Source organism: Nicotiana sylvestris, chromosome 9 (genome assembly GCF_000393655.2).
Source record: "Nicotiana sylvestris chromosome 9, ASM39365v2, whole genome shotgun sequence".
Lineage (NCBI taxonomy): Eukaryota > Viridiplantae > Streptophyta > Magnoliopsida > Solanales > Solanaceae > Nicotiana > Nicotiana sylvestris.
The window spans coordinates 103,591,892-103,662,721 of NC_091065.1; the positions used below are offsets into that span (position 1 = coordinate 103,591,892).

At 37.0% G+C, this 70,830-nt stretch overlaps 9 protein-coding genes across 10 annotated transcripts; 3 read left to right on the top strand and 6 right to left on the bottom strand.

Annotated features, from left to right (window-relative positions):
* Nucleotides 1-6,485: 6,485 nt before the first annotated feature.
* Nucleotides 6,486-8,044, top strand: LOC138877990 (uncharacterized). Its single transcript, XM_070157642.1, has 3 exons — nt 6,486-6,575; nt 7,397-7,585; nt 7,766-8,044. Exons 1-3 carry the CDS (start codon nt 6,486-6,488, stop codon nt 8,042-8,044), a joined length of 558 nt encoding a protein of 185 aa, XP_070013743.1.
* Nucleotides 8,045-18,299: 10,255 nt separating this feature from the next.
* On the bottom strand, nt 18,300-19,958 carry LOC104244206 (DELLA protein RGL1-like). Its single transcript, XM_009799576.2, has one exon. The coding sequence runs from the start codon at nt 19,956-19,958 to the stop codon at nt 18,300-18,302; it is 1,659 nt and encodes a 552-aa protein (XP_009797878.1).
* A 3,549-nt stretch (nt 19,959-23,507) lies between these two features.
* On the top strand, nt 23,508-24,280 carry LOC138877991 (uncharacterized). The gene is made up of 2 exons (XM_070157643.1): nt 23,508-23,633; nt 23,837-24,280. Exons 1-2 carry the CDS (start codon nt 23,508-23,510, stop codon nt 24,278-24,280), a joined length of 570 nt encoding a protein of 189 aa, XP_070013744.1.
* A 686-nt stretch (nt 24,281-24,966) lies between these two features.
* LOC138877992 (uncharacterized) lies at nt 24,967-30,654 on the bottom strand. The gene is made up of 12 exons (XM_070157644.1): nt 30,508-30,654; nt 29,223-29,420; nt 28,595-29,173; nt 28,286-28,489; nt 27,965-28,096; nt 27,777-27,882; nt 27,608-27,688; nt 27,411-27,479; nt 26,708-26,834; nt 26,003-26,039; nt 25,299-25,837; nt 24,967-25,213 (listed from the first exon to the last, which is right to left on the bottom strand). Exons 1-12 carry the CDS (start codon nt 30,652-30,654, stop codon nt 24,967-24,969), a joined length of 2,466 nt encoding a protein of 821 aa, XP_070013745.1.
* Nucleotides 30,655-32,579: 1,925 nt separating this feature from the next.
* LOC138877993 (secreted RxLR effector protein 161-like) lies at nt 32,580-33,269 on the bottom strand. The gene has a single exon (XM_070157645.1). The coding sequence runs from the start codon at nt 33,267-33,269 to the stop codon at nt 32,580-32,582; it is 690 nt and encodes a 229-aa protein (XP_070013746.1).
* Nucleotides 33,270-38,709: 5,440 nt separating this feature from the next.
* Nucleotides 38,710-41,037, bottom strand: LOC104222565 (scarecrow-like protein 18). The gene is made up of 2 exons (XM_009773806.2): nt 40,317-41,037; nt 38,710-40,172 (listed from the first exon to the last, which is right to left on the bottom strand). The coding sequence occupies exons 1-2, from the start codon at nt 40,838-40,840 to the stop codon at nt 38,945-38,947; spliced, it is 1,752 nt and encodes a 583-aa protein (XP_009772108.1). The 5' UTR covers nt 40,841-41,037; the 3' UTR covers nt 38,710-38,944.
* Nucleotides 41,038-43,225: 2,188 nt separating this feature from the next.
* On the bottom strand, nt 43,226-44,733 carry LOC104222567 (uncharacterized). The gene is made up of 2 exons (XM_009773807.2): nt 44,150-44,733; nt 43,226-43,949 (listed from the first exon to the last, which is right to left on the bottom strand). Exons 1-2 carry the CDS (start codon nt 44,568-44,570, stop codon nt 43,495-43,497), a joined length of 876 nt encoding a protein of 291 aa, XP_009772109.1. The 5' UTR covers nt 44,571-44,733; the 3' UTR covers nt 43,226-43,494.
* A 14,974-nt stretch (nt 44,734-59,707) lies between these two features.
* LOC104222568 (probable WRKY transcription factor 65) lies at nt 59,708-61,680 on the top strand. 2 transcript variants are annotated; one of them, XM_009773808.2, is made up of 3 exons: nt 59,708-60,124; nt 60,308-60,445; nt 60,981-61,680. In XM_009773808.2, exons 1-3 carry the CDS (start codon nt 60,045-60,047, stop codon nt 61,447-61,449), a joined length of 687 nt encoding a protein of 228 aa, XP_009772110.1. In that variant the 5' UTR covers nt 59,708-60,044; the 3' UTR covers nt 61,450-61,680. The 2 variants fall into 2 exon arrangements, with proteins under 2 accessions (XP_009772110.1, XP_070012216.1); XM_070156115.1 differs by having other exon boundaries at nt 59,831-60,124; nt 60,312-60,445.
* Nucleotides 61,681-62,984: 1,304 nt separating this feature from the next.
* Nucleotides 62,985-67,335, bottom strand: LOC104222569 (uncharacterized). The gene is made up of 7 exons (XM_009773809.2): nt 66,890-67,335; nt 65,233-65,881; nt 64,023-64,653; nt 63,823-63,923; nt 63,643-63,732; nt 63,438-63,562; nt 62,985-63,291 (listed from the first exon to the last, which is right to left on the bottom strand). The coding sequence occupies exons 2-7, from the start codon at nt 65,776-65,778 to the stop codon at nt 63,150-63,152; spliced, it is 1,635 nt and encodes a 544-aa protein (XP_009772111.1). The 5' UTR covers nt 65,779-65,881; nt 66,890-67,335; the 3' UTR covers nt 62,985-63,149.
* Nucleotides 67,336-70,830: the final 3,495 nt, after the last annotated feature.

Sequence of the window (70,830 nt, forward strand, 5' to 3'; positions counted from 1 at the left end):
ATCAAGAGGAAATTGAGAGATAATTAGAGTAAAAGAAGAGAGCAAGTTGTAAGAAAAAAATAAAGAAGAAGGGCAAGGGGATATTTATAGTTTTAAAAAGCTAAAAATATAATTTATCAATTCTTAGGGGTGGGGGGTAGGGGGAGGGGCTATTTTAGTAAGGGGTAGGCCGAAATGGCTATGCAGAAAATGACCGTTGCAACGGTCATTTTTGAATTTGACCGTTGGTGATGCTCAAAATTAAAAAAAAAAATCCAACGGTAACCGGGCTGGAAGCCAGTGAAAACTCGTAAACGGGTTACCGGGCTAGCCAAGTTCCGATGCATCGATAGCTAAAAAAGGTTCGACCTTGTCCGACACAACCCCCTACCCTAGCCAACCCGTCCCACACCTTACCAGACTGGACTAACCTGGGCTGAATCGGGTCGAACCGGATTATTAGTGGGCTAGCCAAACCCGTTTAACACCTTTATAGCAGATAGGTGTTAAGGAAGAAGATGGTGGTCGTTGTGGTGGCAGGGAGAGAAGGAGGAAGCTGAAAGTGTGGGTGGTAGTGGTGGAGAAGGGTGGGTGGCAAAGAGAGGAGGAGAATAACGGTGGTGGTAGATGAAGGAAGAAGAAGAATAATTGTGGCGGCACGGCAACAACAGAAGTATAGCAGTGTAGTGGTAGAAAAGGTGGCGAATATGAGTTTTTAAGGGAAGAAAAAGGAAATCTTTTTAGGACTCAATTCACGCGCCTAAGGAAAAGTGATGAACACTTCTTTTGCCTTGTCAGCACGTGTGTTCAGTAGGTATATTTTTATTGAAATTTAAGTGAATATGTATTAATCTTAGTTAAGGTGTCAGAGTAAAAACTGGAGCCAAGTTTAAGAGGTTGTCTATGTGTGTATGTGTGTGAATATATATATATATATATATATATATATATATATATATATATATATATATATATATATATTCTAAAAAAGTTGTAAGGCTAGCATTCAGTTTTGATTTATTGCATAAAATGTTAATAAGCCGCTCGACCCTAGTACCCATGAATCGTTGAAATTTGATGTTAACAGAGTCTTGTCATTTTTAATCATTTTTATCATAGGTTTAAATTGATTTTGTCCACATGTGCTTCTATAGTTACTATATTATTGAGTACGTGCTTAGCACGAATCTCTATCTAACTTTAATCGCATTCATTTAGTCGAGTCACATTCAAGAGTAAAATAAAATCCCTTTATCTGTATGGCTTTTATTCTCGCAGCTATCATATATATGCGAACAAGTTTCTTTTCTCTTTATTCACTCTTCTCATCTTGAAACCAATGTTGTTATTTTCAGGTTAGTTCAACTTCTGTGGTAAGACCTTGTATCCTTTTTCGTAATCTATATGTATGATTTTATTTAATATGACACTTTGAGGTATTTTTGAATATGGTTTGAATTTTTGGAGCTAGAAAGTCAAGTTTAAGGGAGAAGAGTGAAGGAAAAAAAGAAAAGTGACTTGGAGCTATTCACCGAAAAGAATAGTGAACTTTCTCTCATCTTTTTATTTTTCCCCAATAAAAGTAATGATTATAAAGAAAAATATCACAAGAACAATTAAATTTGACTGTTGAACTCTATTAATATATTATATAATACATAGCACAAGATGAGTGGGTAAGTTTTAACTTGGCAGACCCTCCTCCTTTCCTGGATTCACTCCATTGGCTTTACTGCCTATAAATGGTAGAATGTTCTCTGAACTAAGAAAGCTAGTAACTTATATCAATATAAAAAGATAATAAACCAAATGATTAACACTAACTTTTATAGCATTTTCATGATTTTTCAAGGTGTGAGATCTTTTGTTATGTCATTATTTAGTACGTCATTTAGAATATTGTTTAGTTATAGTTGAAATAATTCTTAAAATATATCTTATTATACATATGGGGAGGGGAAGGATGAAGTGAAAGCTCATATAACCAACCAACAATTGCATATTAATTATGTATATACAAAGCTATCATTTACTATGCACAATTTAAACAAACATTCTCTGATGATAGTAATACTACAATAAAAAAACTCGATGTAGAATTACTATTTCCCATAATTAAAATATGATTTAAAAATAAATATATAATAAATTTATTGATACAACAAGAATCGGAAAGAATTAATTGTGTGATGGGTTTTAACCACATAATTAAGTCATCGTAGTCATTAAAGAATGTTTCATGGGACTCATGAGAACTGAGAAGTATATAATGAAGAACTTCGATATAAACATTTATAAAAGTATAGAGCAAAAATCAATAATACCAAAATAGTAAGACGAAGTTACAAATCATCATTAGAATTGAATTATTACTCTCTCCATGTATTTGATTGGGCACAAACTTTAAAAATTATAAAAACTTTTGACATGCAATTCAAATATGTAAAATATCAAAATTATCCTCTTAAATGAATAGTGGTGAGAGTTTGACGTGTCTTTTCATTTTCTCTCTCCTTATAAAAAATGAACTTTAATTTTATATTGGACGAGTTCCAGTGAATCATATCATTGAAGATAAAATGGAAATGCTAAGTATAATAGTTTTCAAAAAGGAAAATGTGTCTTGTTTTTGGGAGACAAACTCAAATAAAAATGTGTCACGTAAAATAGAATGGGCGGAATACTGGAAATTTCAATTCAATCAATCCAAATGGAAGTGCTCTAATCTCAAATATTCAATTCCAAGTATGGAACTGGAATGAGTTGTTAATTGTTGCTTATGCCAAGGATAGTAAAGATATTTCATGGACCAATATAATATAACTCTGCATTTCAGTGATTTTTGAGAAACAAAGTTAACGGTATGCTGAAGAACCCTTCTTTTATTGGTTCAAAAAATGGCAAAGCTTACCATTTCTTGCCTTAAATAAACTTCAACTGCCAATTTATGTTTAGCACATGACCCAGATGGAATTATCCAGGTACAAATTGATAATGTATTAGTTTTACTACAGCTTGTTTGAATAGTTGTTAACTGTTGTATTGTATGGTATTGTTACTTTAAATATAATATTTATTTCGATTGTTACTTAAATTTTATTGTATCGTATCGTTAAATTCGTCGTTATGTAACAACGAAAAGTACCACTTTATGGTGTGGTCAAGTCGTTACCTAATTTTCCCCCCATTTTGTAACAACCTGACCGGTCGTTTTGAGCTTTTGCACTTTGCTCGCCAGTTCTCGGGCATGACTTGCCCCGTGTGATGGATTATGACTTATATAAATCGTTGGTTTTGGTTTTCAGGGTAATCAGAATGAATTTAGAAGAACAGTTCTCAGTTTGAAGCTTAAAATTTGAAAAGTTTGACCAAGATTTGACTTGTTGGTATACGATCTCGGATCAAAATTTTTATGATTTGGTTAGCTCCATTAGGTGATTTGGGACTTAGGAGCGTGATTAAAATTCATTTTGGAAGTCTGTGGAAGGTTTAGGCTTGAATTGGCGAAATTGAGATTTTGGTGTTTTCCGGTTGATAGTGAGATTTTGATATAGGGGTCGGAATGGAATTCCGGAAGTTGCAGCAGCTCCGTTGTGTCATTTGTGACGTGTGTGCAAAATTTCAGGTCATTCAGACGTGGATTGGTTGGATTTTTTATCAAAAACGTAATTCGGAAGAATTTGGAATTCTTAGGCTTTAATTCGATGCAAATTTGGTGTTTTAATGATGTTTTGAGCGTTCCAAAGGTTGGAACAAGTTTGAATGATGTTATGGGATATGTTGGCATGTTTGGTTGAGGTCACGAGGGCATCGGGTGAGTTTCGGGCGATCCATCGGGCCATTTCATGTTTTGAAAAGTTGCAGAAATTACTGATCAATGTTGCAGAGAAAATGGTCTTCGCGTTCGCGAAGGGTTAGCTGGTGAAGGCTGGAATTTTAGCCTTCGAATTCGCGAGGCAGGCTCCGCGTTCGCGAAGGTTATGGCTGATTGGTCATCGCGTTCGCGTGAAGTGGACCGCGTTCGCGTAAGAGGAATTGGGTAGCTGAGCTTCAGGGTGTTTATTCATCGCGTTCGCGAGAGAGGTTACGCAATCGCGAAGGGTTAGTCTGTGGAAGCATCGTGTTCGCGAGTGGCAAGACGCGATCGCAAAGAAGGATCTTTGGTCAAAGCTGGATTGTGCTTCGCGAACGCGAGGCTTTGACCGCGTTCGCGAAGAAGGTTTTTGATGCCTGGGCAGAATGTTTAAATAGCTATTTTTGTGCTACTTGAGGTGACGCACCCGCTAGATGACGAGCGTGGAGTCGTGCACCGTTGGGGATTGTAACTTGGTCCGTCCCGTGCAACTGTTGAGTCACATATTTGATTTGAAAATCTTATGATATGCCATGTTTTAGAGATTGATATTATATTTTGGGTTGTATGCCATGTTTGGGGCCTTGTGCCGACCTGTTGAGACCCTTAGGGGTATTTTTACTATTTTTCCTCACTCTATTTGTTTTGAAAGCATATCCTCAGTCATGTTTTACCTTTTTATTGTTTGAATCTGGTTTTATCACTTTACTTCTTAAAATGTGAAAACTGTTTGGGCTGAGTTTCCTGTTTTACGGATGGTCCGAGTGATCGTGAGGTTGATGACCGAGATAGACCGAGGGTCTGATTGTGAGGTTGATGACTGAGATAGACCGAGGGTCTGATTGTGAGGATTATATATCTATGGATTGGGTTGCACGCCTGATAACTAGGAACTATGACGCATTTTACACTCCTTCATGCTTAAGCTTTGATTAGAAATGTGTACAAAATAGTCCCAAAGACTCACAAGTTGTGCTTGATTGCAGGTTTGATCAACAATGTGACAAAATGTCAAAGATCAGCTCAAAAAGGAGTGAAACTTGCACAAGTACCAAGACAAGGCAAAGCTCAGTCAAATAGGGCCAGTGCGGCCGCACACCATTCTGTGCGGTCCGCACAAGTGAAGTTCAGAGAGTGTGCAGGCCAAAAGGCAATGTGGCCGTAAAAGGATTTCTGCGGTCTGCATTGGATTTACTGTGACCGCACTCGATTTAGTGCGGTCTGCAGAGCCAAGGTTCAGAGAATTGCCACTTTGAAGATTGAAGCCCAATGCGGTCCGCTCTCCATTTCATGGGGACCGTACTAGAAGCCACCGCGGCCGCACTCGATTCTGTGCGGTCCGTATTGCCCAAGTTCAGAGAGCTAGATATTCAAGTCAAGAGCCTTAGTGCGGCCGCACTTGATTTTGTGCGGTACGCGCTAGCCCCGCAAGGGTAGTACAGGGTTGGCCTCGATCACTTTTTGGCGTCGTTGCTGGAGAGCTAACGGTTTTGGCTATCTATCTAAATAGTTTTGTGTACTGTTCTTCTTTCCTTCTGTGTTACTAATTTGTTTGTGTCACAACTTCAGGTACAAAATGGCAGCAAACTTAAACAATGCACCTCTTGGAGATCTTCCGCCCGGGAGGAAGTAGATGACAATGTTGAAGATGAGGTCTTTATTGTGCCTCAAGGACAAAGGAGAGGCCGCCAGGCCAATGATAATATTCCAGACCCTCCCCCGTCACTTTTGAGAGTGGCTCCGAGAGTGCTTCCAAACCAAGGCTATGCAAGTGCAATTGTCCCAGCCCGGATCCGGGCGGGCAATTTTCAAATAACCAATGTGATGCTGACTTTGTTGGAGCAGTGTAGGTATTTCATGGGCGCTGCAAATCAAAATGCTTACAAACATCTCAAGGGGTTCGTGGATACCTGTTGGGGGAGCAAGCAAACTAATGTGTCCGAGGATGCTCTCCGGTTGAGACTCTTCCCATTTTCACTGAGAGGGAAGGCATTGGATTGGCTTGAGCGACTTCCCAACCATTCCATCACTACATGGGATGAGTTGGCGGATAAGTTTATTGCAAAAACATTTCTCACCAGGGCATATGGATGCATTGAGAGATGAGATCTTGGCGTTCAAGCAAGAGCCCACGGAACCTTTGCATGAGATTTTAGAGCGCTATAGAACAATGGTGAAGGAATGCCCCAACAATGATATGACCAAGGCGATGATCCAACAAACCTTCTACTGGGGTATTAATACAACAAACCAATGCATAGTGAACCAACTTGTTGGGGGCAATTTTATGAGGTTGTCTTATGATGAGGCTTGTGACATTCTTGACGAGATGGCTGACACTTCTTCTGCGTGTCAAAGTAGAGCCAGTGTGCCCCAGGGTGACCTCACGGTACTCATTTGCACAAAGAGTTACATGATCATGGGCAGGTTATAGCTGAGTTGACAACTACTATGAACCAACTAGCAAAGGCACAGTTGCAACAAGTTCAAAATCCTTGCCAAGTGAATGTCATGGAGGGTGTTAACATGTTTGTCAACAAAAGAAGACAAAGAGGTCAACAGAACCAAGGGAATTCGGAGCAATTTGACAATGATTGTGGTGGATTTCAAGATGATGGTTTTGTAGGACAGAGTGAAGAGGTGTAGTACGTGAATGATTATCAAGGCCAAAGGGGCAATTCTTCCAACCAACAACAATGGAGACCCAAGGCAATTGGGGACAGTCAACAACAATAAGGCAATGGTAATTGGAGGAACAATAACCAAAACTCCAACTGGGGCAATCAGAACAACAATCAAAATAATCAAGGAAATTGGAATGGTAATAACAATTGGGGTGGCAACAACAATCAAGGTGGATGGAATAATAGGAACCAAGGAAATCGGGGGCAAGGTTTTCAAAGGCCCCCAATGTACCAACAACCGAACAATCCACCCCCATTTCCATCTCAAGGTCCCATTTCTTCTAGCAATAATATGGGGAGAATTGAAATGATGTTTGAACAGATGATGAAAAAGAGTGCGGATTCTGATTCTCAGTTTTCTTCCCACAATACCTCGATTCAGAATTTGGAGGTTTAGTTGAGCCAAATCTCACAGTCCTTGAATACTCGCCCTAAGGGTGCTCTACCAAGTGATACGGTAGTGAACTCGAAGGGTGGGAACAATCATGTTATGGCGGTAACTACAAGGAGTGGACGAGGCAGTGATGTGAATGCCTCCAAACAACATCAAATTTTGAGTGATGATGTTAAGTTGCAAGAAGATGAAGTTCCTTTTGTGATTGAAAATGTGATTGATGACAATGTGAATGAAGAAGTGAGGATTGATATTCAAGATGCCGAGGTGGAAACTCAAAATGATTTGAACCCGTCTAGGGAACACATAATAGATATGCCGGAGCCGGTTGTGCCTAAAGCCAAGGCTCCTTTGCCAAGGCCACCTCCACCTTATCCTCAAAGGCTCGCGAAGCAGAAAAATGAGAACCAATTTAAAAAGTTCATTGACATGATATAGAGCTTATCCATTAATGTGCCTTTAGTGGAGGCTCTTGAACAAATGTAGGGCTATGCTAAATTCGTGAAGGACTTGGTGACAAAGAAGCGGTCTATAGATTGTGAAACTATAAAGATGACTCGCCAAATTAGTGTAACAGTGCATTCAATGGCCCCGAAGCTTGAAGATCCCGGTTCTTTCACCATTCCTTGCATCATTGGGAGTGCAGACTTTGCTAAGGCTCTATGTGATTTGGGGGCTAGTATCAATTTGATGCCCTACTTAGTTTTTAATACTTTAGGTATTGGGCAACCGAGGCCGACTTCCATGAGATTACAAATGGCGAATAGAACGATGAAGAGATGTATTATTGATGATGTGCTTGTCCGGGTGGAAAAATTTATCTTGCCAGCTGACTTTGTGATCTTGGATTGCAAGGTGGATTATGAAGTTCCTATCATATTTGGGAGACCTTTCCTCGCTACGGGGAAGGCCTTAGTTGATGTGGAAGTAGGGGAACTCACCTTCCGGGTGGGTGATGAAAAAGTGGTCTTTCATGTTTGCAAGTCAATGAAGCAGCCCAACAGTTCTGAGATGTGCTTTTTTATGGACCTTGTCACGGCAGTGATAGTTGATGATACCAGTGCAATGATCAATGTGGAGGACCCTCTAGAGGCCGTACTGTTGAATCTTGATGTCAATAGTGATGAGGGCTGAGTGGAGTGTGTGAATGCCTTACATGGAATGGGTTCTTACTCTTATGAGCCTAGGAAACTCTCTCTGGATCACGAGAATAGGAAGACTCCACCAACAAAACCTTCAATTGAGGAGTCTCCAGTGTTTGAGTTAAAACCACCGCATCCACACCTCAGGTATGAGTTCTTAGGCCCTAGTTCGACTTTGCCAGTTATTCTTTCTTCTTGTCTTACTAACATGCAGATTTATGCCACATTGGCGATGCTTCAAAAGAGGAAAAAGGCAATTGGATGGACTCTAGCTGATATTCGGGGGATAATCCCCGCATTCTATATGCACAAGATTATTCTGGAAGATGATGCAAAGCCCTCCTTTGAACATCAAAGGAGGTTGAACGAGGCAATGCAAGAAGTTGTGAAAAAAGGAGGTGATCAACTGGTTGGATGCCTGGGTTGTGTACCCCATCTCTGATAGATCTTGGACTTCACCGGTGCAATGTGTATTGAAGAAGGGTGGCATGAACGTGGTTGCAAATTCACAAATGAGTTGATTCCTACCAGAAGTCATCGGTTGGAGGGTATGCATGGACTACTGCATGTTGAATAAAGTGACCCGCAAGGATCACTTTCCTTTGTCTTTTCTTGATCAGATGTTAGACCGACTTGCTGGGCGTGCCTTCTACTGTTTCTTGGATGGGTATTCTGGGTACAACCAAATCTTGATTGCTCCAGAAGATCAGGAGAAGACCACATTCACTTGTCCATATGGCACCTTCGCCTTTTCTAGGATGCCTTTTGGGTTGTGTAATGCACCGGCTACATTTAAGCGGTGTATGATGGCCATTTTCACCGATATGGTGGAAGACATTTTGGAGGTGTTCATGGACAACTTTAGTGTTGTGGGAGATTCATTTGATGAGTGCTTAAAGAATCTTGATAGAGTTTTGGCCCGTTGTGAAGAAACCAATCTTGTTCTCAATTGGGAGAAATGTCACTTTATGGTGGAAGAGGGCATAGTTCTTGGGCATAAAATTTCAAAACATGGTATTGAGGTAGACAAAGCAAAAATTGATGTGATTTCAAGACTCCCTCCCCCTACATCTGTCAAGGGAGTTCGAAGTTTTCTTGGGCATGCGGGATTCTACCGGAGATTTATCAAAGACTTTTCGAAGGTAGTGAATCCTTTGTGCAAGTTGTTAGAAAAAGATGTCAAGTTCGTGTTTGATGACAAATGTATGCAAGCCTTTGAACTTATCAAGAATAAGTTGACCACCACTTCTATCATTACCGCACCTAATTGGAGCCTACCCTTTGAGCTCATGTGTGATGCGAGCGATGTTGCGATTGGGGCAGTTTTGGGTCAAAGAGTGAACAAAATATTTCATCTAGGGTACTATGCGAGCAAGACAATGAATGATGCTCAAGTGAACTACACTGTGACTGAGAAAGAACTTTTGGTTATTGTGTTCGCAATGAGAAATTCGGCCGTATCTTGTGGGTGCCAAGGTCATAATCTATACCGACCATGCCGCAATGTGGTACTTGATGACGAAGAAGGATTTCAAAGCTAGACTGATGCAATGGGTTTTATTACTTCAAGAGTTTGATTTGGAGATTGTGGACTAGAAGGGTAGTGAGAACCAAGTGATGGACCACTTGTCCCGCCTGGAGGAAGAAGGGAGGCCTCGTGATGGCCTAGAGATCAATGATTCATTTCCCAACGAACAACTCCTTTCGGTGTCGATGATGGTATGCCATAGTTTGCGGATGTTTCTAATTTCCTTGTGACCGGTATAATCTCATGTGAGCTCTCTTCTAACCAAAGGAAGAAGCTCAAGCGAGATAGTTTGGATTTTTATTAGGAAGAGCCGTATTTGTTCAAGATTTGCACGGATGGTGTGATCCGAAGGTGTGTCCTGGAGGAAGAGCAATTGAGTATCTTGGAGGCTTGTCATTCCTGTCCCTATGGTGGCCATCACGGCGAGGCGAGGACAGCTTCCAAAGTTCTTAGTTGTGGGTTTTATTGGCCAACTTTGTACAAAGATGCAAGTGAACTTGTGAAGAGGTGTGACGAATGTCAAAGAGCGGGTGGAATTTCGAAGAAAGACGAGATTCCTCTCAATACCATCCTCGAGGTTGATATTTTTGATGTATGGGGCATTGATTTTATGGGCCTGTTTGTTAGCTCATGTGGGAACACATACATTCTTGTGGCGGTGGACTATGTTTCAAAGTAGGTAGAAGTTGTGGCTTTGCCCAACAATAAGGCCTGAGGTGTTGTTGCATTCCTCAAGAAGAGCATTTTTACAAGGTTTGGTACTCCTCGTTCAATCATAAGTGATGGGGGGTCTCATTTTTGCAATAGAGCTTTTGACACTTTGCTTGCAAAGTATGGTGTCAATCACAAAGTTTCTACCCCCTATCATCCTCAAGAGAGTGGCCTAGTTGAAGTCTCCAATAGGGAAATCAAGAGCATATTGTCAAAGACGATCAATGCAAATAGGACCGATTGGTCAAAGAAGTTGGATGATGCTCTATGGGCTTATAGGACTGCTTACAAGACTCTGATTGGTATGTCTCCGTATCGGTTGGTATTTGGGAAAGCTTTCCATCTACCAGTTGAGTTAGATCACAAGGCCATGTGGGCTTTGAGGAAGCTAAATCTTGAATGGGATGTTGCATCCAATCTTCGTGTGGAGCAGCTCGATGAACTTGATGAATTCCGATTCCATGCCTACTCCAGTTCACCCTTGTACAAGGACAAGATGAAGTACCTTCATGATAAATATGCTCGTAGAAAGGAGTTCAAAGTGGGTGATTTGGTTCTCTTGTTCAACTCTCGGTTACGTCTGTTTCTGGGAAAGCTTAAGTCAAAATGCGGTGGACCTTTTGAAGTGGTGTGTGTGACCCCGTTTGGTGCACTTGATTTAAAGAACAAAATTGGGGAAGTTTTCAGAGTGAATGGGCATAGGGTCAAACATTACTTGGGAAAAATTGATGACAGCCACGTGGTGGCACTTCTTCATCTCAAATGATTTGATGATAACCTGCGTTTGTGTCGCGACAATAAATCAGGCGCTTCTTGGGAGGCAACTCATGTGCTCTTCTTCTTATTTTTCTTTGATCTTCATTGTAGTATAGGATTTATTTTTGGACTGACTGGTTGTGAGATGTTACAGGTTTGTGTTGATGCAGTGCAGGACATAGTGGAAAAAAAGTACAATGGTGAAACAAATAGGTAAGGGTGGTAAACAACCAGGCAGGGGGAGAGTCCTCCCGGGGTGGTAAAGGCAAAAACATGATAAGACTGACCGCACAAGCCTGTCAAAACATCAAGAACATAAGGAAAATCATCAAAGCTGCAAACAGAGCTATTGATCAGTCAGAGAGTGAGTATGAGCCCTCCCGGGATATATCTTCAGACTCCGTGCCAAAATACATTGAAGACTGGCCGGAGAGAAACAGATTGAGATATACACCTTCACATCCAGCTTCTCCCACTACCCAAGCTTCAGTGCGAGTTTCTTCTGAGTCGTCTGAGGGCTCAGCTGCTGGTATTGAAAATGAGTACTCTACCTCTCCCACAGCTTCATTATCTGGAGAGGGTGCAGTACCAGATGACGGGGAAGAAGTGGAAAGGGGTGAGCCTCAGGTTGGGGGTAGAACAAACTAGAAACCCGGAGGTGTGGCAAGACCGCTTTGTGAGTGAGCTGGCCTATTATAAGTTTAGAGAATGGTGGCCTATGAGGAAATTGATTCCGGAGTGGAGTTTTGTAGATAGAGACCTCTTGCCTCACAACCCCAAATTTGAGAAGGCAGTTTAGAGAGAGAGTAGGCTTGGAGTAATTCTTAAACACCTGTGAGGATGTAAACGAGCACTTGGTCAAGGAATTCTACATCAATGTTGCCTACATCAAAAGGGTACCAAAGTGACCAAGGTGCAGAATTTGAAAGTACTATTTGATGGAAAAGCAATAAATGACTACTTGGGCTTCGATGAAGAGGATGAAACACTGTATTTGGAAAAGATGGAATTAGGTGAGGAGGTCCATCCTTGGTTGGCACAGTATCTGGCAATCCCAGGTACCACCCTCGATTGGTTGAATGTGGGAGTGAAGATTTTAAGGAGAAGTTTGAATTTCGAGGATAAGGGGTGGGAAACATTCGTGTGCAGCAGACTGGACCCCACTACCCATGACAACTCACTCCCTCTTCACCGGGCAGTACTGGTAGCATCAATTATGGTAGGGTACCCGATTAATGTCGGGAAGGTGATGTCTCGGGCGATTACGTAGATAGTCAGTGAAGCTGACAAAAACTACCTTTCCCCAGCTTCTTAACCATGTACATCAAGGACCTAAAGGTAGAGAAGCGGCCATTTGATATCAAAGTGAAAGCAAAGGCCCCGTTCTCATGGTACAACATGCAGGGTGATGACAACCCTAAAAGCAAGAACTACAAGGGAACAGCCACTGCTTCAACTGGCCATTCTGAAGAGCCAGTAGTGGTAGTGGCTCCTACTCAGCCTTCTTCCACCTCAGCGGACATGCCCCCTGGTCCATCCACTTCAGCAGTTCCAGATATACCCTCTACCCCGGCCCACCCAGTGACTGCCCATCGTCTGAGCCACACCCTTCTCAGCATCAACAATTGGATGCAGACAGCTTCCTCTAAGTTGTTTGTCCTTACTTCTACAGTGGCAGCTCAATCGGCACCTCCACCTCACGGGTCCCACAGTTTATTGAGGACGCCCTCAAGGATATTCTGGACAACCAGAAGAAAATCCTTGACACTCAGAAAGTTCTTACGGATGCTGTGGATTCTCATGGGAAAGCTCTCAAGGAGCTTTCTAGGGAGGCCAAGAAGATGAGGAAGACGCGGGCTTCCAAGAAGACGTGGGCTTCCAATCCTTGGATTTATTGTTAGATGACCCGGTGCCAGCAGCCCATCCCCCCAGTGCAGTCGGAGAGGCCTCCTAAGAAGAAGAGGGTGATTCCCTGTGCAGATGATGCAGTCATACAGTTGGCGGACCCGCAGGGAGAGTCTTCCAGCCAGCCCCAGGGGTTAGCCCAGGCCTCAGTCCAGGTCCAGGTCCCAGCAGCAGATCATAGGGAGACAGTCACAGGTTCCCAAGCTTACAGAGGACCCAGGGACCACTTAGGATCCCATGCAGACAAATGGGCCATAGGGAGTTTCTGTATCCTCTCCCTTTTATTTTTGGTGCTTATTTTGCTTAGTTGGCATTGAGGACAATGCCAGCTTTCATTTGAGGGGGTAGGCCCTACTTTGATCCGATTGGATGAATGTATATATTTGACATATTTTATCCTTTCTTTATTTTTTCATCTTTGGTATGTTTATAATTTTAGCACTTCATTACATTTTTTGCACTTTTTATCTTGGGTCTATATATAAAAGTATGTTCCATTGTATATATTCATCTCCCTTATTGTACATTCAATTAAACCCCCCTCTTGTAAATAATCATTTTACTTTCCGCAATTATTTCTTTCTTAGCTTCTTATTTGTGTTTGTAGCTTCTTGTTTTGGCTTTTTGCAATATTCCTTTGGTTTTATTAATGCCACGGTTCTTTTCAAAGGTGGAATTTGTGTGAACCGGATGGCCCTTCCCGATGATGGATAGCATGACTACCTTCTTAAGGGTTTGAGTCTGTTTTTCTTTTCTCTTTGTTATTTAGTAGTTAGTGGTTAAGGGTGCCTCAAGCAAAGCTTCACTTGGGCCTAGCACATTGCCTTTGATCTCATGGTCGAAAACAAATTGTTGTGTTTAGGATGGTGAAAGTCGTGACCTTGAGACTCTTGTGTTGATCGAGATCAAATGGTTTTTCGGGACCATTGTGTGCTCAAATCTTATCTAAGGTTGTTACGGGCCCCCGACTATGTGTCTTTAGAGATCCCATAGCTTGTGTGGTGAGAAATTTGCATTGCAAGTCCAAGTCCCGAGCCATTGGTCTAAAACTTGCCCTGAATGTTTATTGAGGCGAAATTCTAAGTGAATTTTGACTTGAGACATGATTATAGGCTCTCCTTGATCCAAATGATATCTTCAAAACTTCCATAGCCTACCAATAAGGATTATATTGATGTGACGTTTATCGGATTCAGAGACGTGGGCCCGAGGGTCGGGTTTGAGCAATTTCGGGATTTTTTATGTAACTTAGATATTTTCGAGTGGGCTTTGTTCCCTTAGCATATTCTAATAGTTATGTATTGATTGTGGTTAGATTTGGAGAATTCGAAGGTCAATTCGTGAGAGCAAAGGCATCGCGGGCTAGAGTTTGGACCAGATCGAGGTAAGTAATGATTGTAAATGTTGTTCTAAGGGTTTGAAATCCCGGATTTCATATTGTTGTGCTACTTAAGGTGATGCGCCTGCTAGATGACGAGCATGGAGTTGTGCACCGTTGGGGATTGTGACTTGATCCGTCCTGTGCAACTGTTAAGTCGCGTATTCGATTTGAAAATCTTATGATATTCCATGTTTTAGAGATTGATATTATATTTTGGGTTGTATGCCATGTTTGGGGCCTTGTGCCGACCGTTGAGACCCTTACGGGTATTTTTACTATTTTTCCTCACTCTATTGGTTTTGAAAGCATATCCTCAATCATGTTTTACCTGTTTATTGTTTGAATCTGGTTTTATCACTTTACTTCTTAAAATGTGAAAACTGTTTGGGCTGAGTTTCCTGTTTTACGGATGGTCCGAGTGATCGTGAGGTTGATGACCGAGATAGACCGAGGGTCTAATTGTGAGGTTGATGACTGAGATAGACTGAGGGTCTGATTATGATGTTAATAACTGAGAGAGGCCGAGGGCCTGGTTGTGAGGATTATATATCTATGGATCAGGCTGCACACTTGATAACTAGGAATTATGACGCATTTTACACTCCTTCATGCTCAAGTTTTGATTAGAAATGTGTACAAAATAGTCCCAAAGACTCACAAGTTGTGCTTGATTGCAGGTTTGAACAACAAGGTGACAAGATATCAAAGATCAGCTAAAAAGGGAGTGAAACTTGCACAAGTACCAAGACAAGGCAAAGCTCAGTCAAACAGGGCCAGTGCGGCCGCACACCATTCTGTGTGGTCCGCACAAGTGAAGTTCAGAGAGTGTGTATCTCAGGCCAAAAGGCAATGCGGCCGCAAAGGATTTTCTGCAGTCCGCATTGGATTCACTATGGCCGCACTCGATTTAGTGCAGTCCGCAGAGCCAATGTTCAGAGAATTGCCAGTTTGAAGATTGAAGCCCAATGCGGTCCGCGCTCCATTTCATGTGGACCGCACTAGAAGCCACCGCGGCTGCACTCGATTCTGTGCAGTCCGCATTGCCCAAGTTCAGAGAGCTAGATATTTAAGTCAAGAGCCTTAGTGCGGCCGCACTTGATTTTGTGTGGTCCGCACTAGCCCCGCAGGGGTATTTTTGTCCAGAATTGTCAGCTTAGTATAAATAGCTTCTTTTCCCATTTTTAGGTCATCAGATAGTTTTGGGACAGAGCTACGCTCGTGGCTTCACTTCTTTTATCTGTTTTGAGTAATTTTAGCTTCATTTCAACATTGAATCTTCAAGTTTAATTTAGCAATTAATTAATATGAGTTTTTCTTCATCTATTTCTTTGTTTTCTTCTCTAATTATGAGTAGCTAGACCCATAAGCTAGGGTTGTAGCTCAACTCTAGTGTGGGTAATTGATGGGTCTTGTGTTTTGATGCTTGATTGTTTATGGGTGTTTGATATTTGGACTAATTTCATGTTTAATTATTGAATTAGTGGTTGCAAACACTAGTTTGTGTTGAGTTGACTTTGGCTCTTCTTGAGAAAGAGAGCCTAAGTCTCTGAAATTGGTCCAACAAGGAATTGGGGCGTACTCAAGAGATTGATAGCCCCAATAAAAGGGTTAAACCTAGAGATAGTAATACCCGGCTTGAACCTTGATTGCTTGTGCTAATTTGCATACCCAATTGGTCTTGAGAAAGTCAATTTGGGCAAAATCACTCGAACTACCGAGAGGTATAGAGTGAGTAGAATCGTGCAATGGTTATATCATACTCCCCAAATGTGACAATCTAGCTTTAGACTCAAAAATCCGCCAATTGACCACCTACGCGAAAGTCATTACCCTAGTGCCTTTTAATCATTTGAACAACTCGCAATAGTTTACCTTAGCTTATTTTAGTTTAGTTGAGCATTGTAGTTTTATAAAATTAGAATCATAATCAAAAATCAAAAATGCGTAGAAGTGCAATTTGGAGCAAATACGTATCTCTCATTTAGATAGACACCCGACTCCAATATCTAGCTCCCTGTGGAAATCGATCCCGACCTTAATCGGGTAAAAGCTGTTTCGACCTCTCTCGCTACTCAATAGTAGTGCAGGGTTGGCCTCGATCAACGCCGCAACAATATATATATGGATCGGGCTGCACGCCGCAGCGATATATATTGGATCGGGTTGCGCGCTGCAGCGATATAGCGCTTGGGTTGTAGGAGCCCCTCCAGAGTCTGCACACCCCTAGTGAGCGCAGTCGACTATTTATATGGATCGGGCTGCACGCCACAGCGATATATGGATCGGGTTACATGCCGCAGCGGTTACTATATGGTACTTATTGAGTGTGAGTGCTGAGTGTGAGCGCTGATTGATGAGAGTTGAGTCTCGAGTGACTGAGAGGCTTTCCCGAGGGGCTATAGACATATATGTACATGACTGATGTTTTGCTTGAGGGGCCTGTTTATGAACTTACTGTTTTTCACTCCTCCTTAAAGTGAGTTTTTATCGAATATGTTGATTTAATTACTGCTTTCACTCATCTTTAGATCGAGCCTCTATTGAAAATGTTGAACAAATGCTTTAAACAACTTTTATTTAAACTTAAGTTTTTAAGTTATGAAATGGGTATAAATTTCTGTTTTTGCCCGAGGGGCTGTATACGAACTATGTTTTGCCCGAGGGGCCTATTATGATTTTCATCTCTTTTATTATAAATAGTATTGAACCCCTACTGAAACTGTTGGAAAGCATTTTCAAATGATTTTTACCAAAAGCTGGATTTTAAATGAGACGATTGACTCGTATTCTAATTTGAAAGCCTATTGTGCTTATTGAGTTTATCATAAATGCGGATTCATTGTTTCCTACTGCTTAATCTTTATTTACTCTTATTACTTACTGGGTTGGAGTACTCACATTACTCCCTGCACCTCATGTGCAGATTCAGGTATTTTGGAACCCGGTAGCGGGTGTTGATTGCTCAGACGCGGAATCATCAGAGTTAGCAAGGTGGTTGCACGATGTTCGCAGCACCGCTTCCTTCCTCTCATTTTCATTAGTGTACTTAGTACATTTTTGACTGTTTTTGTTGTATTCAGACCTTGGTAGATGCTCATGACTAGTGACACCTCGATGTCGGGCTTGTGTAATTATTCCGCATTTTTCTTTTAAATGTTCATTATGAGATTATTGGTTTATAAATGGTATAAAAACAACTTTTATTGGAAAATGGTTGATTTGGGATTTGTGTCGGCTGGCCTTGTCTTCACGAGAGGCGCCATCACGACCGGGTCCGGCTTGGAGTCGTGACACATTTTGCCCCTTTTTATTATTAAATAATTCTATTTTATCCTTTACCTTACCTTTTTATATAATAATATTACTTCGTACCTTACTTTTTCTTTATAATATTGCAAGTTTATTCTTCATATTGTTGGTGCATGACATCGTGAAACGACGACAACCAATACAATATATCCTAACATTGTATACATCAAAACAGTACAATACAATGTAGTAATACAATAACAACCATCCAAACTAGCTGTAAAGAAACCTTCTGCTAATGTAGCTTAATATTTATTTTTTGAACAAGAATATTCAATAGGTTCCTAACTTAAAGTTAAAACCACAATCTTGATACAAAAACAAGAAAATTATTCTTGTTTACCACCTTAGGTAAGCAATGTCAACAATTGGTTGAAGCTTTAAAGCTCTCCTATAGAAGCTGCAGATTAAAAAATTCTCATTCTTATTTAAATGAAGATAATTCTGTTTGCAGTTGCGATACACACAAATCTAATTATCTGAATGATAGGAGTACACTATATATAAAAGTTCTTTACACTATATGATGAGCATTTATAACTTACATTGTTCACTCAAATACACTCATCATTCAGGAGCAGGCCTAGCAGCATAAAAGGTCGAATTCACACAAAGCAAATACACTTATCCTTACAAATTAAAGTTTGCCAAAAAAACTCAATGGAATTTCCAAGCAGAAGTTATATAGATTGGAGTCCCTTTCCAGCTGACTATGAGAGACCTTCCGTTTATATCCGCAGTGCAAGAATTCCTACATGCAAACTGCTGAATAATCAAGTTAGCCTGATACAAACATGTCTCACTCAGCTTTACTTCTTCCATTCCAAACCTCTTCAAAAATGATCTCCACACATCAAGATTCACACTTCTACACACCCTTTCTTTTCCTTCACTTCCTACTATGTTCCGAATCCCACGTCCATATGTCACTGATTCTAGTGTCATCCTGTGTTGATCATCCCTCTTCATTACATCTTCCAGGCAATCAAAGAATGCACTGTAATAGAATAAAGAGTCTATGAAGCGATTCACGAACATAGGTGAATTCTGATTTGCCTCTACTTCTGAGACTACCATTAATTCTGGCTGCAGCCTTCTTACAACTCTCATTGCAGTTTCTAAACAGTTAGGTTCACAGATCATTGCCCTTAAAAAGAATGCTGCATATATTACTACACCTTCATCAGGTTTTACGTCAAAGTGGTCTTCGGTCAGTTGGTTTCTATCTGGTAAAAACACAATCTTGAAAGACAAGGGAAAGTTCAAGGATTTAGCAAAGCTCTCTAAGGACTTGCCTGTTTCCTCTACTCTTTCTTTATTTACTGATTCAATAACTGTGATTTTCATATGTTCGCTTGGATTATCCTTTCGTTCTGCTGCTGCTTGGATTAAGGATGCCCACTGTACGCCCGTCCTGATGAGGAAATCGACAAGGTGAACTTTTGGTTTTGTTGCTACACTTTCTAGTATTGCTTGAATTCCTGTGAAATGCACCACTTGGGTGAATGGAACTTCTTGATGAAATGCTAGGTGTGAGGCGTCGAATCGTGATGCTATACAGATACTGCCATCTGTTTCCACACTGTGGGTTTTTGGCATTAACCTTCCTGTTTCTCTATCGATCCTCTCTTCAAGCGCTTGTGCAAAATAAAAGACTGCTCTTTGCGCAGGATTACCTGTGTTTGATGCAAGTGGTTGGCATTGACTCAGCATTTTCCTTGCGCGGTCATATTGTTGGTCAGAAACTTTCTCAGCTGCGGCTAGGAGGATTTGAGCAAGTTCTACATCTTGATTATCATCAGGAGAAAGGTTCGAGAGAGCAGAACCATACGGATGGAGAAGATTATTTATGTTAATGAACTTGTTAGAAGAGAACTGGATGAATCTTTCTCCAGCTAGCTTCATGATTTGCATCGCTGAGAGCTTCTGGTACGCGTTGGCCCTGTCATTCATATTTCTAATTTTATCTCCTTCAGTATTCTTGCACCTGCTCGGATTGTTCCTCAGCAATTCAAAAGGACCCAAAGATGAAAAATGTGACTTGTCGACATGACTTCCTGTTTGTACTTGTGGAGTGACTGCATACACATTCATTTCTTCTTGTTGTTTATTCATTTCTTGTACTTGTGGATTGACTGCATAGTCTTGATAGAAACCATAGTTGGTACAGAAGTTCTGAATATCCGTGGAATCCTCCATAACTGATAACTGGTTGTAACTCTTTGCAATATCTTCTCTACAGACTATTAGAGAATGATCACTACCTGAGATTTGGTTGGAAGTAAATGATGCAAGATGGGACAAGGGATTGGCCATATCAAAACCGAGAGTAATTTGCAAGCGCTTCCTGATCCGCTATGGTTAGCAGTACAGTAATATTATTGAGTTTTTCTCAAATTCCAATATAGTTACTGCAAATTAAAGCTGTGAAACTGGATGGAATTGGACAGCTTTAAAATTTTGACAGATCAACCGTACATAAACAAAGAGCATATACGGCTAAATTTAATACTTTGACAGATAGTGATGTAAACCTCTAAAAAATTGGCAATATCGATTAATTGCAAAAAGATCATGTAAAAATATGCAGTTGTATACCATGTTAATCTTTGAGTTTAATATGAAGAAGTAACATTGTTGGCTTTCTAGAGATAAAACAAGACATGGCATTAAGGACAATGTGGTTTATGTTGTGATTTATGGCCCTTCTTAAGAAATTCAGCCTACTTACTATAGGACATACTGTACTTTTGTTAGATTGTCATTTTCTGAAATGAGATGGTGACAGATTATGCGAATAACAATTGAAGCAGATAACAATTGCATATAATATAAGACCATCTATACATGAATCTGATACAAGCAAAAGGACATATCACGAAAAAAATAGAAAGACAAGAACCTGGGCACGATATTAACAAGGCCTCCCTCAAAACAATTTTTGAACTGCTCGGATGAATGGCTGATATTTTGGATTTCTGTCTGTCCTTATGGAAGTCATGGTTATCTTTTATATTCTGTTCAGAAGGTTGTAAAGATCTTGAACATGATAATCTTACATGTAATCGTCATAGAAAACATACCTGAAGTGGAATTCATTATCTTGAAGCGGAAGCGTTAATCGGTAAATTGGTTTCTCGCCCCTTGCCCTAGCTTTCGTTACCGTCGCCTTTAGTGATGGAAGAAAGAAAATAAAATACGGTAACCCTAATGGGTGGAGAGAGGACCAATTTATAGAGGTTCTCACTTAATCTGGTACGACCATCAAGTAACCAATCGGACGGATGAGATTTGATAATTAATTAAATATTAATTATGGGCCTTAAACCTATTGGGTCACATACACGTAGAAAAAAGAGATTTTTACCTATCTATACCATATATCAAATATTATTACCAAAAATGTTCATAATTTGTTATTTACCCATGTAGTCCACACTTTTACTACAAATTATATACCAATCCAAAAATAGGTAGATTTTGCCATTAAAAAGCCCTAAAATGAAGGCACCAAATCTGATGTGATTCTGTCAAGGATTTTATTCCAATTTTGAAATGAAGGAGATCTCTCTTCCTGATGAAGGCACCAGTTGCGTAATTCTCTCCTTCCTCAACAGAAAGAGATCTCACAAAAAACGCAATCAAATTGTACAATTACTGAAGAGAGACTATATCTGTTCTTCATCTCAAATTGTACAAAATTGCTCTTCGTCGATATCAGTATTCAAATTGTAGAAACTATATCTCTTCTTCGTCTTTTTTCCTATCAACTACACGAAATCATGTCAAAAATCCCAATAATGCTGAAATCGAATGGTAATTGGGATAACTATGGCAGATTTAGAGATTTTGAAGTTGATGCCATTGTGGTAGATGATAATGCAAACTACGGAATTCTCAGTTCTACAATTGCAGAACAATTATCGATTGATACATCGGATAAAATTATAGAAATCAAATACATTGTGAACGAGAATTGTCCTCCAATGGAGATTAGGAATGATATGGGGGTTCGTGCTTACATGGAAACCAAAAAGGAGAATAAAAACTTAGGTTCGTATCCTTTATGTATAAGCGTAAGAGATTTCAATATGGAATTGGCAATCAACAATGAAAGCACCAGTGCAGGTATGTTTGATTCGACATTGCAGAGAGTTATGGTGTTACTATGTTATCTACAATATTACTACAATTACCTACAATTAAACTACAAAGCTCACATAGTACTGAAAAGGATAAAGCAATGTTGCTTTCAAAATTATCTACATAGAAACTACATTTATGAATTTATTGTTTGCAGGTTCGTCTGGATCCCTAAACTTACTTGAATTTCCATCCTCACCAGCTATAGAGGAATATCAAAGTGAAATAATAACTGAATCTACGCAAACATATATTGAAGAAGGACAAGTTTATCAGGACAAGCAAACAGTAGCTGCTGCAATGAAGAATTATTCAGTGATGCACAAGTTCCAGTTCAGAGTAAAAAGATCTAGTCATAGAAGGTATGTAGTTATTTGTGGATAATATATCAGCAAAATCAGTGTATGATTGAAGATAGGTGGGTTTTATAAATTGTAGTTAAATTGTAGTCAATTTGTAGTTAATTGTAGTTTTTTCATAAATTTGTGTAAATATTGTATTTCTTTTGTAGCTACTGGCTTATATGTGTTGCTGAAAGCTGTAAATGGCATTTCAAGGCAACGTCAATTAATGATTCGGCAATGTTCAAGATAAGAAGTTTCAGCCGTCAACACACATGCTGCCTAATGGACGAAACATTCATACAGCGCAAACGTACTGCAGCAGTACTTGGTAGCATGGTCGTTCCAAAGTATTGTGATCCTAAGACTGTTTACACACCAAAGGACATACAAACTGACATGTTATCCGAACATGGACTGAACCTAAGCTACATGCAAGCATGGAGAGCAAAGGAAAAAGCTTTACAGTTTTTGAGAGGGAATCCGTGTGACTCCTACAACAAATTACCCAAATATTTTTATATTCTTGAGAAGAATTATCCTGGTTCTGTTGTTAAATTGAAGAAGGCAGCAGATGATTGCTTCTTATACGCATTTGTTGCTCTTTGTACATCAATAAATGGTTGGCAACATTGTAGGCCGGTAGTAGTGGTTGATGGGACATTCTTAAAGTCAGCCTACAGGGGGATTATGCTGACAGCAAGCACCATGGATGCAGCAGGTAAATAATGGAATAATTTTGTACTTATTTTGTAGACAGTCTTTAAAATGCAGTTAAATTGTAGTTATGTTGTAGTTATTTTGTAGTTATACAAAAGAATGTAGTTAACATGTCTATATTTCTAAATATATATTGTAGTTGTTATTTAATCATATTTTATGTCTTAAAAATGTAGGTACTATTTTTCCCTTGGCATATGCTGTGGTTGATTCTGAAAACGACGCGTCTTGGAAGTGGTTCTTTGAGCAATTCAAGGAGGCATATGGTGAAAGACCTTCAATGTGTGTTGTTTCAGATAGGCATGAGAGTATACTGAAGGCAACATCAGTTGTCTATCCGGGATTGGCACACTACTCTTGCATGTGGCATATATGGACAAATATAAGGTCAAAATTCAAGAAGGGACATCTACAATTACATGAATTGTACTTTGCTACAGCACGGTCATACACTATGGATGAATTTAATGAAAGGATGTTGAAGATTGAAGAGGTAGACCTGCGTGTAAAGTCTTACCTATATGATATTGGCTATCATAGATGGTCAAGAGTACATGCAACGGTAAATAGAACTTTTACTATGACGTCAAACATTGCCGAGTCGTTGAATGCTGTAACAAAAGATGCAAGAGAGCTTCCAATATTTGATCTATTTGAGTATATGAGGACTCTTCTTGAACGTTGGACAAAAGAAAAGTTATCGAAGGCAAAGGGTACTTTCACATACCTTGGTCACAAATACAACAAAGAATTGGAAGACAACAGTACATTATCTCAGAAACTAAGGGTAAGATATTTTTTTTGGTGCAGTAGAATCAAAAAAGTACTAGCTGCAGTTTTTCCAGATTGTAGTTAAACTGTAGTCAAATTGTCGGTAATAATAGTTTGTAGATGAGCTGTAATATATTTGTTGCTGATTTGTAGGTAAATTGTTGATAATCCATTTTAATGATTGATGTATTATTATTTCTGTTTGGTCTTCAATTGTAGGTGAGGGCTTCAACAGATCATATACATACTGTGTTAGATGGTGTGAAGCGGTACATTGTGTGTCTAGAAAACAAGAAATGTAGCTGTGGACAATTCCAACTTGATGAACTTCCATGTGCGCATGCTTTGGCAGCATTAAGGCATAGGAATGAAACATACGAAAACTATTGCTCTCCGTATTACACAAGGAAGAGCCTTCTGCTTACCTATGAAATGCCAGTAAATCCTCTTCCTGATGAAGGCAAATGGGAAGTGCCACAACATATTTTGGATGAGGTAGTAAAGCCACCGGCGGGAGATAAAAGGCAGCCAGGGAGACCTCACAAGGAAAGATATAAAACATTTGATGAAATAAAGTCAAAGAAATACAAGGTGTCATGTGGCAATTGTGGAGGTGAAGGGCATAACAAAAGAACTTGCAAGAATGCGCCGAAAAAGAAATGAATATCATGTAGTTAGAATAGTTATTCAAAATAAATGTTAGTGAGCTCAAATTATCGGATTTTCTTGTGTAATTGTTTAAGTTTTTGAAGATGAATAAGAAGTATAAACATCAATTTGTGTATCTGCACTATTTATGTTTTTATGTATTCTGTCAAGCATCTAAAGTTGTCTTTTTTTTATAGAATAGTTAAACTTTAATATTTACTGTATACAAAAAAACTGATATTAATAAAGAATGCATTCAACGTAAATTGTATCCAGATTGTAGTGAATATGTAGTTTAACTGTGTTAGAACTGTAGTCCTGTTATTCATATGTAGAGGAGTTGTAGTTAAAATGTAGTTTGACGTAGTTTAAATGTAGATAAATTGAATTTTTTTGATAAACCTTGTTGATAAAAAATGGCTAAATTATTTATATGATTCCTGTATTTATTTTATCTTTCTGCTGTGTAATAAATGACAGTTATATACAGATATTACTTGGCACTTGAAGGTATTTATAAAAATAACTTGAAGATTAAAGTCAAATTGTAAGACAAAGTTGTTGCTGTAAAAATGTAATCAGAGTACTCGAGTATAATGTAATCAACAAAAAGTGTTGTAGAAAACCAAAACGACATATTTCCTACATTGTTTTCCAATTCAACTACCAAATTTCACAGACCAAACTAGGAACACAATAGTCTATTTCTTCTTTCGTTGCACTCTAGTCCTCTCGTTTTTTGCCGGAGCACCCTTCCTCCTTGCTAGCCTGCCAGTAACCTCACTCTCACTGATTGACCCATCTTCTTGCTTCTTTGTTGCATAGTCCCACAGTAGAGCTCCATAGCGTCTACGGTGTTGGTCAATATCAGAAAGATCTTCCTTTGGGATTGCCAAATCTCCAAGGCTAACATACTCCGCAAATGCAGCCACAAATACACCACAATCGCTGCATAAGATGAGAATTTTTCATTATATAACAAATGATTAAAATAAAAAAATTAAACATATAGAAAGGGAGATTATTTTTTTACACTGAGCCTTCCTTTTGTTGTGGAATCTCAGCAACCATCCATTGTATGTCGAGAGGGTCCGTAACTGGTTTTTCGATGTATGCCTTTGTGCTCTTGAAGTTAATGTCTTTACGTTTACCATAGAAACCAGTGCATGACAAATACAGAGGGATAATGATTGAAAACTTGTCAACCAATGTCTCAACTGTTTTATGACGGTTTGCTCTCACCATGGAATCATAAACATAAAGTTGTCTGTCCTTTATGTCAAAAACTAGCAACAACCAATGGAAGTTCTCTACAAGGTTCACAGGCATGAGCACATAGTCAACAAGATCCCAGGCAACATTAGCAAGAATTCTGTACCCAAGAATATATTCTCCAACATCATCCTCGGGTTTAACAACCGAATACCTTTGTTCCGGTGGAGAACTTATGAACTTGTCATAGATTCTTTCAATCTTTGTCTTGAACAAGCAATCCGTGGTTGTGAACCTAGTATTATTGTTGGGGCCATATTTGCCTCTTTTTCGCAGATAATACATAATAACATCAATGTGCTGCCAAAATAGAATAAACATATACAATAAGGTACGGTGTAACCACACTTGTCTACAAGACAGCTACAGATTAACTTATGAACTTGTCATAGATTCTTTCAATCTTTGTCTTGAACAAGCAATCCGTGGTTGTGAACCTAGTATTATTGTTGGGGCCATATTTGCCTCTTTTTCGCAGATAATACATAATAACATCAATGTGCTGCCAAAATAGAATAAACATATACAATAAGGTACGGTGTAACCACACTTGTCTACAAGACAGCTACAGATTAACTACAATTTGAATTTATTAAAAACTCTAACAGATTGCTGCAAATTAGCTACACTATAACTACAGAAATATAACAGTTAGTCCAAGTTCCTCACAAAATGTAATTTAATTGTAGTTTGTATGAACCATAGTGAACAAGTACTATATGTACAATTGACCCATCAGACTACAAAACAACTACACATTAACTATATTTATGCACTGTCTACATTTATTCACTATACAGAGGAACAAATGAAACATACCACCTAACTTAAGCTCCCAATAATCAGCAAGTTCAACCTACAGTTAATATTAATAGGCACAATCACAAGCTCTACAATATTACTACAAGGTAACTACAATTGTGGTACACGGAGATTCCAAGTCAGTCAAAAGTACCAAAATTCCAGTTTGTACATACAATCATCATCACATATGATACATAAGGTCCATAAAAAGCAAAATTTCACAGCTGAGACATAAATATAGTAACATATATATGTTGTCTACAATATTACTACAATTACACATCATAGCTGAAAAATAAACTACAATTACACTACACAGCTGAAGACAAAACAGATATTGTGAATGATTATGTTCTTTATACTTACTGTGTTATTGATGACTTGTCCGGGGTGAGCAAGGTCATAAAACCAGTCCTTCTTATCAATCTTTTCACAACCAAAATCCAACCAAGGCTTGATTTGGTTATCCTTCTTGGAAAAGTAATATTTCCTCCTGTAATAACAAAAAAAAGATGATCAAATACAAAAAATTTACAAAATGAATTACAATTTTAAAGTATAAAAATGGTGAACAGACAGTGTAAAATGAAGCATTCATACCTCCTAGATACTTTATCACTACGAATGTATAACCAGTTGGTGAACCTTTCTGTCAATTCAGGATCTATATTTTTACCTATGACACTTGTGAAGGGGTGCTTGAGGTAAAAAAATTTAGGTCCAACAGATGTGCTGCCTCCAGAACTATACAAAGATGTGAAAGGTGATCGTGCTGTTTTCCCGGTTGCCTGGTTCTACCGGGATGAACAGGGGTTGATTCTTCTCGTATGGGCTCGCCATACATGACCAACTGTGATAAGTTTTCTGGCAGCTCAAAGTCATCCAATGTCAAACCTTTGTTTTCAATGCCTTCAGGAACAACTTTTTTATCAATGCCTTCAGGAACAACTTCAGTCACAGTCACACCGTGAATTGACGACTGTGGAACTTCACCTTCTGTAGATAAGTGTAGATCTATGTAGATATGAACAGTATTATGGAGTTATAGAGAATATAGAGAATATATTACCTGCTTGTTGTGGCTCAGCCACTTCATCAATTACTGGTTCTTCCTCAATATTTCCTTGTAGATGTTCTGCTGAAACATCAGCTTGAATGAATAATTGGGAATGAGAATTGTAGATATATGTAGGAATATGTAGTTAAGGTGTAAATTATTAAAATTTTGCATAAAAACCTTATTGTAATGAAGGAATGGTTCTGTACCTGCTTTATATGCCTCAGCTGCTTCTTGGAAGTCAGGATATAAGTCAACATGTGGTTGAAAATGTTCTGGAGAAATTGTAGCTGCAACACATAGTAAAAAAATGATTAGTATAATTTAATAATGCTGTCTTGAAATTTGTAGATATGTATGCAGGAATTTTGTAGATACCTGTATTGCTTGTGCTTCCATGCAGTTGATCACCAGCATTGAACTGGAATTGCTGGTTGTTATCTCCTTGATGTTGGTAATTATTTTTTGTTGAACTACCAGCAAACTACAATTTTGGGGAATATTTGAGACTACTTTATTCATATGTCTTAATTAGTCTTAGTACAAAATTATATGTAAATTCTTACCTTTGACTCGTCCAAATCAAACCTCTTGTTTATCACATTCATAACACCCTTCAAAGATTGATCTATGAACTCTCGAAGGCTTGAGAGTTCCTCAAAAACATCCTTCCTATAGGCATCTAACTTTACATCAACCTAAAAATTAAATATATAATTAGTTGGTAATCTTATTCTAACTGCTACAGTTACACTACAATTCAACAAACTATAATTGTTATAGATTTATACCACAAATTAACTACAATGTATAACATACTATAATTGTTATGTAATGAAGTCAAAATGTAGCAAATTATGTCAATATATTGTAGTTATTCATAATACCTGCACAATCCCCTTTTCCAACTTCATGAGCTTGCTACTGACAGATTCAATGTCCTCTTGACAATCTGTATATTTGGGTTCAAATGATGGAGAAGCAGCAGTTGGAACATGTGATGGTTGAGCACCATGTTCATCTTCATATTGAATCTTGTCTGGCAGATTAAGCACTCCAAGCTCTTCTCCAGATTCAATCATGTTTGTGAACTGAATGATGAAAATAACAGTTAATTCAAGTGACAAAAAAAATGTAGATTCAATGTAGTTATTATGAATGTAATTGTAGCATCATACAAAAGTGGAAAAAAATACCTTGATCCACTCAGGCTTGATCATCTTCTCTTCAATTGCAGTTAACCAAATCTGCCCCTTTGTAGCTGACCATCTTAAAATGCGAGGTATAGATTCAGAACATCTCGTAGCAAGCTCGGTGCTGACGGACGAGCAACACTCATATAGCCACACTTGCAAGGCTAATGAGCATCCCCGTATCAGATAAGAATGTACATGGGGATTAAGACGATGTCGGACAGATTCAATAACCTGCTTGAAGGATTTGATACCCCATGGGTATGACTCAAAATTACCAGACTCTATTAGAAAGAACATAAACTTGTCTATGAAAGTCACATGGTCTTTATCAGAAGGACAAACAAAAAATTCCAACATATAAAGAATGCACAACTTCACCGCATCCACATCGTTTGCCCATGCTTTATTAGTCACTACATTTTTCAAATGCCATTTCTCAACCCTTTCTTTGTTCGGAAAATATGTATTCATTAAAGGGCTAACATAGGTGGAAGTGTAACCATAGTCTGAAAACTTATTCACACAATTAAGACCAGTTATCAACCCAAATTCTCTCAAGGAAAAATTCAATTTTTCACCCTTAAATAGTACTGAAAAATATGAGTCAGTAGACTTTGTCAATTCATACTTCATCAGAAGATGAAGTGATTGGTTTTGCATACAGATTTTGGGGAGACCTAATAAGTAACCAAAACAAGTTTTTCTGAAAACCCTTAAAGCATTCGGAGAGTAAAGCTTGTATCTGGCTAGGTATGCTAGGATCACACAAACTGTGGAATCTAAGCACACCATAATCAACATTTTGTTGTGCAAAGTAAGGTTCATTCTATAGAAAATATAAAATTAATGAACATTAGTAGTTTGCATAAAAAGGAAACAGTAATCTACATATAACTACATGACAAATACAAAATATAACTAGAAGAAGAATAGCCTACTCACACCTATAACTACAAAACAATAACAGAAGAATAATGCATGTGTAAACATTATCTACAGGATGTAACAGTTACTTCAAGTATGTCACATAAATGTAGATTAACTGTAGTTAGAATGAAGTTAAATATATGAGCTATACAGGCTACAATACAAAATAACATATCTACAATTTAACCATCAGACTACACATCAACTACAAACTAACTACATTTATACACTGTCTAAGAGTCACAGTTCCAATTAAACTACAAAATTGAGACAAAGAATCTACAAAACAGTTACTTCAAGTATCTCACATAAATGTAGATTAACTGTAGTTAGAATGAAGTTAAATATATGAGCTATACAGGCTACAATAAAAAATATCATATCTACAATTTAACCATCAGACTACACATCAACTACAAACTAACTACATTTATACACTGTCTAAGAGTCACAGTTCCAATTAGACTACAAAATTGAGACAAAGAATCTACAAAATTAGGACAACACCACATTTTACCAAAATACACTTGAACAATCAAAGAAGAACAATGCACTTGTAAACATTATCTACAGAATGTAACAGTTACTTCAAGTAACTCACAACATGTAGATAAATTGTATTTAGAATGAAGTTAAATGTAGCAGCAATACAGGTTGCAATGAAAAATACCATCTCTACAATTTAACGATCAGACTACAAATCAACTACAAACTAACTACAGTATACACTGTCTAATAATCACAGTTCCATTAAACCTACAAAATTCGAAAAATAATCTACAAAATTAGGACAATACCACATTTGGCCAAAAAACACTTGAACACTAAATTAACACTTGAACAACAGATTTTTACAACCAAAATCAAACTACAAAACAGTGAGGAAACATAAATAGTGTTTACCTTTATTGAAATTTTTTCCTTAACCAATTTTGGTACTTTTTTGAGGGTTTCTTCTTCTTTGGTTTTGATGAAGAAGGAGAGACCTTGTGTTTTTTCACAGATGGAACTTTGGGAGAATCATCTACAAAATCGTCATCTACACTCAACTCTTTCCCCTTGCGTTTCAGTTGATTCTCGACTAGTTTATCAACTCCACCAACATCAACATCGTGCAAATGCTTGCTTCTCATTTTCGCATGAATTTGTCTAGGAGATGAAATACCAATAGTTTGTTCACTTGCATGCGTCGTTTGTGGGTTTTTTGGTGGTGATTTTGGTGTTAAAACACCCAAATCAAAGGTTGGAATATCAGCTAATATAGCTTTTGATGATTTTTTTGGGGAGTGTTGGTTTTTTCATGATTTAGGAGTTGAAGACAAAGATGGAAGTGAATTCAAATCGTGGGGGATACTATCAACTGAAGGTAATTAAGTGGAGAAGAAAGTGATGGTAATTGTGGGTGAGAAGAGATTGTACGAGAATGGAGGAAAAACTGAAGGTAAATCGTGGGGGTGGGGAACTGAAGGTAAATCGTAGGGGGGTGGGGGGTGGGAGGAAAATACACTTGAACAATCAAAGAAGAACAATGCACTTGTAAACATTATCTACAGAATGTAACAGTTACTTCAAGTAACTCACAACATGTAGATAAATTGTATTTAGAATGAAGTTAAATGTAGCAGCAATACAGGTTGCAATGAAAAATACCATCTCTACAATTTAACGATCAGACTACAAATCAACTACAAACTAACTACAGTATACACTGTCTAATAATCACAGTTCCATTAAACCTACAAAATTGCGAAAAATAATCTACAAAATTAGGACAATACCACATTTGGCCAAAAAACACTTGAACACTAAATTAACACTTGAACAACAGATTTTTACAACCAAAATCAAACTACAAAACAGTGAGGAAACATAAATAGTGTTTACCTTTATTGAAATTTTTTCCTTAACCAATTTTGGTACTTTTTTTGAGGGTTTCTTCTTCTTTGGTTTTGATGAAGAAGGAGAGACCTTGTGTTTTTTCACAGATGGAACTTTGGGAGAATCATCTACAAAATCGTCATCTACACTCAACTCTTTCCCCTTGCGTTTCAGTTGATTCTCGACTAGTTTATCAACTCCACCAACATCAACATCGTGCAAATGCTTGCTTCTCATTTCCGCACGAATTTGTCTAGGAGATGAAATACCAGTAGTTTGTTCACTTGCATGCGTCGTTTGTGGGTTTTTGGTGGTGATTTTGGTGTTAAAACACCCAAATCAAAGGTTGGAATATCAGCTAATATAGCTTTTGATGATTTTTTTGGGGAGTGTTGGTTTTTTTCATGATTTAGGAGTTAAAGACAAAGATGGAAGTGAATTCAAATCGTGGGGGATACTATCAACTGAAGGTAATTAAGTGGAGAAGAAAGTGATGGTAATTGTGGGTGAGAAGAGATTGTACTAGAATGGAGGAAAAACTGAAGGTAAATCGTGGGGGTGGGGAACTGAAGGTAAATCGTAGGGGGTGGGGGGTGGGAGGAGAGAGAGGCGGGTAAACCAAATAACGTGAAAATACAGTCCTAAAATCACACCTAAAATAAATGAAGGAATAATTATACCCTTAATTTGAATTATGGTATATAAAAGGTAATTTGGTATGCTTAAATGTAATTAACACAATCCTTAAACAATGAAGGTAATAATGTTTGATATATGGTATAGATAGGTAAAAATCCCTAGAAAAAATAACTTACATTCTCCCACTTGGTCCAATAATCACATAATATTAATATTTAATATAGGAAAATTAGTTGCGCATAAACAAATCTCTTCTGTAATGTCCATCATAAATACCATAATGCGATAAACTACTAAATGTGAGTTATGGTGGTTATATATAATTTGTCTACATATTCCCTTCCATATACTACAACATTAGCAACTCATCGTACCAGGTCCATAAGCTATAAAATATTATGGTCCACAATAATATCTCATTGAGTCTTATTCTGTAATATCTCAAAACAATAATGCGTACACCATTATGAGAAACAGGAAATCACTAATGTATATCAGAAACACATAAATGAACTTAGAGTGTCAAAACATCATAAATACATCAATCATAAATACAGCCAAGACCTATTCTGTGTACATGTTCTTTAAATGTCTTTGGTTGTAAACCTTTCGTTAACGGATCTGCAATCATGAGATCAGTTCTAATATGCTCAAGTGACACTCTTTGTTTCTGAACTTCCTCCTTGACGGTAAAGTACTTTAATTCCATATGTTTGGCACCTTTGGAATACTTATCGTTCTTGGAGAAGAATACTGCTGCAGAATTATCACAGTAAATTTTCAGCGGCTTGGTAATGGTGTCGACAACCCCAAGTCCTGAAATAAAGTTTCGCAACCATAATGCACGAATTGTGGCCTCAAAACATGCCACAAATTCTACTTCCATCGTGAATGTAGAAATGACAGACTGTTTGGCACTCTTCCATGATATTGCTCCTTCAGCTAATTGGAACAAATAACCAAACATGGATTTTCTAGTGTCAATACATCCAGCAAAATCTGAATCCAAGTATCCAACAACTTCCAAATGCTTGGATCTCCTATACATGAGCATGTAATCCTTCGTTCCTTTCAGGTACCTCAAAATTTTCTTTGCAGCTTTCCAATGATCAATTCCTGGGTTACTCTGATATCTTCCCAACATTCCGACTGCAAAACTAATATCCGGTCTTATGCAAGTCTGAGCATACATCAGACTACCAACAATAGAAGAGTAAGGAATTGATTCCATTTCTTTTCACCCTACATCATTCTTAGAGCATTGCATGAGACTAAATTTGTCCCCCTTTTGAATTGGAACAATTCCTGCTGAACAATTGTTCATACTAAATCTCTCTAGAATTCTTTCGATATAGCATTTCTGAGACAATCTCAATAATCCTTGTGATATATCACGGAATATTTCTATTCCTATCACATAGGATGCCTCAACCATATCTTTTATTTCAAAATTCTTAGAGAAAAAATCTTTAGTCTCATGCAATATGCATAAATCAGTAGCAGCAAGTACAATATCATCAACATATAGGACTAAAAATATAAACTTGCTCCCACTGATCTTTTGGTATATACACCAATCAACAATATTTTCCACAAATCCAAAAGATGTTATGGTATCATTAAACTTTATATATCATTGTCGTGAAGCTTGTTTAAGTCCATATATTGACTTCTTCAGTTCACGCACCATTTGACCTTTTTCTTTAGTTTCGAAACCCTCTGGTTGGTTCATATACACTTCCTCCTCGAGATCTCCATTAAGAAAGGCAGTTTTCACATCCACTTAGTGTAACTCTAAATCATAATGAGCCACCAAAGCCATGATAATTCTTAACGAGTCTTTCTTTGAGACCGGTGAAAAGGTCTATTTATAATCAATGCCTCCTTTCTGAGTATAACCCTTGGCAACAAGTCTAGCTTTGTATCTCTCAATATTGCCATTTGAATCGTGTTTGGTCTTAAAGACCCATCTACACCCGATTCTTTTAGAACTTTCTGGCAATTCAACAAGATCCCAGACTTTATTGTATTTCATGGATTTTAACTATTCCTTCATGGCATCAATCCATTTGTCAGACTCATTACTTTCTATGGCTTGTGAAAATGAAATCGAATCCTTATTAAAACCAATGTCAAAATCTGACTCTTGCAAATAAACCACGTAATCATCCGAAATAGCCGATTTTCTAACTCTTTGAGATTTTCTTAATGGCATTTCTTGTGGTTCATTTGTGTTAGATATTTGTAAGTTAGTTTCTTCATGAAGTGTTTCATCCAAATGTTGCTCGGTATTGTCAAAGTGTTCTTCAACAACTGGAACAATATTTGGTATTTGTGTGGAAGTAGGCACATTTCTGGGTAATAGAATATTGACCCTCACCTCTTTAATTTCCACAATTTGCTTTTCAACACTCCCACTAACTTCACAATTCTCAATGAATCTTGCATTACCGGTTTCAACAATTCTCGAACTACGGTTTGGACAGTAAAACACATACCCTTTAGATTTCTCTGGGTAACCAATAAAGTAACCACTTACTGTTCGAGAATCTAATTTCTTTTCTTGTAGATTATAAACTCTAGCTTCCGCTGGGCAACCCCAAACATGCAGGTGCCTTAAACTAGGTTTTTTCTTGTCCATAGTTCAAAAGGGGTCTATGGAACTGCCTTACTAGGAACCCTATTTAATAAATACACTGCGATTTTAAGAGGAAACATCCACAATAATTTGGGTAATGAGAATTACTTATCATGCTCCTAACTATGTCCATAAGTATTCGATTACACCTTTTTGCAAAACCATTTTGTTGATGTGTTCCTGGCATAGTATACTGTGCACATATGCCACGTTCCTCGAGGAACATTGCAAATGGACCTGGACATTGTCCTGACTCATTATATTTTTCATAATATTCACCACCTCTATCTGACCTAATGATTTTCACCTTTTTATCCAATTGCCTTTCAACCTCATTAACAAACACTTTGAGAGCATCTGCTGCTTGAGATTTTTCTTTCAGCAAATAGATGTATCCATAACGTGAAAAATCATCGATAAAAGTGATAAAATATTTCTCTCCACCAAAAGATGGAACATCAAAAGGTCCACAAATATCGGTGTGTATAATTTCAAGAAGTTGGGTGCTTCTTGTGGCACCTTTCTTACTATGCTTGGTTTGCTTTCCCTTAATGCAATCCAAACATATAGCAAGATCAGTAAAATTTAGATTCGGAAGAATCTCATTCTTTACTAATCTTTCTAACCTTTCTTTGGATATATGACCCAAACGTCTATGCCACAAGTAAGCAGAACTTTCATCTAGTGAACTACGTTTAATTCCAACATTATGTTGAATAGAAAAAAGGGATTCGGAAAACCAATATCGAGTTTCAATTTATATAAACCATCACTAACAAAACCAGAACCATAAAAAATAGCATTCTTATATAAATTGAAACATCCATTTCCAAACTTTAAATCAAATCCAAAAACATCAAGTCTTCAAAGAGAAATCAAATTCCTAGAAACTGAAGGTACATAAAGAGTCTGTAATAGATCAAAGTGACGTCCAGTCTCCATGATCAAACGATAAGTCCTTATGCCTTCAATTGGAGCCTTCATACGATTTCCCATGAACAAGAAATCCTTATTTGGATTTGTAGTTTGGATCATAAGGACTCTCTGTAACGTAGTAGATACATGAGCGGTTGCACCAGAATCAAGCCACTAAGTATTATTAGGAACTTCTACTAAATTTGATTCGAAACATATAAAAGCACTAATTGTACCTTTCTTTTCGAATACGTTTCAGGAAATCTTTCTGATAGTGTCCTTCTTTATTACAGAAACGACACGTATTTGCCTTATGTTCCCTGTTAGCATCCTGTTGAGCTTTAGCAGGTGCTTTCTTCTTCTTGAACTTGTTGGCCCTCACTTTAAGTCATTTACCAGCTCCTCGGCCCATGAGGTTGATTGAATGATTCCCTTGTTTCTTAAGTCTTGACTCCTCCTAAGTAAGTATACTAAACAATTCACTAACATTCCACTTATCCTTAATAGTGTTATAGTTAATTTGAAAAGGTTCATACTCAGGAGGTAACGAGTTCAGAATAAACTGAACCAAGAAGGAGTCATCCACTTTCATCTCCAAGGTCTGAAGTCTTGCTGCAATGTTAGTCATCTCGATGATATGGTTTTGCATACTACGCGACCCATCAAACTTCATGGTCGTGAGTTCAGCCATTAGTGTACTAGCGAGAGACTTATCTGCAAAACGAAAACGTTCTTCCACAAACTTCAGGTATTCCCTGGCACTTTTTGTTTGTGGAATAGTACTCTTAATGTTGTTGGCAATATTCATTCGCATAAACATAAGGCTTAGCCTGTTAGAGCGCTCTCATGCTTTATGGAAAGACTTCTCATCCGCACTGCTTGCATCAGTAATGGCAGCGGGCTTATCATTCAGCAGAACCAAGTCAAGATCCATCACACCTAAGTGGAACTGGACTTGTTCACGCCATTCAGAGAAGTTCAATCCATTGTACACAGTAACAGACGAAGCAAGCAAATAAAAAGGAATAATTGCAAAATAGATAATACATGCTCACAAATCAATATGGATTCAACAAAATAGTTAAAGCATATCGCAATTCTCCTTTGGGTAAATACTACGACACACTATCATAATTTAAATGTCATTTAGTCTTTAATAGATAATTAAATATTTTTAACCAAATATATATGTCATCTTTGGACAGACAATATACATTTGACTAAGAATATTAATTTACCTCATCATATTCACTATTCATGAATATTTGATTCACCTTTGGATAAATCCTTAAGTTTTAGCAATAATGAAAATTAATTTATCCACTAATTTTTAATTACAGGCATTTCATTAATTTCATGGATAAACTATAATTTTATGTATGCGTAATTTCTTAAACATATTAGTTTGGCCACTTTGGCGACTAACAAACTAGATGAACATAATTGCACACATAAAATAAATATCAGAATATTTTATGCATGTGAATATTTTAGACATTCTAGTTTGATCATTTTGGTGACTAATAAACTATATGAGCACTAATATATGCATAAAATAAACATAAATTTGATGTATGTATAAATATTAAACAGTCTAGTTTGATCACTTTGGTGATTAATAAACTATACAATTTTAAGGCACATACATCAATTATTATACAATACCAGAATCACAATCAATACCATGAAGGATTTACGTGCAATTACTCCGTTTCAAAACTTTTAGGAATAAAATATTATCACTGAAGTGGTCCAAAATATATTAAGATTGCATGTGTCCATAAAGTGAAATCGCAAGTCATCTTTATTTAAAAATCACTTTACAACTTGTATGGATGGTTGTTACCTGTTGTATTGTATTGTATCGTTACTTTAAATACAATGTTTGTTTTGATTATAACTTAAATTTTATTCTATCGTATCGTTTAAATCCGTCGTTACGTAACGACGAAAAGTGCCACTTTATGGAACGACCGATTTGGTGTGGTTGCGTTGTTTTCTTATTTTTTTAATCTCATCTTGCCCTTTTTTATTATTCAATAATCCTATTTTATCATTTACCTTACCTTTTTATATAATAATATTATCTCGTACCTTACTTTTTCTTTATAATGTTGTAAGTTTATTCTTCATACTGTCGATACATGACATTATAAAACGAGGCCAAACAATACAATCTATCCAAACATTGTATACATTAAAACGATACAGTACAATACAATACAATACGATACGATACATTATGAAACAATGTATAACAACCATCCAAACAAGCTGTTAGTAGGCCAATGTGTTGGGGAAAAAAGATGTTGCTACATGTAAACATACGATTTATGCCTAATTTACATTTATAATTCCACAAAAGCACAAAACTTCAAAGGTTGACGTTCTCGAAAAGTAGAGACCAAACTCTTTTATAATTTTTGTCAATTACTCCCTCTTTCTAATTGCTGCATAATCTTAAAAGTAATTAAAAAATTAGAGTTCAGCATTATTTTTCACAAACAGAATTTAACGATCATGATAATTTATTTAAACTATGATTCATAATTGCCGAAGGCAGCACATAATGTCTAAACAACTACGCATTCATAATTAGTTGTGACGAAGATTATCTATTCAAGCAATCCAGGCTCTGATACCACATGTAAGCATAAACTATAATTCTACCAGGATCTTGAACATGATAATCTTACATGTAATCGTCATAGAAAACATACCTGAAGCGGAATCCATTATCTTGAAGCGGAAGCGTTAATCGGTAAATTGGTTTCTCGCCCCTTGCCCTAGCTTTCGTTACCACCGCCTTTAGTGATGGAAGAAAGAAAATAAAATACGGTAACCCTAATGGGTGGGGAGAGGCCCAATTTATAGAGGTTCTCACTTAATCTGGTACGTCCATCAAGTAACCAATCGGACTGATGAGATTTGATAATTAATTAAATATTAATTATAAGCCTTAAACCTATTGGGCCACCTACACGTAAGAAAAATAACTTACAATTCATCCATTCATTCATTGTGATTTTCAAAAATGGGAAAAGAAAAAGTAGCCTTGCACGCATGGGAGATTTGGGTTCAATGGTAAAAGGATAAACCAGAAGCATGACATTCACAATGAGATTGTACATTTTGGCGTCATAGGTTTTCAAAATTTTCTCTCAGGTGTCTAATAGTATTGAAATTCTGTGCTAAACACCCAAGCTCTAAAGGGATAGGAGCAGTAATTAACCAAGTCATTCTCCAAACTCCCGCTTTGCTTAAGTAAGACTGGGACTCTGTATGAGGACCTCCTTTTCTTCCGCCCACTCTTTGTTCACATAGTTCTCAAAACATAGGCCAAATTGACTTCCTTACAAGAACTTCCAAATGGAAAGAGAATGAATTGGTGTTCCTTTCCACCCAATAATTAGGCCTTTCCCATCCTTGTGAATATTACAACAACTGCCTTGTGCAAATTGCTTGAGAATTAAATTAGCTTGATACCAAGCTGACTCACTTAGCTCTTCTTCCACCATACCAAACCTTGCAAAAAATGCTCTCCACACTTCAAGTTTCACATTCCTGGTGAATCTTTCTTTACCCTCAGCAGCCACAATGTTCCGAATACCTTCACCAAAATACAACCCTTCAATCGTTCTTCGGCATGGACTGTCTCGATCCATGCAGTCCTCAAAGCAATCGAAAAATGCACCATAAAAGAATAGTGTCTCAATAAAGCGGTTTAAAAATGATGGTGAATTATGGTTTGCTTCGACTTCGCCAATGACAATAACTGTTGGTCCAATACTTCTGACTCCTTTCATCAAATTTTCCAAACAATCTGGTTTTGGTATCATTGTCCTTAAAACAGTGTTACAATAAACAGCCACAGTCTCATCTGCTTCAATATTGACTGATTCTTTCTTGAAATCTTTCATGTCTGACAGGAAAACTATATCAAATGAAAATGACAGACCCAAAGACGTGGCGAAACTGTGTAATGTGTTGCCTGTTACTTCAAACTTCTCTTTTTCTGTGCTTCCAACAGCAGTTATCTTGAGAAGCTCAATTGGGCACTCACTTTTTTCAGCAAGAGCTTGCATCAAGACTGTCCACTGAATTCCACTCCTAATATTAAAATCGATCAAATGGATCTTTTTCGCACTTCTGACATTGTCAAGTATTGTTTGAACTCCCGCAAATTGCATCACTTGACTGAAGGGAAGTAGTTGGTGGCACGTCAAGAATGCAGAGTTGGTACCTAATGCCATAGTTTTTATGTACTTGAGGTGGCGATCTTCATCCGTACATGTGTATTTTCCGGTTGATCTATCAATCCTCTCCTCTAAAGCTTTAGCAAAATAGAAAGAAAGTCTTTGGACAGGACTACCTGATTCAGATGCCACCCACACACAACGAGAAATCAATTTTCTAGCCAGATGAAATTGCTGGTTATTTACTTCTTCTGCTGCAGCTAGGAGGAGGTGGACAAGTTCCATGTCCCTTGTTTCCTCTATACTAAGTCCTGAGAGTGCCGAACCATAAGGGTATATAAACATAGAAAGACCGTCTAGCCTTTGGGTGGAGTACCGGATGTACCTGTTGAGACACAATATAATTAAGTAATTAAAAGTACGCTTTGTCTAACATTTTTAACTTTTAAATGAGATAGTCAAACACTTTAAAGTGATATCAGAGGTCGTCTAACATCTTAAACTTTTTGATGAGATGGTCACACAATACCTTTCTCCGGCAACCAAAAGGATTTCTTCTGTTGACAACTTGTTGTTGTTACATGCACGAGCCTCATAGCTTAGTGCATTATAAATGCTCGAGTTTTCCTCTCTCGATTTCTTGATCAGTCTGCCATAATTGTTCAGTAGCTCAAAAGATGCTAAAGAAAACGGATTTGATTTTTCATTGCTAGAGTTGCCAATAAGTTGTAGGACTTGAGGCTGGAAATCATCATTCTTTGGTGCTTCAATACTGGATTTGATTTGATCTGTGTTGGTGGAGAAATAACCCTGCATCCAATTTGATATACTTTGTTTCTGATCTTCCAATAAGTTGGTTGTAACTTGTTCATTAGATGTATTCTCTTCATTGTTAAGGTCACACATGGAATAAACAGAATCAATATCTGCACAATCTTCAAGTTCAAACCAAGGATCTTCGACCACTAATTCATTTCTCTCATATGCTTTAAGATGAAAGTGACCACCCTGGAAATCACTAAAATTATCATTTGAGATTGAGACATTAGCCATTGTCCCAATTCCAACTGCAAATTAGTGGTAGCCTCAACAAGCAGGCACCTTGAGTGTGTGTTTATGGTTTAGACTTTAGAGTCTGAAATCAACACCATGTAACCTGCTTAGATACTGACTGTATAGATTTTTTTATGGGTATTATGAATTGACATGCATTTGATTAGTGGTAAATATAGCAAATTAAGTTTAAAATATTGGTGCGATATGATGTTTACATGGCACGGACACACAGAAGAGCCAAGGTGGAAGACTATATTCCAAACAGACTCCTATGGTTTTTATCTTTCAAGAAACTTCGCCAGATCATGGCCTTCAGATGTAACTGATTAATTAAGGAATATATGCATGTGTGGACAAGATGAACAAGACAATTAGAAACTGATAAGAGCATAATGACAATTGAGTGATTGACATGTTTGGAATGTAAAATATGAATCGCAAACAATATATAATTAGCCTCTTACAACGTTTGTGTATTGGGCAGGAAACCAAATAGCACGGGCTGACCAGTTTTCGGACTGATAATTGAAAAATAGCTAGCGTTTGTGAAGTCAATGAAAAATAGCCAATATTTTGTTAAAACACGGAAAATTCCAACATAATATGCGGGATTATGGAGCTCCTGCATATAAACTTCCAACATATTATGATGGAACTCCAACACATTATAAAATTCCAGCATATTAAACTGGAAGCTCATATGTAAAAAATTCGAACTCCAGCATATTATGCTGGGATTTTTAATGGTATTTTTGTTCAGATTTTAATTTTACATGAAAAATGGATAAATTTCAATTACTTTTGAAATTATGGCTATTTTTTAATTACCAATTGTAAATTTGGCTATTTTGAATTTCACTCGGAAACCAATCTATTGGGCCAGGAAAATAAAAGGAAACCAATTTACAAATGGATACATACATATTAAGGGCATTTGCATCTATACCCGTTTTTGTGTCACGTTTTAACTTGTGCCCGCTTTGTAAAAAAATTACAAGCGTACCCGCTTTTTCGCATAACTTCAGCATACGGGGCTGAAGTAACAAAGGCAATCACGCAAAACTTCAGCATTCTAGTAGTCGGACCTGAAGTTCTGCTCTAGAGCTGAAGTTTTTGTTTTGTAACTGGCGAATAGAGCTGAAGTTTTTATTTTGTAACTGGCGAACTTCAGCTCTAGAGCTGAAGTTTTTGTTTTGTAACTCACGAATTGTAACTGGCGAAGCTGAAGTTTTTGTTTTTTGTAACTGACGAATTTCAGCTCTAGAGCTAAAGTTTTTGTTTTATAACTGGCGAACTTCAGCTCTAGAGCTGAAATTTTTGTTTTTGTAATTGGCGAACTTCAGCTCTAGAGCTGAAGTTTTTGTTTTGTAACTCGCGCTCTAGAGCTGAAGTTTTTGTTTTTGTAACTGGTGAACTTCAGCTCTAGAGCAAAGACTGGGTTAAAATCTCATCCTCTCTTCTACTAGAATTAGTCGTAATTTTAAGTAGGCAACTTAATTAAGCCAGAAATTGTTCTTTTACATAGTTTGACCTCGATCATCAACATACTTTAGGAAAAGAACAGTATTGGTGTCGAATGTTCTCGGAGAGGCAACGTTCGAGGAAGGCAGTATATACTTTATTACGAATTAAAAACAAAACATAAAGATGCACTTCACATAACAATGTGATTACTCAAAAATAGTCTGATAGTCTTGTGTTTTTATTTTCACATAAGAACAATTGCGCTCCCTACTTTTCAATTTTATAGCCCATATTTATGGCAATCATCCGATGAACTGAAGTTTCATAGCAGCACCAGAAGAAAGAAGAAGAAGAAGAAGGAGGAGGAGGAGGAGGAGAAGAAGAAGAAGGAGGAGGAGCAGAAGAAGGAGAAGGAGGAGGAGAAGAAGGAGCAGGAGAAGATGAAGGAGAAGGAGAAATGGGGCTGAAGTTATTTAAAAAGTGGGTACAAGTTAAAAAAATTTAAAAAAATGAATATAGGTTAAATGTGGGCGACCAAATAGAACGTCCGGCGCAATTTTTACCTTTCTCATTTGCATCGTTATCGCACATCATTTTAGCAGCACTTTGATTTCTTCGCTTCAATAAATGGACTGATTATGATCATTTTTGTCTTGCTATATCGCCATCATGTTTGGTTTAGACATCGAATAATTCACCAAGTAGTTAAGATTTAGGTATCCCATATTGCTTTTGAAGTACATGATGTTATCATAATTTAAAGCGTTTGTTTTTGTTTGTTCAATTGCATTAGACAAAACGATCTCTAACAACTTAATTAGCTTCACGAAAGAGTGTAACGTCTTATTTTTACGGGTTTATGTATAGAAGTTAAACTCAAAAAAAATAATGACATTCACGTTGTTAACACTAAAAAAATAAAATGTGCAACATCCTACAACAAATTAAAATGCTACTAATAATACATCAATAGTGTAAAATACTTTACGCTATTAATCTATACAAATTTTTCGATGTTGCTGTGCATCTTTCCCGAGGAAAAAAAAGTGAATCTGCGTTTACAAATTAGGCAAAAGAAAAAAGAGTTTCCCTCTCAATCAACGTTCGTAATTGAGCGTCGTTATTGATGAACAAATATTCAATTCTTTTTAACAAAAATTAAAAAACAGAGCAAAAGAATGTCAGATTCAGACTTTTTCATCATTTCTCACAGAATCGCCGGCAGTAATGTCTGTGTCAACAACTCTTCTACCAAACATTACGTAAACTACCCAAATGAGACCTTTCACCACTTTGATCAAACCAATTGTAACAGTTAAATAATACAACCACCAACCAACAAAATCAACCAATCCAATACTAATCAAAAGGTCTCTTTTTTTCTCCACCACCACAACTAAAGATTCTACTTCATCCCTCAATCTCCACCACCACAACCCACCAAAACCCATTGCCAATGCTACCTTTTCAGCCAATCTATTTTCCCTTGCAACACCAAAAACTGTGTCATCTACCACTGGCTTCACCACTGTTTTGGACCAAAAAAACATTGTCTCATGTAACCCCAAGAAAAATATAGCTCTTGTCAAGAATCCCCTTTGGTTACCAAGATCATGGCCATCTGCCCCAGCAGCTATGCTACCTGTTGCAATATAAACTAAGCTCCTCATTAGAAGATGGAAGATCTGGTCAACATAAACGGGATCTTTACACAAGTAGCTCACCAGATTTACGTATTTACTTATCCGAGTCAGTACTATATGGATTATACACGTATTATACATGAATTATGTATGGAGATAGCAATTTCACCTAGTGACATAGATATATTTCCAACATTACCTTCAATGCCCAAGCCAACACAAATTTGCAATATGCAAAGGAAAATCCACGCAGTGTAAAGTCGCGGTCTTGAAACTGGCTCGGAGGTACGCCTGATAAAGCACGAGGTACCACCAGTCAAGCTATGGGTAAGTGCAGCAACGCTGATAAGAGAAACAAGTATATGGAGAAAAGTAGGATTGGCATGAAGGAAGAATTTGATTAGGAAATCAGAATCTGTTTCTGTTGTGGAATAGCCAAAAAGGTCAATGAGATAATGTGCAATTGAGAGCCTAGAAAGTATGAGAAATGAGAGAGGAAATAAAAGGCTAAGGAGAATAGTTGTAAAAAATTGAAATGGCTCTCTCAACAAATTGGCAGTAGAATCCATAAGAGAAACTAATGATTTCTTCCCTTGGCATTTTTCTGAACTCAAACCCATTTAATCAAATCAAACAAGAAAATTTGAATGAATTTTTGTTGCACGTAAATAGACGAGGAGTATTAGTACTATATATGTTCATCAACAAAGAAGAAATGAAACATGAAAATTAGTAAACGAAGAATAATAAGAAGAGAGAAAACAATAAAGTGGTTGCCACGATGTGTGTAATTTAAATTAGTTGGCATATGATGAGGTCGTTTTCCATGTCGATCTAGCTATCTTCTCTTCTCTATCAAGGTTGGCGAATTAATATAATGTTCTATGCAACAAATCCAATAATAATGTATTATTTGAAAGCCACGACATGTTTGATGCTTACATGATAATTGAGTATATGGTCTAATATTTGTTTATTTGTGTCCTCTCAACAAATAGATAAACTACCCAATATTCTTTTGAGAAATATGTAGAAAGGATGGTATTGCAACTTCCCAAAATTGACACTCACCTAATCAAGTAATTTATGTGGAAACCCTGCATTTGGTGGAACGTCATAAGAAATTGATGTCTCATGTCACCAAAATTTGGGGTGACATATTGCAGCCTCCTTAGCGTAAAATTTTCTTCACTCCAATGCATAGTGGGACTTCAAGCTATGACATGTAACTAAAGCCGTGGTAGTACCAAAAAGAGATCGCACTACTAAAAAACAGCAATTTACCGACTGAATAATTTCAACCAATTTAATACCGTCATAATTTCTGACTAATTCGGACGAAAAATTTATTAAAAGTACATGTTTTTTTTAAAACTTTTGGCTCCAAATTGCAACTTTTTTCGGTCGCTAAAAAATATTTTTAGGCTTTCCGACTGAATCAATCGTAGAAATTAAAAAAATATACATCTTCAGACCGATTGGTCAGAATTTGCAATAAAAACGAGGTATGACTGGTCAACGAATTTGCGACCGAATCAACGCTACTTGAAAAATTCAAATTTCAAATTGCGACCGATTCGGTCGCAAATCTATTTTTAATATAGCCCCCACCCGTTTTATCTTCTTTCTTCTTTCTTTTCTAGTTTTTTTTTTCCTCTCCTTCCCTCTCCTCTTCTGCCCCCACCCGCTCTATTTCTTGATTTTCTTCTCTAATCTAAGCATATAAGGTACCTTGAAAAGATTCCCTCTCCCCCACCCGCTCCCTTTCAACCTCCAGCCCCCCCCCCCCCTCCAAATATTTTTTTCCCAATTTTTTTAACTCGTTTTTGGTGCAAAAATCTGGCGTCAACCCTCCGGTGGTGGTCCGGCAACAGATCCAGTAATCCTGTTCCATGTAAAAAAAAAAAATTGCATTAATTTAGCAATATAGTATGTATAAATTAGCTATATAAATTTGCAAATATAGTATGGATAAATTAGCAATAATTTTTGCAATATAGTGTGTATATAGTGACTTGTTAAAAATTTGCTTATTTAGATTAATTAGCTATTGTTTTTTCTTTTTAGTTAGATGTTCTTGTGAAAATGGCTAGTATACTTGTATGTATCAAATAGTAAATCCACTAATCCTGTTCCATATAATTTTTTCCCAATTTTTTTAACTCGTTTTTGGTGCAAAAATCTGGCAGCTCCCCTCCGGTGGTGGTCCGGCAGCAGATCCAGTAATCCTGTTCCATGTAATTTTTTTTTGCATTAATTTAGCAATATAATATGTATAAATTAGCTATATAAATTTGCAAATATAGTATGGATAAATTAGCAATAATTTTTGCAATATAGTGTGTATATAGTGACTTGTTAAAAATTTGCTTGTTTAGATTAATTAGCTATTGTTTTTTTCTTTTTAGTTAGATGTTCTTGTGAAAATGGCTAGTATACTTGTATGTATCAAATAGTAAATCAAGAAAAAAATTTAGAATAATTTGAGTATTTTTTACAATTATGAGATTCTTGTTTATATAAAAAAATAACTTAAGTGTTAATACTTCTCTGTTAGAGATGAACAATATTTTAAAGAGTTAGAATTTTTATACATTCAAGTTAGGTTAGTTAAGAAACAACTTAAGTATTAATACTTCTCTATTTCGGCTTTTCATTTGGAAATTCTTCATGCCATATCTATGTGTTAATTATATTATTTATTATTGGAACGAAATGAAGAAAATGTAGTCAGTTAAGTATTAGAGTGCTATCATATTCTAATTTAAAATAAATTAGATTAATTTATATATTTTAGGACTTTTTTGTCTTATAATAGTTTAATGTACCTATTAATATTGAAACCACCGAAGTATGTTAGTAAAATATATAATAAAACTATTTAGATAATCTTTTGGAGAATATAACTTAGTAACTAGTATAAATAAAATAAATATGTCAACTTCTAATTTTTTGTTTTGTTTGTGTATATGACATTTGTGCATCGTATATGAATGTATAATAGGAATCATCCTAATCGTGTGGGGTTAAGGTACGAATTTAAAGAAGGGGTTGCTGGATTTATTGCTAAGGCAAGGACACTTGATGATTTTCGTATTAAAGAACGATTAGGTGCCCTCGTGTGAAATGCAAGTGTGTTAAGTTATTGGGAGAAGATGTTGTTACATATTTTTTTTAAAGGGATTTATGAAAATATATTATGTGTGGACTGCTCATGGGGAGAATCTTGATAGCGTAAATGATGTTGACTTTCATAATTCTTTTGGTGGAGAGGAGGGTAGTCCCGTAGTGGAGAATAATATTGAAAATTATAGATTCAATGACATGATGAGGGATGCCTTTGAGATGTTCCCGGGGGCTCAATCTGAACCAAATGATGAGGCTAAGAAGTTCTTCAAAGAGTTAGAGGATGCTAGTTTTCCGTTGTATAAAGGCTCAGTGCATTTCAATTGTGATGATCTGATATGTCATCTAGATTTTACACCTTAATTTTGTGTTCTGAAGCCTCCAGTAGCTTCTTTAGGCCTTCCTCGATTTGCGTACGCAGTCCGGGTATTTTTTTCGGAAGGCCTTTATATTAAAAATATAAAATTATGCCTAAAAATCTATTTGAGTTGACTCTGGTCAACGTTTTAAGCAAACAGACCTGGTTCTGTATTTTGATGGTCCCGGTGGGTCTGTATCGTTATTTGTGACTTGATCATATGTCTAGAATCGAATTCGGAGGTCCCTAACTCTAGTTATCGCTTTTTGCCAAAATTTTGAAGTTTAAAGGTTTAGTGAATTTAATGATTTGACTAATATTTGACTTTGTTGATACCGGATTTGTATCTTGGTTTCGGAATTCGGTATAGGTCCATTACTATATTTATGACTTGTCTACCAAATTTGATGAGAATCGGAGTTGGTTTGATATGAATCGGACGTCCGATTGTTGAAATAGAAATTCTACAATTTCATTGAAATTTCCATTTGATTTGGTGTCTGATTCGTAGTTCTAGGTGTTCGTGAGCAAGTTCGTATGATATTTTTAGACTTGTGTGCACATTTGGTTTGGAGCCCTGAGGGCTCGGGTAAGTTTTGGATAGGCTACGGAGTGAGTTTAGACTTAGAAAATAGTTGGTGCAAGTTTGTTTCTAGTGCAGGCCTTGCGAGGTCTGGCTTCACATTTGCGATGAGGCAAGCTTCCTGTCAGGTTTGCATTTGCGAGTTACCTCGCATTTATGAAAAGTAGCTGGGCATCAATCGTTCGCAATTGCGACCAATTTCTTTGCAATTGCGAAGTGGGCTGGGGAAGACAGTGTTTGCATTTGCAATCAAAATAATCACAATTGCGAGGAGTTCAAGTTCGCAAATGCAAACATACCATCGCAATTGCGATAGAAGCAGAGGTGTGAGAACTTCGCATTTGCGAAGGATTTTTCGCATTTGCGAGGTTCGCAATTGCGAACCCCAGGTCGCAATTGCGACATCTGTGCCTGGACTTAAGCTGAGTAAGACGGGATTTCTCTCATTCTTTCAAATTTTCAAAATTAGAAATCCTAGAGATGATTTTTCCAAGAGCTCTTCTTCCCCCAATTCATTGGTAAGTGATTCTAACCTACTTCCTTTCAATTTTTCATTACATTTCATAAGATTTCAACCTAAAATCTAGGATTTTCATGGTAGAAATTGGGGATTTGGGTAGAATTAGGGGTTTTTATAAAATTAGAATTTAGACCTTAAATTGAGGTCAGATTTCGAAACAAAATACATAACCGGCTCGAGGGTTAATGGGTAATCGGGTTTGGGTCTGAATTTTGTGTTTGAACCAAGCGGGCCCGGGAGTTGACTTTTGTTGACTTTTTTTAATAATGACCTAAATTGAACCTTTTTTATTCGTGGGTAGTTCCTAAGGCTTATTTTGATGCGTTTGGTTGATAATTTGCTAGATTTTGTTGGTTCGGGGGTTTGTTTGAAAGGCAAAGCCATAGTTGAGCTTTGAGTTGATCTTTGGAGCAAGGTAAGTGTCATGGTTAACCTTCACTTGAGTGATTAGGACTTGTTTGCTATGTGCTACTTGCTTAAATGTTGGGTTCAACGTATATGTGAGGTGACGAATACTTATGCGTTGTTGTTGGGTTAAAGCATGCGGGTGGGACTTGTTTCTTATAATTTATTTTTTTCTTTGATCATGATATCCATGCTTAGACTAGTTAATTACTAAATTAATCGTTCTTTCCGCATTTATGGGCTATCTGTGATAATTGAGTATTGTTTCTGAAGTTGAGATTGGTATTGTGGAACCATTATTGACGTAAGACTTGATCTTGCTTATTCTATCTCCCCATTGTTATATGTTCATGCTTATATGGTAAGAGAGAGTGTTAAAGCACGAAGGGTAATATGTAATAAAATTACTTTATATTATTAATGACATCTTCGTTTTACATGTAAATATTTTATATTCATTACACAGATGGCTTCTCGCGCTAAAGAAATAAAAAAAATCTAAGAAGAAAAAATACACTTCACCTACTACAAGTCAGCTTCCTCCACCTACACCAAATATGAGCCCTCCTCATATGCCTCCCCGTCCTTCCATGTCAACTTCACAACCATATGAGTTTTTCAAAGTTCCTCCCCCGTCTAGCTTGCTTCAGTATTACTCCATGCCTTTTCATGATGGCTTAGCTTCGACCATAATTAATTTTATACTGATCATCATTCGTCTAGTATCATTATTCCTTTTTGCAGGTTAGGTGCGTATGGCAGCCTGCGCTTGAAAATCTGGTGAATGCTAACTTCGAGAAGAGAGCACAGAAGCAGATAATAGATTCACATCATGTTGCTAGGAGAGGTGGCACCAAGCCTGATTGGATACGTGTAGATGTCTGGAATTAGCTCTTGGAGAAGTGGAACACCCCTGAGTAGAAAGAAGAAGAGTGAACATGCAAAGTTAAACAGAGCTTCTACTAAGGGGGGAGCGTTGCATACTTGAGGTTCTATTAGTTTTGCAATCTATCATTTGAGATTGGTACTTTCATTATAAAATATTCTTAGTTTTACAAGTATGAATATATATATATATATAATTACTTTATAATTTTTAAAAAAATTAACGTGGGGGAGATGTGACTTATGCTGAGGTCTTTGCGGAGACCCACAAGAAGAAGAAGAAGAAGAAGAAGAAGAAGAAGAAGAAGAAGAAGAAGAAGAAGAAGAAGAAGAAGAAGAAGAAGACCCACAAGAAGAAGAAGAAGAAGAAGAAGAAGAAGAAGAAGAAGAAGAAGAAGAAGAAGAAGAAGAAGAGGAAGAGGAGGAGGAGGACGACACAAGAGTGTTAAAACCGAAATCAGGTGTCATGTGGAGCCAGCAAAGCAAATCTTGAACGATGATAAATCAAACAACACAAAAAAAATCAAAAGAGACGCAAACATATAACGTGGTTCGGTCAACTGACCTACGTCCACAGCGGAGATGAGCAATCCACTATAATAAAAAGAGAGTACAAAATATCGAGAGAACAACCTCACAAAGAGGCAAACACAAGTGATACACTAACACTCGTCCCGTAAAATTCTCCCCCTAAATACGACTCTCAAACCCATATGGCTACATTGTGGATGATACTGAATGAGAAGGACGGATCTTCAATTTATAGAACTCCAAACCTTTTCCTACAAGAAAAAGGACTAGCCAAATATAGGAGAATTATAATTTTCTTCTACAAAAAGGAAAACTCAATTAAGGTAATTATATTGCCCTTTCCTTCAACAAATAGAAAAACCAAATACGGTAAGAAAATTATGGCAAACACCTAACAATTCTCCCCCTTGGCCTGAATTTTCTGACAAAATAAACTTGATCCACCTTTTTTCACATAGCCTTCAACAAGTCGCATCTCCAAATCTCTACCACAAAGTTTGTCTCAACGTGCGTAGCACACCAGTCAAATTTCTCAGACAAAAATCATGATTATCGTCAAATATGTTGCGGCTATAATTGAAACCCGCCAAGATGAACCTGTCTTGAACCTCGCTCTGATACCACTTATTAGGACTGAAGAAATCAGGTGTCATGCGAACGCTAGCAAAGCAAACCTTGAACAATGATAAATCATATAACAAACGAGAAATATACCAAAAGAGACACAAATATTTAACGTGGGTCGGTTAATTGACCTACGTCCATGACGGAGATGAGCAATCCACTATATAAAAAAAAGAGTACAAAATATCGAGAGAACAACCTCACGGAGAGGCAAACACAAGTGACACACTAACACTTGTCCCGTAAAGTTCTCCCCCTAAACACGACTCTCAAGCCCCCTATGGCTACATTGTAGATGCTACTGAATGAGAAGGAAGAATCCTCAATTTATAGAAGTCCAAACCTTTTCCTACAAGAAAAGGGACTAGCCAAATATTGAAGATTTATAATTTCCTCCTACAAAAAGAAAAACCCAATTAAGGTAAATATGTTGTCCTTCCCTTCATGAGATAGGAAAACCAAATATGTTAAGAAAATCTGGACAAACACCTAACAATTCTCCCCATTGGCCTGAATTTTCTGATAAAATAAACTTGATCCACCTTTTTTACATAGCCTTCAACAGGTCACATCTCCGAATCTCCGCCACAAAGTTTGTCTCAATGTGCGTAGCACTCCAGTCAAATTTCTCAGATAAAAATCACGATTATCGTCAAATATGTTGCGGCTAGAACTGAACCCGCCAAGATGAACCTATCTTGAACCTCGCTCTGATACCACTTTTTAGGATCGAAAAATCAGTTGTCATGAAGGAGTTAGCAAAGAAAATCTTGAACGACGATAAATCAAACAACACAAGAGAAATATATCAAAAGAGACGCAAACATATAATGTGGTTCAGTCAACTGACCTACATCCACAGCGAAGATGAGCAATCCACTATAATAAAAAGAGAGTACAAAATATCGAGAGAACAACCTCACAAAGAGGCAAACACAAGTGATACACTAACACCTGTCCCATAAAATTCTCCCCCTAAACACGACTCTCAAACACATATGGCTACATTGTGGATGCTACTGAATGAGAAGGACGGATCTTCAATTTATAGAACTCCAAACCTTTTCCTACAAGAAAAAGGACTAGCCAAATATAGGAGAATTATAATTTTCTTCTACAAAAAAGGAAAACTCAATTAAGGTAATTATATTTTCCTTTCCTTCAACAAATAGGAAAACCAAATATGGTAAGAAAATTATGGCAAACACATAACAAAGAGAAGGATGGGTCGTACCGCATGCTTCAGAGATTTGTATGACACCAACTCTAGCACTATATTATTTTTTTCTCTTAGTTTATTTTATTTATATAACATGTATTATTTTATTTCAGGTCAAGTATCATATTGATCTTGATGCATGGCGACAAACTCAGCCTAAAGGAACTCATCCGGCCCCAGATGATATGACTGCGATTTGGACACGGGTAGTTGGTGGCGCGAATAAAGGTATAGATATTATGTAATTATCTATTTTGGTATTAATTTGAAAGTTGCGTGTTTGTTTTCTTACTCCTTTTCGTTCTTTTCTTTATTTCTCGTGAAAATAAATAAAGGTCAAGTTTACGGGATTGGAGTACAACCATCCTCCAGTCGTCCAGCGACAGCATTATTCACCGGTACATCAGTTTCCCAAGAAGACATGGAAGATATGCGTCAAAAATTAGATCAAATGTCGCAAGAATTTGAAACAACTCAGGCTTTGATCCAAAGATTGTTAAAAAAGAAAAGCAATAAAGGCAGTCAAGCTGCAATGGAGTCTGAGTCTGAGGAGGAGACGGAGTCTGGCTAGGATTAGCTATTTGAATGTTTTAAAGTTGAAGTTAGAGACATGTTTAATTTATAAATTTGTGTTAGTATTTTGATAATTGGTTGATCAAAATTAATGTTGTTTGATTAGTTGGTTTGATTGTTATAAATATTACTGTTCGTTTTGTAGTAAATACTGGATTTGGATTGTTATACTAGGTGTTTGGTTGGCTGTTTTATTTGGCAAGGTGGTGTATTTAAAAATACAGCAGAATTCTGCTATAAATTTTCCAGATTTGCGACTGAATCAGTCACAAATTTCACCAGAAACTACCCAGATTTGCAACTGATTCGGTTGCAAATTGAGAATTTTTGAATTTTTTTAATTAATTAATACTCAATATGTACGACTGTTTCGGTCGAAATATTTAATAAAAATTAATTTTACTATTTAATTTTCCGACAAAATCGGTCAGAACATTTAATTTATTTTTTTTGATTAGCGACCGAATCAGTCGCAAATTTACCGACCACGGTTACAATCACTTAAATTTAAATGCGTCCTTTATTTTATCAGTTTGCAACTGTATCCGTCGGAAAATTTCGACTGATTCGATCGCAAATATTTTGCGACCATGTGTTTTTCGACCGACCTTTTTCGATCGAAAATCCTTCGGAAAAACACGATTTCCGACTGATTTGACGGTCAGAAATTGAATTTTTTCTAGTAGCGAGAAAAAGAGTTTTACTTTCATGTGATAAAAATATTTTATACTATTTACATGGAAGATAATATATATATATATATATATATATATATATATATATATATATATATATATATATATATATATGTTTTTTTCCCTTTCTACAAGAGATAGTTACTCAAGTAATAAGCACTTTAAGAATGCGACCGGATTGAAACTAGAACTATTCGACGAGACAATAATAACTATGTACTCAAACTTTGTCTTTAGTTTTAATTATTTCAAGTTTAAGCATTTACTAGAAACAGGAGGCCTTCCTCTTTCCTTTTTTCTTGATCTTCTCTTATTTCATTTTTCTTTTCTCGTCTTTCCAACTCCTAAAATTGAAGCTTCATGTACTATTAATTGCTTTAGTTTTAAATGATTTATGGTTAACAGTATTAAATCAATGTTTATCCTAATCCTAAAATGAGGCACGACGAACATATCAACTAACACTATATACATATCAACTAACACTATATAGACACCTTTGCTAATACTCTCTCCCGTCTTTTTATAATGGCGTTTAGCCAAAAATGTCACATTTACTACATATAATGAATTAGGTATTCCTAGTGAAAACGAACTGTTTATGGTTGGAAACGTATAGAATTCAAAAGATTAAGGATTTTTACTGTAAAATTGATAGATTACTAATTATGAGTTGTTAACTATGGCCCTTTGCGTTATTAATAAAATGCCAATCTTTTCAAAGTATCTTAAAATATGCGATGTTTAGTTATGATCGATCAAGGGAAAAACCTCAAGTACTCCAAATACTAAGGATATGAATATTTGGTTAGAGAATCCTAAAGTGTTTTTGTAATGAGAATTAGGCATATTTTGATGTCTAAAAAAAAAGCCACCTTATTTACTACTTAGTCAAGTAAGCTAGCAGCCAGGCACTCCTCATCTCTCTCGCGTAGACTACAGATGCAAGGGCACCAATAATAGCATGTAAAAGCTGACCATTAAGAAGGGTTTAACTTACATTGACGGTTAAATAAATAAATAATCAAAAATAGGAGTTGTAGTCTTGAAAAGAAAAAAATTATACTACCGAATAAAGGTTTTTTTATGTCCTGGGTGTATATAATTAAGTTAAACTCACTGCTGTAACACTTATCTCCCTTGCAAAGTAGTACGTATGCTATGTGCTGTGCCTATAACTAACTAGTATATATATTCGCGCTTTGCGCGGTACCAGCCGTGAAATAAAAAAGGAAAAAATGTAGTGTCATTGCCAACTTACTCAAGAATACAACATAAATCATAGTAGTACAATTGATGTATTAGAATAACTATCATGACATATTATATACACACCAACGGTAAAAAGAGCAAAGCTTCTAACTTTCGTAATCATTTGAGAACCAATCTATAATTTTCACATATCGACTTGCCTCTTTCTTTCTGCTATTAGAGAAAAGATACAAATAAATAAATAAGCAATTCATGTGCAAGGTAGAAAAGATATAGAGAAGGCCCTATCCTCGCATGACGGTAATTAGACATAATTAGAAATCTCGAGATTTTTTTTTAATTTTTACAAAGATTTAATATTACTTAGTAAGTATGTTATCTAACTTTTCTTATTTTAATTTATCCACTCTATTTAGATTATTCTGGCATAATTGGAAGCGACATGAAGTTTAAGAAAAAATAATAATTTTTAAAACTTGAGGCCTTATGTATTTTGTAATATTTGTGGAGTATTGGACTTTTGAAAGTTGGAATTATGATCCTAAATATGTCATAATATTTGTGTAATCATAAAAGCTTATCATTATGAGTAAATGTAATGTTCAAATTAAATTGTTTTTCAAAATTTAGGATGCTGCAATTATTTTTGGAAGAACTCAGAAGAAAATGTAATTAATTAATATCATTTTCTTATTTTCTGCTTTTAATATATATATAGGAAAAAAAAAGAGAAACATATGAGGTCATACGTGATGGATGCAATTCGACTCTTCAGCAATTCTTTTTCGTTTCTTCCCTCTCATTTCTTGTATCCTCTTTCTCTTTGTTTCCCTTTTATTTCCTTTCATTCCCTTCCTTTTCATCCATTGCTTTTTCAATTTCTCCCGTACTTGAGCCCTATTCACAGCACATTGGAACTATTTGCCATCCAAAATAACCAAACAAATATTTTTACGCCAGATTTTCTTAAACATTATTCTTTTTCGAAATAGATTCTCATACTATTTCGACACTAATCATTCTCGGCTTTAAATTCATGTTATCACAGACTCCGGACACGGGATACCTTGAAGGCCAAGAAAATCTTAAGAATAATAATAGTTGTAAATTTAATGATTCAAATATTTTATCAAAAATTTATCGTCATTGTTTCAGTTTGAGTTAAGCCATAAAAGTTAATGAGATACTCAAATCTTCTTGAATGAAAAGTTGTGTTCAATTTAACGGTCAAACGCCGAATAACAAACAAATACAAAGTCAATGGACTTTCAAATAGAGAAACCACAAAGCAAAAACATGGAAATTAATGTAATACGTGATTAAGCATACGTATAGGTTCTTCTACAAGAGAAAATAGAGTAAGTTAATAATACCTTCAGGCTTCAGGAGCGGTAATAAAGTTAGAAAATACAAAAAGCATGGCGGTAAACGTGGTAGAATTAATTGCAGAAACATGAATTGTAAAAGGTAAATGAATCATCATAGTTCATAGATCCAACTACCGTGGAAAAAATCACAGTTGGTTGCTCGTGGTCCTTTGAGTAACTGAAAAGCTTCATTTGTGATATTGTGAAGTACAATAAATGTTGTAATAAAATTAGTATTAAGTACCATCAATATAAAAAAAATTGATTTGTAACTGAAATGTTTCTTTAATTGTTCGTTTGTGTAATAGTCGTAACTTTTCGAATTCTTGTAGTCTGGACCAAACGTTTACAGTGGTGTCTTTTGGGCTTTTACAAATATCACATAAATCAAAATAAAGGGGGAAAATAGCAAAAAATTGAGAAAAAAGATAACCGGAAATCTGTGATTAGAGCATGCCACATCACCTCCCCAATGCCCCTCAATTATATAAATATATAGATTGCTTTGGCGTCTTTTTGCTTGGTTCAGAGAAACACGCATATGCGGAGACAGATTTCAATTCTTATTTCAGAGTTTAACTTTTGTATAGCGAAAATATATAATTTTTACGCAATCAGATCAAGATGACCTAAAATGTCTACAGTAATTCAAATTTGATAACCTAAAAATACAGTAAATAACTTTCATTGACCGATAAATATACTTAAATATGTAAAAAAAATTATAATATCAATATATATATATAGATATATGTCAAATAATTTTCATTAATACTGCAACTTCATGTTTGGAGTTACATTCTTTAACTTAAAAGTGACAAGAACAAGTCCACTAATAGGATGTTTGGCCAAAGCTTGTTAAATCAGTTTATTTTGGAAAATATTTTTTTTAAAGTGTTTTTCAAAAAAAAAATATTTTTGGTGAGAAGAATTTTGTATTTGACTAATTAATTTGAAAAGCAGTTTTGAACAGTAATTGATATCTGGCCAAGTTTTTAAAAAGTATTTTTAATTGTATTTTTCTTAAAAGTGCTTTTCGAAAAAGTTTTTCTGTTTCTAAAAAATTGCTTCTGTTTCTATTCAAAAATATTTTTTCCTTTTAAAACCTTAGGCAAATATCTTTAACTTTAGGAAAAAAATATTCTTAGCCAAAAAAAGACACTTTTAGCCGAAAAATACTTAACTAGACCGGCTATAAATATGATTGATTCGCCTTTTAGTTCAAGTTATGAATCAAAGTACTCCTCGAGTCACTTGATTTTTGTTGATCTCCTTTTAGAGAAGAAGATAAATACCACTAAAAATCCAACTGATGTGGAGGCATTATAAGTAGGCTTTATAGGGCCCCCCAACTCTCTCTCCCCTATATTTGGAAGAGTTGTGCGGGTGTAATAAATAGACTTAGATTTAGAGAATTATTTAAGTTTTACGAGAAAAGTAAAACTACCATAAAGGAGTTTGGAATTTGTGGCACCACAAAATTAAAAACAGCAAACTTACCAACAAAAATAATAATAAGAAAAGCAAAGCCGCCACTGAATGGGCATTGGGCTGATGGCGACTCTATCAAGGATTTGCACCTCAATTCAGAGATTTTGGTGTTCTCAACTCCCCTCGTACCCAATTAAGAGGCGCATCTTTGTACTAAGATAGGGGTGGTAATTTGGTAAAAAATGTACGGGACCCTCTATTTGATCGCCACCATTTAATCTATACTTACTTTTAAAAAAAAATTTAACTTGTACCTATTTTTTAAATAATTTCATGCTTCTTTCTCATCCTTCTTCTTCTCCTTCGTTTTCAATCTCAAGATTTTTCACTCAGCTGTCGCTCACCTCCAAGCTTTCAATAGAAGAGGTATTTTGTGAACAGAGCAAGAAACAGGCAGATCCTTTCATTGTTTTCTGCTCTAGCTGCATGTTAAACTGCCGATGCATCGTTTTTGCACTTCGTCTCCTTTGTTTCTAGTTAGGTGGATGCATTTTATGCCTAAGCAATGAATTAGCACAAGTACTCATTATATCACAGTACACATATTTTTGTTTTTAATTACAAAATAATCGAGCTGAAGTTAAGCAAATATAAACAAAAACTTCAGCACCTAAAATGCTGAAGTTCAGCAAATACAAAACAAACTTCAGCTCCTAGAATGCTGAAATTCAGCAAATACAAAACAAATTTCAGCTCCTAGAATGCTGAAGTTCAGCAAATACAAAACAAATTTCAGCTCCTGAAATGTTGAATTTCAACAAATACGAAACAAACTTTCAGCTCCTAGAATGCTGAAGTTCAGCAATTACAAAACAAAAACTTCAGTCAAAACGTATTGTAGTTTTATTGAATTGAAGTTTGTCATTGCACTATGAACTAAAGTTTACGTGATTGCTTTTGCTACTTCAGGCACGTATGTTTGAAGTTACCCGAAAAGTGGGTACGCTAGCAATTTTTTTTGCAAAACGGGTATAAGTTAAAAGGTGACCCCAAAACTGGGTATAGATGCAAATCCCCCGGTAATTTGAGCCTAAATCTATTTGACCGACCTAATTCGCCCAAGGTTTGACAGGCCATTACCCGCCTATTTGTTGAACTCAGTCTGACCTAACTTATTTCAACTCATTTAAAGTTGGGCTAATTTTTAGCCCAAATTGATCCATGAGTAACTTTATTAAAATATCTTTTAAATTATTTTTGTTTGATATGTCATATATGACCATAACGAAAGAAAACAATCTTATTTGATATAAAAAATTCATAAGAAAACGATACACATTAATTAAAGCTTGGTAAGAATTTGGCGGGTTGGGCTATAATTCAAATTTTTGACTAACTTGACCCAGTCCATATCAGCTCAAGTTACTTTTGGGTGGGTCATTGACCCGCCAATTTATTGACTCATCCCATTTTAACCCTTCCAAAATAGTAAAAATAGCACGGGCTAGCCAGTTTTCGGATTGATCATTTAAAAATAGCCAGTGTTTGCAAAGTCATTGAAAAATAGCCATTATTTTGCTGCAACACGAAAAGTTATTTCGGCATAATATACTGGAGATCGGTGCATCTGTGCATGAACTTCCTGCATATTATGCTAGAACTGCAACACGCGAAAAGTTCCAGTATATTATGTTGGACCGGTATATTATACTGAAACTCAAGTATATTATACTGGAATTCCAGTATATTATACTGGAGTATTTTTCCGGATTTTGAACAGTGTTTTCGTTCAGATTTATTTTTACATGAAAAATGGCTAAATTTCAATTACTTTTGAAATTGTGGCTATTTTTGAATGATCACTTATAAATCTGGCTATTTTTGAATTTCTCCCTCCAAAATAAGGTCAACCCGCCCATTTGATACCCCTAGTTTCATGAGATGTTAATTTTCAATTACTTATTTTCTCAATTTTAACTTCAAATATCATTTTTTTCCAGATTTAATATAATATATCCACACATGCAAAGTAATATTGATTTGTTGATGAGATCCTTATATTTTTAATTAAGGTTAGGTTGAGCTTTAACGTTCTTATTGAACTTGCCCTATACGAATTCGTATTAATCGGACTAATAAAATGCAATGGTAAAAAAATTTGGGCCGTCCTATTATATTCGTATTCTAGTTCTAGATAAAAGGAGCAAATATAGAGTAGTTTTATGAATAGAGAGGATAGAGGGGAGGGTGAAAATGAATCAAATATTCCATATTGGCACAGTTATAGTTGAGTGGAGTTGTAGCTCTATAATTAATGAGTGATAAAGATGGGGTGAAAACAACTTGTATAACGTGTGGTTTTGTCATCTCTCTAGTTCATTTCTCATTATTCTCTCTCTCATAATCAATTGGAGAGCTCTCTAATATCTGTTCCCTTATTATTGTTCTCACTGCAGCTCCATTTCCTTCGCCTTAACTGTCCCCTTGTGTCTCATGCGAAGAAAAAAGGAAGTTTTTTAATCCCAAAAACAGAAAACAAGAAAGCAGAAGGAAGATCATATAGTCATGGGTAAAAGTAGGCCACCAAAATCAGAGTCTAAAACTTCAAGACTGCTTGAACCACAATTTGTTGCCCCCAAAAAGAGGTGATTCAGCACACTTTCAATTCATAAGGCTTCATATTTACACTACTAGCTGATTTCTGGTATCCTTATTTGCTTCTTTTTGTTTCCATAGACAGAATCAAGTATGTGAGCATATATAATAAATAAAAGGGGGGATTCTTTTCTTTTTTCTTTCCTAACAGCTGTTGAATGTGCTCATGTTAGGAAGATGACTCAGAAAGTTGTGATCACAGTACAAATGGAAGCAAATGCTATAAAGCAGAAGAATGAAGGGCCTCCTTCAGATTGTTGGAGCTGGAGAAAATATGGACAGAAACCCATCAAAGGATCCCCTTATCCCAGGTGCATTTACCTTTTTTTCCCTTCCAATTCTGTTAACTTTTCTTTTGTTAAAGCTTCCATTTTTCAGTGTTTTATCCAAAATTAAACTTGATGAGTTCAATATTCTCCACGAAAATAATATTGAGTTTAGTTGAACCCGTTGAATTTGTGTTGCATCCGCCTATGTTTATGCCAGGGTTAAGTCTCTAGTGTGCATGCGGAGGTAATCCCAGATATAGAGTTGATGAGTTCAAAATGAGTGTGATAATTCCGACCCCTCTGCCCCGTCCCTGATCAATGTCGGAGCCACATGTATTCACAAGGTGTCATATCTTTTTATATATAAATATTATATATTGACTCACCCTCACTTCTTTGTGAATTTACCATTTTTATATTTTGACCCCCTTAATGAAAATTTTTGGCTTCGCTACCCCGCCTTGATTCTATGTGTGCATATATATCCTAGAGTAGTTTTTAAGTTGCCTATGCTTTTGAGATCCTTATTTACATGTGAAGAATTCAGTAAACATCAAGTGGATCGTTTTGGATACAGGGGTTACTACAAATGCAGCAGCTCAAAGGGTTGTTCGGCTAAAAAACAAGTAGAAAGGTCCAGTACAGATTCATCCTTGTTCATCATTACATACACATCCACCCATAATCATCCAGGTCCAAATTTGCCTTACAAAGACTCCCCTCTCAATCCTGTTACACAAGATTCTCCCATGACTCTGCAGCAAGATCAAGAACCAATAACGGACCGACATGTGTCCCTCGAAGACAATGATGGCATACTTGTCCAGCAAGAAGAGAATCAATTCACTGATAAGTTGTTGGGAACAATTTCATATGATGATTTTCTGCCCCTTTCTTACCCTCAACTAATGAACTTTCCAAAATCAGAATTGTCAGAAGAAAATGACTTTTATGATGAGCTAGGAGAATTACAACTACCTCCATCTTTTACTTCATTTGCAGGCATTTTTGAGGAGACAATCCTTGTAGATCCCTCTTATTCTTAGTAAAAAAATGCAGAGATCACACTTCAGATAGGTTTCATTGACAGGTAGTAGTGTTTGTGAATTTCTTGATGGGTAATTTCTTGTTGCCAATGCCTGAGGTCAAATCATTTCATTTGGCACATTGTAAGTATGATATTTCAGAAGGAGACTCAAAACATTTAATTTGTAGCCATGTAAAGGAAGCTCGCTGCTTTGTTTTTGATAATAGGATTTTGCAACACTTTGTATTAACCTGGTTTTCTATTTCCGTGCGCGAAAATATTTTTGTTATATGTCATACTAGTATTTCCAACTCAGAATATTTGTTTATTCTGATGCTATGCAGATAGAATCAAGCATCCAACTTGAAATTTTAAGATAATGGGTGAATCAACTCAAAACATTTATAAATTTCTCATCATATCCTTATAATTGGATACTTGGGACATATTATACCCTCTTTATAATGGTGTTATTTGTTCCAAACTTGCACTCAATTATTTCATTTGATACTTGCTACCTTCTTCAGCACATGCAATGCAATGGATAACTCTGTCCGTCCGTCAGAGTTTAGGCAAATACTTTTTGTCTACATTGAAATTTGAACTCTGATTTCTACAGTTTTCACTAGATTACTTTTTAGGATGCACCCTTGGGTACCAGAGGGACACATCATACTTTGCACATTTTGTTTCTTTTGGGACCACAGCACCACACAATAGTGTCTTCTTTTGCACATATTTGCGAGCAATAGCAGACACGAGGATAATGTCCAAAGGTAGACACATTTTTCATGGAGTGGTTTTGATTTGTTGGGGAAGAAATATATAGTAGTCCTATTATAATAGGCAAATAGATGCGTGCCCTGTAGATGATGGCATTTTGCTGCATTATAGTAATGGTTTAAAATGGGTATCTGTTCTTATGCTGGAATTTGCATCCTAAAAGATTTAGATACCAATGAAAATTCCAACCCACGAGGCAGAGCGCTAATGGGCCATAGAGGATATTGTCTGCTAATGGAAGTACCTTTTTCACATACAGTGACAGTATATGACTACATTCAATAGCACTATAGGAATCAATTATCTGAATAGTCTACTTTAAGTATTTGTTGCTTACAAGTAACAAGTTGCCTCAGCTACGAGATGCGAGTTCTTTCTCTAGAGAAAGCCTACTTACAGCTTATAAGGGAGAATATCTGAAAAAAGTGTTAGCAGGAAGCTTACAAAGAGCAATTAGGTTTAAATTGTTTCTAAAGATAGCTGACAAAGAATTTCACAAACTACAAGTGAAAATAGCAACCAGGAAGAAGGAATAGCTCTTTCTTCTAAATTGTAAAGCAACAATTCTTGCTGATATCTGCTCTCCTCTTAAACACTTACTCTCGTTCCAAAGACATTTAATAGCGCCATACGTGTAAACAATATGTACCCATGAACCCATTTGCAATACTAGAATATGATGGCACTACCCTTTTTGGTGGACTATGCAGCAATGAACTTGACCAGTGATTAGAAAAATATACAAATATGGAAAAACAAATAGAAGAGGAATGACAAATGGACTAGGGGCAGGGCGGCATACATTTATGAGGCAACCAAATCATGTACACAATTTGTTCCCAGATATAGCTGGTCCTGAATCCTATATATGGAAATGATATCCTCATTATCCTTGCTTAAATCTACACAATATGCAAGAACATATCTTAACAATCTTTAGCAGGCTTTCAAGCTGGTGTTTTCATGAATGGCCTTGTAGCACTGGAGACTGCAAAGAGGAAGATTTGTCTTAGAATCACGGTACTTGTATGGATTCACACAGGAAGGACCAGCACATTGCACACGAGGGGGAGGGTAACTGCAATTGGCAATAAAAACACAATCAGAACCATTAGCAACTTTAATAGTGCTTCATTCATGTAGCAATCCAAGATATCCAGGTTCCACCTCCTGTCTCCAATTCCACAGAGGACAAGAAAAAGGTGGGGATGGAGAAAACATTACCTGCAAGGTTTAGCAAAAAAATGAGGTAAACCCATATCTTCAGGAAATTTCACAACAGTCCCAGTAGGGCCCATAACCACTCTGATAGTGCTTTTTGCAAGCATCTGCTCTTTAGCAGCCTTCTCCTGCCAGATATAACGTCAATTAATTGTCAGCTTCATAACATCGCCATGAAAAACAATCTACATATCAACAAGCAGGTTACCTGTGCCAACTCTTCCTGCCGCTTCTTTATTTTATCTTCTCGCTTCTTCCTATTGGAATCTTGACCTAGAATTTTCCTAATTGCCTCAGCCTGAAAATTCAAAACGGTTATGCTCACTTCATCATCATATGACTTAGAAGAGCACACATACAGTAAGCAGGAAAAGGGACAAGGGAAAACCTCTGATTCACGAGCAGCCTTTTCATTTTGCATTCTACGTTTCTGAGCAGCCTCCGCTTTCTTCAGTTGCTGCTCAACATCTGTGAGCTTCTCCTTTTGCTCTGTAAAAAAGCAAAGATGGCAAGACAAATTTGTTAATCAGAAAAAGTTATAGAGCAAAGAAATAAGAGTGGAACATATAAGTAACTACAGTGTATTACTTCGAGGTGGCGCCGGTGGTAAACCATCAGGGAACTCAATTTGACTCACAGAAGAAGCAGTAGAATCCTTGCTAGATAGGAGAGCTCGTTGACGTGTTGTAAGAGTCATTTCTCCTCTCATCGTTTCAATTGGTGAATTTGAGGATTCCTTCCTTTGTTTCTGCTTCTTTCTTCCTTCAGGCTCACCATCAGACAGGAGCTCTTCCACCTCATAATCAGTGTCCTCAGGACCTTCCTCTGATTTCTTCCTTACATCTTTCCTTGCACTTCCCACATTTTCATCCTTTTCATACTTACAAACCTTTGAAACACGGGAAAGACTTCTTTTCTTGGTCAATTCCTCCTCGAAATCTTTATATCCTGTAAACTTTGAGGTTTTAAGCTTCTCCAAGTACCGAATTTCATCATCATCGTCATCCTCATCAAACCCCTCGGAGAGACGCCTCTTCGGCGCCCTCTTACTCTTACGAGCTGGATCTGACTTGTCACCTCTTTTTTCGAAGGCATTTATCATTGGTGTCTTTCCCATATTGTCTTTGCCAGCATCAAAAGTGCCTCTTGGTGAATCTCTCCACAAATTTCCTTGCAACCCACTTTTCTTTTCCGAAAGACCGTCTTCACTCGAAGTGTCCTAAAATTTAGATGAAAAGGTTAATTGGACAGCACTGAGACTTGAGAGTTTATTACAATGATAATCTGACCAATAATAAATGCCAAATTAATACATGCAATATAATAGATTTCTTTCTCTGGTAAATCGGCTTCAGATTAATCACGATTTGCATCTTCAAAAGCTTGGCATTAGTTTTCCAAAACTGTATCCAACATAAGGTAAGGGTTAACCTAATCCATCTGGTTTTCCATGAAGTGAACAACCAGAGTTTCTTGCTAATAATTTAGGGCAAAACTATTACGTTGTTAACTCATCCTTGAAACATTTGATTCTTATGGACCTCACTGTTTTGTTCCCTAATAAACCTATAATAATGCAACAACATCTATCTACATGTTTTGCTTTCCCTGTTTCGAGAAGTTAGACAGAAACAAGTATAGCAGCGAACCGTAAAAATGGTATGCGGTTCACCTCCTTTTCAAAATGATGAAACCAACCACAATTATGAGGGAGACTACGTTTAAAGCACAATCAAAGATTCAAGTGGGTTTAGATAATCCAAAAAATTAACTACTTGAGAAGAAGCACGTAATAAACCTGCTGGCCAAGTTTCTGCCGTGGCACCGAGGCACCTAAGGCTCGAGCACTTTTAGTAGACAAACCACCACCACATGCACCATGAGAATCGGTTTTGGTTTGAATGGTGCGCGTCACACCCCCAACTTTCAGCTTAACCCTTTTCAGCTTGTTATCATTGCCAACGGCATCCTGAACAGTTCCTGATTTCCTAAGAGAGGAGCCATTCCGGGAATATGTATCATCTCCTGGACCTCCATTACTATATAACAAGCTAGATCCTGTATCCTTATTCTTCTTAAAAGTGTAGTCCTCATCTACTCTTGAAGCAGAGCCTCTAGACATGCAATGATTAAGGTTGAACATTTTCCGTCCAGCATCGGCATCACCAGTGTTCTCATCACTGGAAACCCTGCCAACATCATCTGAAACTAGTGCTGAGGGTGACTGATCATGGCTTTCATGAAAAACCGGCATCTCTGGTCTAGGTCGTCGCAACATGTGGCTTCTTTTCTTTCTAACAGTAGCATTGAGCCCTTCAAATCGAGTACCACCAGATTCATCCATGATATATATAAAGAGTAGGTCCCACCAGCAACGCGTGTACTAATCACGGTAAAAAGACGACACTTGCTAAATGAGTTTGGTAATTGCTGGACCAAACTGGCAACTGCAAGCATTCAAAGACGTATCCTTTATTTTCTAATTCATTTATGTAGAGAAACATCAATAAATAAAAACGATTAACAAGAAGTTCATTCAGCATTTAATTTAATGTATCCAGGGGATGCAACACCCATACATGCAGTACACATGAACCCAACAAGCAAAAGGGCAAGGAAGACTATCATATCTATACAGTATAGTTAACTAAGAAACATGATAAAGAAATCAATTTGACTATCCACGACTTCCACAACACAGGGAACAAATGTATCCTCAATAAAATGCAAGTATCAATATAATGGCATATGGAGCTTTGAGGAATGTATTAATGGCCTTAAGTAAACACTGCATATGTGCAAAAACAATATATCAAGAAGATGGCTTAGGATTTTTCAAGAATGAGTTAATGGATTTAGTAATTCCGCCTATATGCAAAGTATAGCTGATCCCAAGCACGAATAAATGAGAGTTGCGGTAGATTAACTGTCCTCTTAAAATAGTCAAACTACTCGAATCCTCTAAATAAAAAAGTAGTTGAATAGAGCCAAAAAAAATAGAAAGGAACAAGGACGGATGTAGGCTTTAAGATATGGGTACGTATCAACCCAGTTGATTTGACACAAACCACTAAATATGCACAAAAATTAAATTCAAAATCCAATTACTAACACTTGGGGTCGTGTCCTAAAATCCAGAACCAATAAAGTTCAAGTCTTGGATCCGCCTCTGCAGATGATTCATATAGCCAATACCAACAAAATTAAAACTGAGTTAGTCGATGGTTTTTGGAACTAATGGCCCTAAATATTTGCCCAAAACTTGGCAGTAACTGGATTACCCAATAAGATGAATCAACGAAATACAATCAAGTTACGCAATTGACATAGCTTACATATTACAGCAGACCCATTTATAAAAACACCAAACAAATACAAGTAAAGCCCATTACACGCCCCAGCAAAAGAATACAGCAGATACCCATGAACCAAAAGAGAAAGGAAGAAGCAATAACCTTGTGAATGGCACAAAATTGAAAAGCATCCGCCCGAAGTTCGCAGAAAAGAAGAAACAAAAAGAGTGAATTAACGAAGAGGAAAGATATAGATAATATATATAATTGAGAAGAGGGAGGAAAAGAGTTGATGAAAAAGAGAGATGTATGGAAGAAAGAATAAGAAAGAGATGGGTTTTGGGTAAAGTATTATAATTAGGGTTAGAGAAGTGAAGGGTGTCGTTAGAGCCAAAGAAGACTCTCAATATCTTCTCCATTTTCTCCCTTTCCTATTCTTACTCACCAACACCACCCACCTACTCCAAACACCCCCCCCCCCCGCCCCCCAACCCACACTGTCTCTCCCTCACACCCCTGTAATTTGTTTTGTTGGACTGCCCCTTTCTTTCTTTCTTTCTTTTTGCCTCAGTAATCCGATCCGACTCGATTTTCCTCTTTTATTTCCCTCGTCTTTTATACATGGTTATAGTTATACGTCTTTGTGCTTCAAAATGTGCGTATTTTAAGACAGTGCTCACGTTAGCACTACCTATACAATACGCATGTGTTCACTTTCTTATAAGCTTCAAAGTATTACACCTATCCTAGGTGTCCAGTCGAGCGCTTAATCGAGCCGAACTAAGATCAAATTTGAGTTTAATCAAATCAAACTGAGATGATCCGAGCCCAATTTTTTTTTTAAAACGAGCCGAGCTGGACAAAGCTAAAATGCAAGTGAATCGAGCTGAATTCAGAACCATTTGCAAGGTCTACCATTTTCAATAAACTAGTAATGGTACCCGCGCGATGAGCAGTTTGTATACGGTTAAAATCGGGCCTACCCGATTTACTATTTGATCAAGGCTAGGGAATTGCTCGAAGGTCGGCCTCGCAACGGACCAGACCGAGGTACGAGCACAAGGCACCGAGTTCGAGGACCGAAGCACTTATCGAAGATCGAGGCCAGTAGCAATCGAGACCAAAAGAGGCAGACATCGAGCAAAGCACAATAATGGAAAGGCGATATTCGTGACTGACCGGAGATCATAGCGTAAATCTCGGAACAGATCAAATCAAGGGCGGTTATTTAGTTAATAATGGGATTTACTTCCGTAATTAGAATTGTACCATAAATATGATTCCTCTACTATATAAAGAGGATCCTAATCATCTTGTAACCATCTTGCATTCTCGCATAACAAAGCAGCACATTACTTTCTAGCTTATATTCTTATTCATCAGTTTGCTTCTTAACTATTTTGGGCACCGATCAGTTTGAGAGCACTTAAGCTCGAGGGTTGAATCACATTTCAAGACTAGTTTGCTTTCTCTCATTGTTAATCTTTACTGCTACTTTCTACATTTATCAATTGGTATTGGGTAAAATCACATGTCCTTAAAACCATATTTTAAGTTTAATTATTATTCGATTTTTAAGGTAAACAGTTTGGCACCCACCGCGGGGTTAAGGATAATAGTGATTGCCTAGTATTAATCCTCATAACACACACTGCTTTACGCTTGTTCTCGTAAGTGTCTTTGATTTCAGGAATCTACATGTCAAACTCTCAAGCAGCGCCCACTCACACAGACACCGGCCTTGGTCTTCATGGCGAGAACGAGAACATAGTCGCCCCGGGAAATGGAGTACCTCCAGTCAATACCGATGGACCACCGGCCATAGATCCAGTCGATGTCAGTTCTTGTGTTACCATTCATGGAAATTTAGGCACCGACCCTAAAAATAGCATCCGCAGAGACGCCCAAGCAGCCGATCAGAACGCACAGAGCGGTGAAGAAGGCGGAATTAGCCTTCGAATGATATTTGAAATGTTGTAGACTCAGCAAGTTGTGATAGCGCAGCTCCAAAATCAGAATCGAGCACCAAGTAGAATTGAGCTTGATACATCACAAGAAGTTATTCATAGGGTCGAACCTGTACCGTAGAAATCGAACGATAATGGATCGGGAACTGACCCCGCCATCATGAAGATGCTCGAGGAGCTCACTAAATTGATCGAATTAGGAGAAAAGAAAATCGAGGCTAATGACAAAAAGGTAGAAACGTACAATTCACGGATTGACCAAATATTGGGGGCACCCCCAATTCTAAAAGGTTTGGATTTGAAGAAGTTTGTGCAGAAGCCTTTCTCTCAAAGTGCAGCTCCGAAGCCCATTCCAAAGAAGTTTCACATGCCAGAAATTCCCAAATACAATAGAACCATTGATCCTAATGAGCATACCACTTCTTATACATGCGCAATAAAAGGAAATGACTTAGAAGATGATGAAATTGAATATGTTCTGTTGAAGAAGTTTGGAGAAACTTTATCGAAGGGGCGATGATATGGTACCATAATTTGCCGCCCAACTCCATTGATTCCTTCACCATGCTTGCTGATTCGTTCGTAAAGGCACACGCCAGAGCAATAAAGGTCGCGACTAGGAAGTCGGACCTCTTCAAAATGAGATAAAAGGACAATGAAATGCTAAGGGAATTCATATCTTGGTTCCAAATGGAACGCATGGACCTACCCTCGGTCACCGATGATTGGGCTCTCCAAGCCTTCACTCAAGGTTTGCACGAGCGAAGTTCGATAGCATCACGACAACTAAAGTAGAATTTGATTGAATATCCAGTCGTGACTTGGGCCGATGTACATAATCGATACCAGTCAAAGATCAGGGTCGAGGATGATCAATTAGGAGCCCCTTCCTGTTCCGTATACCCAAATAGATCTGACGGCAGAGTTCAAAGGGACATCGACAGAAAGCCCCGGTCAAACAGAGATCGGTACCAACCATATAGTACAGATCGTAGAAACAACGGACCGGGACATAATCCTATTCAAACTTATCGAAGGAATGCTCGAGGACAAAACTCCCGAGGGCTCATGAGTAAGAGTGGATTATATAAACATGTCGAGCCTAAAGAAGCGCCACGGTTATCAGAATACAACTTCAACGTCGATGCATCGGGTATTGTATCAGCCATTGGACGAATAAAGGATACCAGGTGGCCCAGACCTCTACAGACAGTTAAGGGAGGAGGTAGCCCGTTTGTTCAACGAGGGTCACCTTCGAGAGTTCCTGAGTGATCGAGCTAAGAATAACCTTAGAGATAGAGATGCAAACAGGAAAAACGAATAGGAGGAACCACAACACGTGATTCATATGATCGTTGGTGGGGTTAATATTCCTCAAGGCCCGATATTTAAACGCACCAAGGTGACAATCACAAGGGAGAAACGTACCCGGGACTACTTACCAAAAGATAACTTGTCTTTCAATGATGAAAATGCAGAAGGGATCGAATAGCCTCACAACGACGCACTTGTAATATCTATCCTTATGAATAAAATTCAAATTAAATGTGTGTTGATTGATCCAGGTAGCTCGGCAAACATTATTCGATCGAGGGTCGTAGAACAACTCATCCTCCAAGATCAAATTGTGCCTGCAACTCGAGTACTGAACGGCTTCAACATGGCAAGTGAAACCACCAAAAGGGAAATCATTTTGCTAGTAAATGTGGCTGGGACTATCCAAGAAACAAAGCTCCACGTAATCAAAGGTGACATGAGATACAATGCGCTGCTCGGAAGACCTTGGATTCATAATATGAGGGCAATACCTTCAATGCTTCATCAAGTCTTGAAATTTCCAACATCAGAAGGAATCAAAATGGTGTACGGCGAACAACCCACCGCCAAAGAGATGTTTTCAATCGATGAAGTAGTAGCAATATCAGCGCTTTCGTCAACAAAGGGATCATAGCCAAAGGGAAAATAGGAAGTCAAATAGCAAACACAGGTACTGGCCTCGGCGCCATCGAAGGAGCAGGAGTTCTTCGAGGATGAAGATTTTATAATACATCGAACCTTCATGACCCCCGATGATTCTGATGCAACAAAGTCAACGGTTGAGGAGCTGGAACAAATCATACTAATAGAGCACTTCCC

Coding starts and splice junctions, on each gene's coding strand:
- LOC138877990 (XM_070157642.1), top strand. CDS start 6,486: ATGATTATCAAGGCCAAAGGGGCAATTCTTCCAACCAACAACAATGGA. Junction 6,576..7,396: donor TCAACAACAATAAGGCAATG/GTAATTGGAGGA, acceptor GAACAAATGTAG/GGCTATGCTAAATTCGTGAA. Junction 7,586..7,765: donor AGGCTCTATGTGATTTGGGG/GCTAGTATCAAT, acceptor TTGGATTGCAAG/GTGGATTATGAAGTTCCTAT.
- LOC104244206 (XM_009799576.2), bottom strand. CDS start 19,958: ATGGCCAATCCCTTGTCCCATCTTGCATCATTTACTTCCAACCAAATC.
- LOC138877991 (XM_070157643.1), top strand. CDS start 23,508: ATGAGGACTCTTCTTGAACGTTGGACAAAAGAAAAGTTATCGAAGGCA. Junction 23,634..23,836: donor CATTATCTCAGAAACTAAGG/GTAAGATATTTT, acceptor CTTCAATTGTAG/GTGAGGGCTTCAACAGATCA.
- LOC138877992 (XM_070157644.1), bottom strand. CDS start 30,654: ATGAGAAGCAAGCATTTGCACGATGTTGATGTTGGTGGAGTTGATAAA. Junction 28,097..28,285: donor TGGAAAAGGGGATTGTGCAG/GTATTATGAATA, acceptor TTTAATTTTTAG/GTTGATGTAAAGTTAGATGC. Junction 27,883..27,964: donor TTGATTTGGACGAGTCAAAG/GTAAGAATTTAC, acceptor CCAAAATTGTAG/TTTGCTGGTAGTTCAACAAA.
- LOC138877993 (XM_070157645.1), bottom strand. CDS start 33,269: ATGGAATCAATTCCTTACTCTTCTATTGTTGGTAGTCTGATGTATGCT.
- LOC104222565 (XM_009773806.2), bottom strand. CDS start 40,840: ATGGCTAATGTCTCAATCTCAAATGATAATTTTAGTGATTTCCAGGGT. Junction 40,173..40,316: donor CTTTTGGTTGCCGGAGAAAG/GTATTGTGTGAC, acceptor GTGTCTCAACAG/GTACATCCGGTACTCCACCC.
- LOC104222567 (XM_009773807.2), bottom strand. CDS start 44,570: ATGGGTTTGAGTTCAGAAAAATGCCAAGGGAAGAAATCATTAGTTTCT. Junction 43,950..44,149: donor TGTTGGCTTGGGCATTGAAG/GTAATGTTGGAA, acceptor ATATTGCAACAG/GTAGCATAGCTGCTGGGGCA.
- LOC104222568 (XM_009773808.2), top strand. CDS start 60,045: ATGGGTAAAAGTAGGCCACCAAAATCAGAGTCTAAAACTTCAAGACTG. Junction 60,125..60,307: donor TTTGTTGCCCCCAAAAAGAG/GTGATTCAGCAC, acceptor TGCTCATGTTAG/GAAGATGACTCAGAAAGTTG. Junction 60,446..60,980: donor AAAGGATCCCCTTATCCCAG/GTGCATTTACCT, acceptor TTTTGGATACAG/GGGTTACTACAAATGCAGCA.
- LOC104222569 (XM_009773809.2), bottom strand. CDS start 65,778: ATGGATGAATCTGGTGGTACTCGATTTGAAGGGCTCAATGCTACTGTT. Junction 64,654..65,232: donor GGCAGAAACTTGGCCAGCAG/GTTTATTACGTG, acceptor TCTAAATTTTAG/GACACTTCGAGTGAAGACGG. Junction 63,563..63,642: donor GGCAGGAAGAGTTGGCACAG/GTAACCTGCTTG, acceptor TATATCTGGCAG/GAGAAGGCTGCTAAAGAGCA.